The sequence below is a fragment of the Prionailurus bengalensis genome, chromosome C2 (genome assembly GCF_016509475.1).
Source record: "Prionailurus bengalensis isolate Pbe53 chromosome C2, Fcat_Pben_1.1_paternal_pri, whole genome shotgun sequence".
Classification (NCBI taxonomy): domain Eukaryota; kingdom Metazoa; phylum Chordata; class Mammalia; order Carnivora; family Felidae; genus Prionailurus; species Prionailurus bengalensis.
This window is the reverse complement of record NC_057350.1, coordinates 108,938,651-109,010,739: the sequence shown is the minus strand read 5'-3', so window position 1 is coordinate 109,010,739 and position 72,089 is coordinate 108,938,651. Positions and strand designations below refer to the sequence as shown.

At 40.2% G+C, this 72,089-nt stretch overlaps 1 protein-coding gene and 1 long non-coding RNA gene across 5 annotated transcripts; one reads left to right on the top strand and one right to left on the bottom strand.

Moving 5' to 3' along the window:
- Positions 1-12,578: 12,578 nt before the first annotated feature.
- LOC122491814 lies at positions 12,579-18,058 on the bottom strand. 4 transcript variants are annotated; one of them, XR_006299453.1, is made up of 4 exons: positions 17,929-18,058; positions 15,621-15,714; positions 14,652-14,711; positions 13,946-13,984 (listed from the first exon to the last, which is right to left on the bottom strand). It is a non-coding gene; the product is annotated as an uncharacterized LOC122491814 (long non-coding RNA). The 4 variants fall into 4 exon arrangements; XR_006299451.1 differs by having other exon boundaries at positions 13,954-13,984; positions 14,652-14,714; XR_006299450.1 differs by lacking the exon at positions 14,652-14,711 and having other exon boundaries at positions 12,579-13,984; positions 17,929-18,056.
- Positions 18,059-18,064: 6 nt separating this feature from the next.
- On the top strand, positions 18,065-47,108 carry LOC122491813 (TCDD inducible poly(ADP-ribose) polymerase). The gene is made up of 6 exons (XM_043595051.1): positions 18,065-18,436; positions 21,919-22,876; positions 38,635-38,803; positions 40,120-40,280; positions 45,401-45,679; positions 46,362-47,108. Exons 2-6 carry the CDS (start codon positions 21,960-21,962, stop codon positions 46,807-46,809), a joined length of 1,974 nt encoding a protein of 657 aa, XP_043450986.1. The 5' UTR covers positions 18,065-18,436; positions 21,919-21,959; the 3' UTR covers positions 46,810-47,108.
- The last annotated feature ends 24,981 nt before the right edge of the window (positions 47,109-72,089 follow it).

The window sequence follows — 72,089 nt, the reverse complement described above, 5'->3', positions numbered from 1 at the left end:
TGAAGACAGACTGGAGAGCAGGTGACATGGAACAGTTGCATTTGAGAAAGTGCAAGCACATAACTCTTTGGCAGTTTCGGAGAGCATATAAAAGGGGAATTTGGGGTGCCTAGGTGGCTCAGTTGGTTGAACGCCCAACTTTGGCTCATGTCGTGATCTCAAGGTTCGTGAGCATGAGCCCCACATCAGGCTCGTTGCTATCAGTGCAGAGCCCACTCCGGATCTTCTGTCCCCCCACCCTTTCTGCCCCTCCCCTGCTTGTGCTCTCTCTCTCAAAAATAAATAAACATTTAAAGAAAAGGAAATTCAAGAGGAGACAGATATGGGGGTGGCAAACGGGGCTGAGATGCACTAAGGTTTTAGGTATGGTGAGTTTCACGTAGCTGCAGAGCATACAAGTGAAAATGTCTAGTAGAAGGCAAGATTATGACTGGAGAGAGTTTGAAACCATGTATGTGCAAAGCTGGGCAAGAATCTCTGGCCCAGATGCCTTTTTAATGAACCCTGCTCATGTTTAAGGTTTGATGTAAAAGATTTAGTACATAATCCCTCTTTTGAACGTTCATCTTGGACTACTCGGCTCACCTAGTAACTATTCTGTCCTCTCTCTAGAATCTGCAAGCCACCTTAGTCCTTTACTTGGCCCTTTGGGGTTTTTCTGTAAACTAAATTTCTAGAGGGAGCATTTCTAGGCTGCAAGGTATATCTTGAACCAACCTCTTGGTTGAACCACCCTCTTAGGGACTGTGGCAGGTTTTAGATAGCTTAATGAGATATGCTGTGAATGGAACTTTGTCTTTCCTGGAGTCAGTTAGTGTGAGCTCTTGGGCCATGGAATGGCCCAAGATTTTCTTTCAATATTGGGAAAAAGAGAAGAACTATGAGAATCAAAGGATGGGAGGGCTTTTGGAAATGGAAGCCATTACATACAACTGCCAAGAAGTTTTTCAGCCCTTTAATGAAGACTGTTTAAGATTCCTCATGGGAATGCTTTCATGTGAGAGCAGCGCATGAATATATTTTATAGGCTTCTTTTCCTTTTTTTCAAAATAACTTTCACATACACCTACTCTAATAAGTTACCGTCTTGTATGAACTGATTCATTTGTCAATAATAATTGTAGAAACCAGTGTGGGGGCTCAAAACTCCAACAAGAACACAAAGTATATTGTATTTCAGCTTAAGTAGGTGGAGAAGCAGTGAACTTTTTCTTGTTCTAGTGACATCCATTGACTTATATATGGTTCCTCTGTGTCCTGAAACTGTAAGTTCAGTAGAAAGGGGCAGGGACACATCATGGGCAGAATGTAAGAGATGATTTATAGCACATCAAAAAAGGAATATCTCATTGCATTAGTTTCCTACGGCTGCCACGATAGTGTGATAAATGGGTGGCTTAAAACAACAGAAATGTATGGTCTCCCAGTTCTGGAGGTCAGGACCCCAAAATCAAGGTGTCACCATGGCCTTGCTTCTTCTGAAACTTGTAAGAGGATCCTTCTTTTCCTCTTTCTAGCTCCTGGTAGTTGGCCAGAAACCTTTGATATTCTGTAGTTTATAGCTGTGTAACACCAATATCTGCTTTCATCATCACATGGCATTCTGTGTCTTCACAAGGCCATCTTTTTTTTTTTTTTAAGGACACCACTTATGTTGGATTAGGGGCGTACCCTACTCTAGTATTACTTTATCTTAACTACATCTATTTCTAAATTTTTGTGGTGCTATTTCCAAATAAGTTTGCATCCTAAGGTACTAGAGACTAGGACTGCAACATATCTTTTTTTTTGAGGAGACACAAGTGAACACCCAACACTCACAAATTTTCACAAGAGAGCTGAAGGGGCTGAAAGAGGGAGGGAGGAAAGTGGTAATTATGGATAATGAGTTAGGAGGCTATTGTCTCCATTACTGTTTCCAGACCACCACTTTCTTAGCCTTTTATAACAAAAAATTGCATCCTAGGGGCCCCTGCTATTTGGCTAAACTACCCTCTCTTCCTTTCTTCTGGTAGATACTGTTATATACTAACCAGTTACTTCTCTCCACTAAATATTGGGCGGTGGTTCTCAAACTTTGTTGTATATTCCACATCACCTGGGAACTTAGTAAAAATAGATAGGAACCCTGGCCATATCTTACTTCAACAAGACTGTCTCTTTCAATGGCCCTCAAGGTGATTCTAATACACTCCTAAGTTTAAGAACCACTTGCACAAAGCTTATAGTCTTTCTACCCCAACATTTGGCATTCATAAAGATGACTCATCCAACACCAGACCTCTCATTTCTTGGCCTCTTCACCCTCAATGACCTTCTATTCCACTCCTTCACAGCCTGCCCCACCCACAGCCACACTCTGGACCTTGCCAGCATTATCTCACTAATCTGGGGTAATCAGTATTACAGTGAATGAGCTGCAACTCTAGAGGGCAGAATTATAAGGTGAGTTCTTTTTTGCTCCCAATTGCCCTTTCAACTCCCTCTCTAAGCTAGTTTTTGTTTTGTTTTCCTTGTTACTAGAGCAGACCACTAACTTTTCTGGCTTTCAGGTTATAAAAATTCTTCTTGGAACTCTCAGTCACAAGAAAAGTCTCAGTGCAATCATTAAAATGTTCAATAGAATTTGAACCATATTCAAAGCTAAAGCTCCTCTCCTCCCTCATCTTGTTCCTGCTGCTCGATGAAAAGCCTGTGGAGGGAGAGAGCTTCTCTTTCCTCTCCATCCTATTCCAGTTCAACTGCCTCTGTATCCTCCCGGATTGGATCAAGAGGAGAGAGGAGAGGTTGTGGTTTCACTTGACTGGCACAGACACAATCCATCATTGCAGCCTTTGGGATGGCAGAATCCCATTGTTGACTCTTTCCTTTGGCTATTTTTTGTGAGTTTTGAAGAGATATTTCCCACTTGGATTACTCCAGTAAGCTGCCATGATGTAGGCAATGTCTCTCACCTCCCACTGACCTACAATTTCTTCCTCAGCCCCTGGCCATCTTGTGGCTGCTCCCTCAAGCTAGTCATGCAACCTGAGATAGCTCCAGACTGGCTCCGCCCATAGCCCTGCATCTGACCCAGGAGAAATACTCACTTTCCCCTTGCCCAGCTGCTGGTGGATGTGTGTAGCCTGTTCCCAATACAGCTTTACATACCGCCCTCCCCTCAATCCCATCCTGCCACCACACATACCTAATTTGGTAAGAGCTTCTCTTACCAGCCCTTACACTCTTCAAACTCAAGGAGGCACATTTGAAGCTCTTCAATGGTTTCCTTAAAATATCTCTCACCTAGTATAAGAGGAGCACCACTCCCTTCACCTAGGATAGAAGGGAAGAAAAAGAAAAAACCAGGGTACTCCAACAGTTCTCCAAAGAAAACTTGTCTCTCAACTTTTCAACTCCAGTGCTTACACAGACTCCAGGTGGTTGATGGATTAACCTAATTTAGAAAATGGTTAGTTTGCTTGTTAAACAATTCTCATTAGGACCATTACGTGACCTCAAGGGGAGCCTTCTCTGATTCATGGTCTCCTTTACTTTCTCTCATCACTAGCCTTCTCCTGCTTCTCTTAGTCCCAGATTAAATTTCATGGTCCATACTTTCAGTATTCCTCTTGCCAATACCATAAGTTCCTTTGTCTCTTTATTGTTTCATAACATCAATCTGGAAAAACTTCAAGCTTCGATGAACTCAACGGCCCATATCCTCCATGCCTGCACCCAGGCAACTGTGCACCACAACTGAGAAACACAAAAGGGCAAGCTGATATGACTATAATTTTCAGGTGACTAGCTCTTGGTCCTCAACACTGCTAACAATTCTGTTATACTTCTTTGGTCAACTGCTCTCTTGCTCTCTAGAAGGGCCATTTCAAGTGTCCTCCTACTCTTTTTAACTTCTAATCCCCTATCTTAGTGTTCACTCTCCAAAAATAACTCCCCTTTTATTTCCTGGAGAAATCAGAAGTCATTGCCTTGTAATACCTTCTCCCTAGCAAATATTACCCAACCTATACCTTTAGCCATCCTATTCTCTTCCCCTCCTGTTAAAATAGAGATATTCTTTAGTCCAAAACCAACTCCTTTGTTTCTTTGGACCCCATCTCCTCCCACTTTTTTTGAACTATATCCATTAATTGTCCCTTCTTGCAACTTCAACCTCCCTCTTCTGGATTCTTATTAATGTCTAAACATACTAGCCTCCCCTATCTTAACAAGCCTGTAACAGCTTACACTATAGTTATCATATACCACTATTGTTCTAAGTATTTCACATATGCAGATTATTCAATCATTATATTGTCCCATATAATAGGTAATATTTTTATCTCCATTATTTTTAAGAGGAAACAGATTCAAAGAGATTATATAACTTGCCCAAGATCACAGAGCTGATGGATAAAGTGGGTTTCAAACCCAGGCAATTTGATTCCACAGCCTTTTCTATTCTCTGGATATCCTGTTGGTCTGTTTTTATTGTCTATTGTTTCTCTAGGTTTTCTATTGCATTGTCTTGTCTCCTCATGACCTACTTCCTTCCTTCCTCCAACTTTTATTATGGTAAGTTTAAAATTTACAGAAAAGCTACAAGAATAGAACAATGGGCACCTCTATATCCTTTATTGAGATCCACACACATATCTAGGTATACAAACACACATACAGGCAGTTACACATGGCATGATTCAAATTTCTGTTACCATAGTATACTAACTATACTTGCATAAAGGACAACTTCACTGCCAGAGCTTCAATCTTCAAATCACTCTATAATTATCAGAATCCGATTACAATCAGTCATAGTACCCAATCAAGACACTTCTTTCAAAATTTGTCAATGATTGGTCCCTCCCTGCACATCTGTTATTCAGTTCAAACACAGACAGCAAAGCATGCAATTGTGTTGCTTCCTTTTCTCCCCATGATAAACTCACATGACCCTTTACAAAAATGATATTTGAAAGAGGAAATTGGCCAAAAAGATGAAAGTGCAGGAAAGAAATTAAAAGTGATAACACTGAAAGTGAAATCTGAATCAAGCACAAATGGAGGTACAAAAGAGACAACTGGGAATATTGACACTGTCACCATTAGTAACACTCTAGATATACAGCCAGAGGAACTCAGTGGATGCAAAGTTACTGAGATTAAGGAGGAAAGTGGTTACGATGAAAAGCTTGAAAATGTCTTGGAGGAAGTGACATTGGCAAAAACTTCACATCAAAAGAACTTCTGAAGATATTTCACAGCATTATAAGCGCAAATGATAAACTTATGCAAGCTGATCCAAACTCTGAAGTATGACCATTTGCAAAGGCACAGAGAAGATGCTTGATCCAAATAGCTATATGATCAGAAGAACTGTTCAAATTATACTTAAGTTTTTCACAAAGAAATGCAATACTTCAATCCTCAATGTTTCTATTGTTTTAAATGCTAGTGTGCCAATTAAAAATTAGTTTTACTATTTTCTTACTTTCTTACATTTATAACTGGCCATCATAATGTTTTGACAAAAATGTTTAAAGTTCATGGAACACTGGTAATTTTTTCCACTGATAATTAAAATTACTTAGCATAATTTCACTTCACATGGTCACTTGAGTGCTGCACTACTATGCAAAGTGAGTACTGCATATATGTATATTTTTTTCCTGAACCATTTGAAAGGACTCTACAGATATCATGGTGCTTCACCCTCTGAATAGTTCAATGTGTATCTTTATCTTAAGAACAGAGATACTCTTCTACATAATCACAGTACCTCTCATCACTCTCAAAAAATTAAATATTGATACCATAATATATATAATATTCAGCACATATTCAGATTTCCCTAATTGAATGATATCCTTTATAGCATTTTCTGAATATCCAGTATCTACATAAAGATCAAGCATAACCTTTGGTTTCCTTTAATCTAGAATAGTTGTGCTGCTTTTTTTTTTTCTTTTCCTCTTATGACATTATTATTTTTAAGGAGTTCTTTAAAATGTTCCATTATTTGGATTTGTATGATTGTTTTCTCTTGCTTAGAGTAAATATTGATGTTCTAGAACTGGTTTCTTCCACCTGCCCTACTCCTACTCCCCAGACAGGTTCTAGGTAGCTATGGCAAGGTATGGTTAAATTTCTGTAATGTTCTTCTCTCCCTTTTACTCTTTAACCTCTCTCCTTAACCAACCAACATGTAACCAACCAATCTTCTTCTCTGCAAAAAAAAAAAAAAAAAAAAAAAAAAAAAAAGAAATAACTCCACAACTAAATCCCTCAACTCTCCCATACTTTCTTAACAATAACAGAAAATCATCATCCATTTTCTTCACTAGATTGTTCCAAAGAAAACCTCTCTTTTTATGCCTTGGGTGCTCAAATGCCCTCATGTTCTCTATCCCAATCAAACTACTCTCAAGATGGAAAGTCCTTAAACTAAAATTGAAATGACTACCAGCAGTTTAAAAAGATACATCTCCCAGGGGACGATTTGTCTTTTAGCAAAGTACTATGAAGATGTATGCCCAGTGCCCATAAAGTTCCCAAGGCATAACAGACTCTGACATTTTGTTGAAGTAAATTGACCTATATATAGCTCAGTGGGCAAAATTAAAGATTTCCAAATCAAATTGTCCTAATGAAAGCACTACTTTCAGAGTTACAACTGTTTCCATTGACAATTGACAATAGTTTATACAGGAGAGTGCTAGAGTCTTGGATGACCAGGTAGGCATTTGAAAAAAATCTTTGAAATCTTGGCAAATAAAATAATTCTTGTAATATAATTACATTGGATGGCTTATCTTACCAACTAGCTTATCAACTTCAATTTAAAGAAGACATTACTATACTATCTTAGGTCTTATTCTCCACAGCTCCTAAAACAAGTCTAATTTTCTGCAATTAGACTTCAGTATACGCTTGCCAAATTAAAAAACATATTTATGTATATATACTTTGTAAGAATAATACATTGATGATGGTTTGTCCTCCTCTGTTCACCATATCAGAAGGCATATAATGTCAGTTAATGGTCATTTTAAGTGTGATCATTTCGTTAAGGTGGTGTGTATCAGACTTCTCTACTATCAAAATACCTCTTTCCTTTTGTTATTAATAATACATAAGAAGATACTTGGAGACTATGTGGATATCCTATTTTCCAATTGTTTACCCAGTGGTGTTAACATCCATTAATAAGCATTTCCTTATCACTTACTATTCTGGTGGTTACAAAATTATTTTTTAATGCTATCAATCCATCTACATTATTAACCGGCATTCCACTGTAAAGAAGAGTTTTCCCTCCTCTCTTTGCCCTTTGTTTGAGTATTTTTATCAACTCATGGATTCTTCTGTGTCCTTTGACATATCCCATCAGTTTGTGAATGCTTATCTGATTATTTTTAAATGAATGTCAGATATTGCATTTAGATAACTGTAAAAATAGTTTGAGGTCTAAAATAATATCTTTGGCCAAGGAGGGTTTATATTTGCTTCTGGCAAAAGATTAAGGTCACTAGCAATCCTAGATCACCTTAATCCAATTGAGGGACCTGAGAGGATTTGAAGCTAGAAGGGATAGTCTATTTCTAGTTTACCATTACTGCCAATGTAGTCCTTTGGTTCCCAACTTATTGCGTGTAGTCACGCCCCTTGACCTTCCTCAGACTTCAACTTTTATACCCCTTCCCCTGTTAATCTGTCAAAAGTTTGGTTCAGCTTCTCCGCCACCTCTTTGGGAAAAGTGGCTCTAAACATTCTCACCTCTCTGGGTTTCTTTCTCTCAGATCTTGTTACGTTCATTCTTCATGTTAGCTCCTAGAATGATTTTTAAAATATTTTGTCCAACTTACGTGGATTTCCTCAGTAAGAATATTAGCCTGAATTACCAAATCTATTACTGGAAGTGAAAGTTCACTTTACCCCAGAGTTGACTTTTAAACTTTTTTCTTAAAATGTTTATTTATTTTTGAGACTGAGTGAGAAAGAGAGAGAGCAAGAATGGGGGGGGGGGGGGCAGAAAGAGAGAATCACAGAGACAGACACAGAATCTGAAGCAGGCTCCAGGCTCTGAGCTGTCAGCACAGAGCCTGATGAGGGCCTTGAACTCACAGACTGCAAGATCATGACCTGAGCTGAAGTCAGATGCTTAACTGGCTGAGCCACCCAGGCGCACCCCCAGAGTTGACTTTTAAAAATAAAGATATGGTCATGTCATTTTCCTACTTAAAACATTTCAATGAGTGCCTATTTTTGTCTTCTTTTTATAAATACTTTAAAAAATTTTTTTAATCTTTATTTTTTTTTTTGAGAGAGAGAGAGAGAGAGACAGAGCGTAAGTGGGGGATGGGCAGAGAAAAGGCAGACAAAGAATCCAAAGCAGGCTCCAGGCTCTGAGCTGTCAGGACAGAGTCCAACATGGGGCTCAAACTCATGAACTGTGAGATCATGACCTGAGCCAAAGTTGGATGGTTAACTGACTAAGCCACCCAGATGCCCCTGAAGATTTTAAGTAATCTCTATACCCAGTGTGGGTCTTGAACTCACAACCCCGAGATCAAGAGTTGTATGCTGTACCAATTGAGCCAGTCAGGCGCCCCTATTTTTCTTTAGAATCCTTAATTAGGCCTGAAAGTCTACATCTCTAGATTATCTCCAACCACTCTCCTGATCACTTTCTACTTTCCAGACCCAGGAGCTCTCTTCTGCATGCCACACCTTCACAATTCTGGCTTTGCACTTGCTGTTCCCATCCCCTGATCATTGTTAACTGCCCCTGCCCATCTCCCTCTGATCTAGTTAATGCTGAATCATCAGAACTCAGCCAAATGTGGGGCACCTGGGTGGCTCAGTTGGTTAAGCACCCAACTTTGGCTCAGGTCATGATCTTGCATTTCATGAGTTCCAGCCCGGCATCAAGCTCTGTGCTGACAGCTCAGACAGAGCCTGGAGCCTGCTTCGGATTCTGTCTCCCCCTCTCTCTGCCCCTCCCCTGCTTGTGCTCTCTCTCTGTCCCTCAAAAAATGAATAAATGTTAAAAAAAAAAATTAAGAAAGAACTCAGCCAAATCTTTCTTCATCAAAGATGCCCTTCCTGGCTCCCCTAGTTGGTCTCTGTCATGGCATCCTGTTCTTCTTCAAAGCATTTACTGAAGTTTGTAATTATATGTTGATCTGAGTAACTATTTGAGTAAAATTTATCTTCTTCCATATGCTAAATGAAGGCAGGGATTTTGTCTGTTTTGCTAACCATTGCATGCCCAGTAACTACTTACAGCAGGTATTCCATAAATGAATAAAAATGATCATCAATCAACAAATCCTTTTCTGGGCCATTTATCTATGCAAATAGCCCAACAACAGGACTGCACCTAGAGTTTTGGTGATGCAGCTAAACTTTCCTGGTTTTTAACTTTGAAGCCTGATTTAAAAAAAAAAAAAGAAAAAAAAGTCAGTTTTCTTTTTTCTTATGGTCTCATTGATTTCACATCAAAAGAGCTTTATTTTTAACCAAAGAAACATTGTTTTTTGGTGACTTGGCAAAACTTTAAAACCAAGAGGTTACTTTGGCTTCAGTGTAAACATGCTTATTATTGAGAAAAGTCATTCAGATTCTTGACTTCTAATTTAGCTAACTCCTCAGAAAGTGAAAAATAAGAGTTTCAGGCAGGAGATGAAATCAAAATAATATAGGAAATAATATTGGAAATATTTTCTTTTGCTTAATATAGATTTTCCTGATACAGCAAATTTCCATCTGTTTTACATTTGAAAAAGAAAGACAATTGCTTCTTTAGAGTCTGTAGGCAAGTAGTCAATAAATAATGGGAACTCTAATTGATAATATAAGATTTTGCTTCAGAATGAGATGTATGCTTACATTACTAGAAACTTGTATGAGCCTTCACTGACTTTTTAATTTTCATATTTTAATATGCTTGACTTGGAGTTGGCTATTCTTTCCCTCTAAACCCATAGAACATATAAATAAATGTCAACTGTTTCACTTCTTTAGCCTCAAAGTAATTTCTTATTCAGTCAGCTTCCCTGCGTGGGATCTTCACTGACAAAGTTGGGTAATAGGAACTATAAGTTAGCTTAGGTTTATAGGAATTAGAGTTTACCTTTGTTGGAGAAACGAGTGGACACATCACCACTGGACAACACCTCACTTCCAGGCTTTGTGAAAATAAATCTCCTTCCTCTGCAAATGCAGAAAACAGCCCAGTACTTATTTAAAAAGATATATTTTTAAGCCCTCCTAATTAACCTTGTCAAATGAAGCAATCAGTGTGTTTGTTCTGTAGGTTTAGAAATGCGGATGTTCTTAGACATGGTAGCAAGCAATGTAGCTTCTCCCCTAAGCGCTAGTCTTCATTATCCAACTGCCTCGTAACCATCTCTACTTCGATATCTATTGTATCTCAATCTTTGTTTTAATGTTTGTTTGTTTATTTATTTATTCATTTAAAGAGAGAGGAGGGGAGGGGCAGAGAGAGAGGGAGAGAGAGAATCCCAAGCAGGGTCTGCTCTGTCAGCATGGAGCCCAATGGAGGGCTCAACCTCACAAACTGTGAGATCATGACCTGAGCTGAAACCAAGAGTCGGACACTTAACCAACTGAGTCACCCAAGCATCCCTATTATGTCTCAATATTAACATGTCCAAAACTACACTGTTTCCCCTTGCTCTCAAAAGTCTGCTTCCCACAGTCTGCACCATCTCAATGAATGACAACTACATTCTTCTAACTGCTCAAGCTACAAAGTGAGGGGTCATTCCTGTGTCTTCAGTTTCCCCCATAACCCATACCTAATTCAATAGCAAATCCTCTCAGCTCTACCCTCAACACATATCCAGAATCTAATCACATCTTATCACTATCATGGTTACCACACTTGTTGAACCACAATAATCTCTTCTCTAGACTATTAACTGATCTTCCTGCTTTCACTCCTGCCATCTTACAAGGTTCTTCTACAGAAAGCAACCAGAGTTATCCTTTTAAAATGTAAATTATGTAGTAAATTATATAGCTTTCTGTGTCAATGTAGAATCCAAAGTCCTTACCATGGGCCTAAAAGGTATGAAATCTGGCCACTCCTTTGACTTCTTCAACAGAACTCTATTTTGTTCATTCCAATCAAACTGGCTTCTGTAATTTTCCTCTGGCATGCCAAGCTTACCTCTACCTCAGAGCCTCTGCATATGCTGTTCTGTTTACCTGGAATGCTCTTACTCTAATATTTTCATGGCCAGCTCCTGTATCTCCCTCAGGCTTCTGCTTAAATGTTTTCATTTACGAAATGCCTTCCCTGCACAGCACATCATTTTTAAAAAGCACCTCATTCCCTTATAGCTTTTTAATACCTTAGCCAGAATGACTATGTATCTCAGTTTATCCAGGGCAGTCCTGGTTTCATCTGCATTATCTTGGCATAATTATAAATAATTATTCTCAAAGTGTTTTTATTTGATAAATTATGTGGTTGTATACCCTTACCGTGTCTTATTTTTAGAGCTTTCATCATCACCTGATACTACTTGTCTATTTCTTCCCATTAGAATGTTGATAAGAGTTGACCATTTTATTCTCTGCTCTGTCCCTAGCACTTAAAAGTGCCTAGAACACATGCTCAAGTGTTTGGCAATGAATAAACAAACGAATGAATGAGTTGGGGTCATAACTATCTGATTATGTCAAGTGTTTTCCTGGGAATTAGGAAAAAAATAAATAAATATAGTTCCTGTTCACAAGCACAAGCCCCACCTGAGAGATTCTGATTTGACTGGTCTTGTGTAGAGACTAGTGATGTTCATTTTTAAAGTGGCTCAAGTAATTCTCATGTATAGGCCAAACTGAAAACCTATGTCCAGGAGACATCTGCCTAGTGGGAGAGTCCAAACAAAAGGCAGGTAGGCATGAAAACCATCTTTCCTCAATGAATGGCTAGTGTGCCAGTGTGCCAAATCACCATTTTTGAAGTTTAGACATCAACGTGAAAACTGATATTGTGTACACGATACTGCCCAATGTGGCTAGCCAGGGCTCCTGATGAATTAAATTCCTAAATTCCATTTTTGTTACTAAACAAAATCTTGTGTATTGGCTTTGTAGAGTCTGAAGAGCAGAAAAGGAAACTATCATGGCCTCACAATAGTATGAGTGGGGACAGGAAAGTTGTCCCACAGAGAACTGATTCTGGGACTTGATGAAAATGAGCACTTGGGCACGATTTATTTGCAGGGAACAGCTTTGTAACCAAGCCTGTGCTTATACCCTAATTATAGCCTTTTCCTTCCCCCTAAAGTTTATTTATTTTCTGAGAGTGCGCACGTGGGGGAGGAGCAGAGAGAGAGTGCACATGGGGGGGGGGGGAGGAGGGAGAGAGAGAGAGAGAATCCCAAGCAGGCTTTGCACTGTCAGCATGGAGCCTGACATAGGGCTCAATCTCATGAACTGTGAGATCATGACCTAAGCAGAAATCAAGAGTTGGACACTTAACCAACTGAGCCTCCCAGATGCCCCACCCTAATTATATCCTTAAGATAAACTCCTACAAGTAGAAATGCTGTTAACTCAGATGGATCTCTGAACATGATTTTCAAGATCATCTTTAATTGGGAATTCATTTTCAAAAAGTAATTGCGTTTTTTTTACTTGTACTCCAAGTAGACAAATGAGTTTCTTAGCATGCTAAAGAATAATAATTCTAGCTACTTTAAGAAATCTCCTGTTGGCAATTCTCTCCTCTGACATTATGCAGTTAGGCTTAACTCCTCCTCATATATTCTCAGCGCTTTGCCTGTATACCTCTATTTTAGCACTTACCACACCGTAGTGTATTTGTTTGTTTTCCTATTTGGCCATACCTTCCCCCTCCCCCCAAGTCTCTGTCCCCTCCCTATCTCCCACTATCTCAAGTATTTTAAAAGATTATGAACTCCTAAAGCAACAGTACCTAGGGAACATCTTCAAAGTGCAGAATCCCTTGCCTCTGAGATTTGGGTTCAGGAGGTCTGGAATAGGGCAGGAGAATCTGCAGCAGACTTCTGCAGGTCATCTGTGTGGTCAGTTCACAGACTTTACTATAAGAGGCTGACAGAGAATAGGGACTATCTTAGTCATCATTGCATAACTAGTACCTGGCACACACATACCCAATAAATTGTACTGAATCAACGGAATGAATGATCTGGAAAACATCTGGGGACTCCTCCAAGGGGATCATTGTATATAGACCCCAAAACAGTTAGATCAAATAGCACTTTGATTATGTGCTGTAGGAATTACACAACAGGTCCAAAACTTGAAGGGGATTGAAGAGCACACTTGATTGTCATGCATCCTGTAAGAAGAACAGTTGAGCAGATGATTAGGCAGTTGACAAATGCAAATCTTAGATAAACAGAATAGTTTGTGATCTGGCATAAACATTTTAGAACTCAGGCTATTCCTATTTTATGCTTAATTTTCTCTAGGCCTTGTATCTTCACCTTTCCCAGACAGAGGTACCTTACTGCCTCAGCAGAGGTGGAGAAAAGTGAGTCTCAAGAAAGAGATTACAAAGGAGAAATATTTTTAAAATTTGGAAATAGTCCTTAAGGTTAATATTTTATCACTTTATGAAAATATGAATCTTAAGTTCACATTTATCAAAGCATGTTCGTGTCTGGCTCTAAACCAACCTACCTCTGAACTTTGAATTAATTCACCCTTATTTCATGCTGATTAAATTCCCTACACCTTTAGTTTCTCTGACATATCCTCTAGCAGCATTTTCCAATCTTTGTGCATCAACACCATATTTAAAACCCACCTGAGGGGCGCCTGGGTGGCTCAGTCGGTTAAGTGTCCGACTTCGGCTCAGGTCATGATCTCGCGGCCCGTGAGTTCGAGCCCCGCGTCGGGCTCTGTGCTGACAGCTCAGAGCCTGGAGCCTGTTTCGGATTCTGTGTCTCCCTCACTCTGACTCTCCCTCATTCATTCTCTGTCTCAAAAATAAATAAACGTTAAAAAAATTTTTTTTTAAACCCACTTGACGTAAATCAATTTCAGCCCAAAACTTTTCTTGTTCTAGAATGCCAAGCGTGCAGCACCCCCTCAAAGGGAAGTTAGGTAAGTTCCAGGGGCTGACCCATTAATAAGAACATCAAAACACAATTTTCAATAATAGATTGTATGTTTAAAAACAATAGTAATTCTTTTGTCTAGATAAGAAGTTCGACTTTTCTTTCACTTTGGCTATATTAGATACATTCACATATGAATTTCATTTAAGTTAAATAATAAGTTGTCTTTATATACATAGTCAGAAAACATTATAGCCTGGACTTAGCACTCACAGATAAGGAATTGTCAGTCTGCCATTTATGCAAGTTGGTTGTGTTCTCCATGTAATCTCAGTATAGCATTGCTAAGAGCTAAGGCCTCTGTTTTCAAATCTCGAGTCTTTCACTGTGCTGAGTCACATTAGTCACTGTTTCCTTCTCGGTGTGGTAACCAGAAATGATTATCTTTCTACCATAAGGATGTTGGGGAATTAACTATTACTAATAATTGTGAAAACAGAAAGCAACAGATACTGTTACTTATACTTTATAGCATGTCTTATGTTAATAAAAATGGGAGGGAAAAAATGGGAGGCCTTGGGTCACCTGAAATTTCCAGTAAGTAGTCTTGGCTTTTGGATGGATAAGTTATTCATTGGAAGTGCTCTACTGAATTGATCAGCCATGCCAAGGCAAATCCAGTGGACACGGGTAACAGAAATTAGCGACAAAAGGAATACACAGAAAGGAATTAGAACGTTTCAATCCTATAAATATATTTAAAAAGAATTAAATGTCTTAGGGCCATATATAGGGCCATATGTAAATAAAAAGTGTACACCTACCTATACCCTATATGTTGCATGTATAGGTTTCTTTTGTAGTTTTGAAGAATATTTGAGAGGAGCCACTTATTCATGTATGTTTACTTACAATATTTAATCCAGTGACTCGAATGTGGTAGATACTCAGTGAATAAATGATTTTTTTTTTAAAAAGTGAATTGACAAGTTCTATGACAAGGACCCAGTAAAGTAAAACTTGTTATAGTTACAGACTATTAAATGGCTATTTGTTCAAAAGATTGTGTTAACATGGACAGCTATTTATAGTGTTAAACAAAATACGAAAATACAATAACAATGATAGAAAAAAAAAAAACCTTTGAATAAAACAGACCACAGCAAAATGTTAAAATAGGACTTAAGAAGGTTCAACTATGGGTATCCTTGTCTCCTCTCTACTTTCTATTTTTTCTTTAATAAACCTATTTCTTAATTATACAATTTGGTATACCTGTGAAACTGGCAGGGAATGTTATAGGAGTTGATGTATTACTTTGTGACAGCTTATATTTCTGACATAAGGTCATGTTGCTATCTAATTGATAGAGCTTCCAAGCAAGAAGACTAGTTAGAAGGTAACTTATCATAGTTTATGTATTAGCTAAGAACATGTTTAGCTGCACATAACAGAAAACAGTCTAACCAAATTGGGGTTACAATGAGTTCAGGGGTAGCCAGTCTAGGACTGCTGCTGCAGCTTCAAGATATCATGAATGACTCAGATTCCTACCTTTCTGCTCCAGAATCCTTATCTTGGGGATCTCTTCTTTATATTTCCCACATCACGTTCATTTTCATTTTTGTCATGAGGCTCCATCTCCATCCTTACATTGTGTTATAGGAGAAAGAAGAAAAGAAGAAATGGAAGGCGTGTCTATATATGTTAAGGAAGAAGTGGTTTTCTAGAAATCTTCACCATGTGTCTAGAATTATATGCCATGGCCACTCATAAGAGCATGAAATCTAGGAAAATGAGTTTTTTGGCTGGCCACATTGCTAGCCCTCCCCCTTCCCCCTTCCTCTAAAAAGTATCAGGCTCTTTCTGATAAGGAAGGGGCAATCATTAGTATCTGCTAACCCTCTTCTCATATAAGGAATATACTTATCCCCTCCCTAAGGGAAACAATCTCAAAGTTTCATCCAGTTATTGTAATGAGCTCACAGTCCAGGATCCAGAAGTTCCAATGATATGGAATACTCCCAATGTGTGGCTCTTCATGCTCTGGGAACCAACTTTTAAAGAAAAGTTATTTGCCTTGTACTCCTAATAAATAACGGTGGATAGACAAGGTACAGGATGGTGGTAAAAGTCTCATCAGAAAAGGGGAAAATGGGAAACACACAGTGAGCACTGGTGCACAGAACATCACATATCTTGTTAGGTAACTAGCAAGAAATCTATGCCCTTGGTCATTTAATCTGTCAGTTCCTGATTTTGTTCTGTAGGAGGACCTTCTTTATCCCATTATCTTCCAGGGATCACATTTGGGGTGGACCTTGTGGAAAATACCTCTTCTGGAGTAGTAAACCTTTAACAGTCTGAGGAACCTAGATCCAAGAGTGGTGAGTCAAGAACCTGGTGCCATTTTTCTCTCTGGGGCAATTGATGTTCTGAAAGTAGTAGAGGCTGAGAACTAGCTAGAATTTTCAACTGCCTCGGGGGAAGTGGGTAGGGAATGGAAGGTGAAAGATTTGAGTTCAGGGCCTGAGGAAGAAAGACTTCAAATTGGAATTCCAAAGGGCTACACTCTGGAAGTAATGTTTATTAATCCCTGGATTAAGGTGGTCTGTCCTTAATCTAAGTGCCCCCCCCCCCCAAATGAACCACACCTTCTCATATTCCTGGCCTCTTATTCTCTTATTCCTGGCCCTCCTACACAGAGTCTGAGTTTGGTCATATGACTTGCTTTGGCCAATGACACATTAGTAAGCATGATGCAAAGACTTGCATTCTATTTCACCTATTAGCCTCTGAATTCTGTCCATATCAATCCTACCTTAGTTGAATGGCCATGACTTGATGCAATGTGAAATACGCCTGCTGGGGAGGTACTACCCTTAATCCATTCTTTGCTGGTGTGTCACCCAGTCTGGTATAGAATAGTTTAAGAAAGCTTGAAACAGTTACTTCTATTACTACTGCTGCTTAGCTCCTGTTTTGATAGGCTTTCGTGTTTTGTAAGGTCATAGTTGACTTCTTTTTCAACCCAGAAAGTCTCCGAATTATGGAATTCAGTCAGTTTAGATCTCAGGCAGAGAGCACAGCTTTGCAAGCTGTGGTCCCTTCTCTCTGCCAGCTGTTGGGGATATAGCCATAATTAACTTTTAGGAAAAGAAAAGGGCCTTTCTCCTCCAATATGTAGAGATGACATGAATTGAACGTAGTTTTCTTCCTCTACCACTGAAAGGCTGTTCGATATAGGAAGAGGCTTACCATCCAAGCCATTTTATGGTCCAGAAACTATAGCGAAGTCACAATGCAATGTATATACTAAAGATGAGTGTATGGTACTCTGCAAGTTCCACGAAGACAGGCATGGCGTCTGAGCTGATCAAGGCTGTATGTAGCCTAATCCTAGTTACACACACAATAGACACTGAGCAAACATTTCCTGAATGAATAAATTATTCACTACGGTGTTTAAGGGCTTTCAAGCACATACACTCGCTCTTACTGTCAAAACCCCAAAGGTAGGTTTCCCTTCTGTTACGCTGCCTACGTTTCCCGTGAAACGGAGGAGTGCCCACGACCGACCGCGTCGGGTAGGCTACTGGCCGGTGCGCTGTTGGGCCGGGCCGTCAGGTATGCGGAGGGCGACCCCGTCTGGCCACAGTGGCAGTAGCAGCCGTTTGTCTCCTCTTGGGGTCCAGCGGCGTCAAGGGCAGGAGGCGTCTTACGAGGAGGCAGATAAAGCCTACTGTACAGAAACCGCTCGTTCCGTTTCACATCCTCTCGGGTGCTCGGGTTTCCTCGGAACACCGTGACCCTTCACGTGTCTGCAGTCAGGTAGAGCCTCCCTCACGGGGCGCACACTTACCCTCTTCACAGCCGTGCGCGCTCTCCAGCCCGCGCGTGGATCTGGACCCTCGGGGACCCAGCTGGCCGCGGAAGGACACGCCCCCTCGCGGGAGCACGCGGCCGCCGCAGGCACCCCTCGCGCGCCTCCCTGCCAGAGAGCGCGCACGCGCACGCGGGGCGGGCCTCCTTCCCGGCACCCACTGAGCGCCCGGCCCTCTCACCCCACCCCTCTCCCCCGCGGCCCAGGCTCCGCCTCCGCGACGGGGCAGCAGAGAGGAGGCGACCGGAAGCCACTTTAAAGCAGAGCTCGGGGTGACAGGCGAGCGAGCTGGATCGGGAGTGCGGTTGCGGCTTTCTGCACTCCCGGTGGCGGAATGGCCAGTGCGCTGCTTGTCGCGTCTCCGGCCTGCGACCCTTAGACGCCTAAGCCTGCCCTGCGCGCCGATCCTCCCGCGCGGACGCTGCCGGCGAGCCGGCGGTGAGGCGACTCGGCTCCTGCGGTCCGTTCTCTCAGGCAGCGCGATCAGGTAAAGGGCTCCGGGTGGGCTCTGAGGAGCCGACGAGAAACCTTAGCTGGGATGGTGGGCGAGGACGGGGGTCTCCGGCTTCGCAGCCTCTCACGGATCTAGGGGTGATTGATGTTTAGACTGTGCCTTTTTCTACCAAATTCACTCGGATCCCGTCAGTACCGGGACGGGATTGGTGTACACTTCTTAATCACTTACGGCCTCGGGCAGGTGTATAAATCTGAGGAAGACACTGAAGGGTTTAGTCAGGGTCGCCGGCGTCTCCCCAGTCCCACTTGGTCTGGGTGGGCGCGGGGGCACGTCTATGCGGCCTCCCCCGCCGGGCGGACCCCGAGCGCTCTGAGGCGAAGTGAGGAGAAGCACTTCGCAGATTGAGGGGCAGGGCACGGCAGCTGCGGGGAGCCTTTCGGCAGACCCGCGTTCCGGCGGCAGCCCAGAAGTTTGCAGGCTGTTTTCAGATCAACTTTGAAGGCACAGGAGTCCTCGCCTTCCTCCCCGCCACCTCGAGTAGCGCCGACCGCCTTCCCCCCGCGCTTCTCGGCTCATTTCTGCGAGCCTCCGAGACTCGCAGGACGATCCTCGCAGGAAGGTCGCTTGAGGAGGCGAGCAAGCAATTAAGTGTGGACGGCGCCCTGGGGGGCTTCTGGGATGGGGAGAAGCCTGGGCGGGGGTCGCTGGTTGGGACGAGGCTGCGGGGAGGTTTTGGGGGCGCTCCGGAGCCTGCCGCGGGGAAGGCGAGGGTGCGATGCTCCGGAACGCCGGGAATTGGCCGAGCCGGGCGGCGCCTCGGTCGCGCTGCGCGGAGTTGGCGCGGCCCCGGGGGCGGAGCTGCGGAAACCGCCGCGGCCGGCAGGAGGCGTCTCTCGGACCCGGGCTCGGCGTCCGGGTGTCGCGCAGGGGCTGCGCGGGGGAAAAGTCCTGAGTTTGCAGCGGGCTGTTTCGGTGCACTGCGCCGGGGGCCGGGAGTGAGATCACGAGGTGAGGGGTGGAGCGGTAGGTCGCCTGCAGCCGGGGGACCGGAGGAAGTGTCCTTCCAATCTTTATTTTTCTGTTATGCAAACTAATTGAGGAACTGGGTTCTAGTGACTTCCCCACTCCAGCCACTTCAGTTCTCCGCCTCTTCCTCAGTTTTATTTCCCAGTTTGACGGAGGGCAATAACAGGAAAAGTTACCGTGTGTGTGTGTACACCTCTATAAATAAAATTGGTTCAGTGTCTGTTTTGCCTTGGGTGGATGTGGTAGGAGTGGCGTGTGTGTGTGTGTGTGTGTGTGTGTGTGTGTGTGTGCACGCGCGCGTGTCTGTGTGCGCGCGCGCACGCACGCGAGGGGAAGGCACAGGCGGGTTTAGTGGGGTGGAGAGGGAATACCACAATCTGTGCCAATTGTGCCTTGAGGCAAGAGCGCCGAGTGATGAATAATAACGCCTGGCTTGGCGGCTTTCCAGTTGATTTATGTCTTATGTCAAGTCCCTCCTTCCCTAACAATGCCAGCTCACACCGAACTCTTTTTCTGCCTTTTCCTTTTGTACTTACCGTGTGCCCTAACACCTGGCTCTATACAGTTGAACGCTAAAAAACAAGTTGGAACTTTCCGGGTCCACCTATATGTGGATTTTGTGTACTACTGTAAATGTGTTTTCTCTTCTTTGTGATTTTCTCAACCTTTCCTGTAGCTTACTTTGTTGTGAGAATACAGTACAATAACACATGTAACACAAAATTTGTGTTAATCGGCTGTTTGTTATTGGTTAACGGTAGGCTGCTAGTAGTTAAGTTCGGGGCTCAAAAAGTTATGGGTGGATTTTTCCAGGGGTGGGTTCCATGAACCGCCTCTTCCACCCACCTTGTTCAAGGGTTAGCTGTACTGTGCTTTCTTTGAGTTTGATCATTATGAACTTTTTATACATAGATTCATGAATGTTTCCAGTTAGATCTTTAATACTCATTTTTCTGGGGACTCAGTTTTATAATTTTGTTATTGTTGACCTATAAAGGCTAACAGAACTAGATTTTTAACAGGTGCTTTTTCTTCAGTTATTCAGTTAAATATTATGGAGCACCTGTGTGCATTGTGCTAGGCATAGTACTGGTCACCTGGGATGAGTATTTGATGAGGCCACGGACCCTTGCATCAATGATCTCTTTTTCTTTTAGTCTGTTGGCCGAGAGAGAGAGACAGAGAGAGACAGAGAGAGAGAGAGAGAGAGAGAGAGAAGATTAATTGCTTATCACCAGCTCTTTTCCACCTCCTACAGTGCTAAGGAGGAGACGATGATATTTGTCATTTTACAGAGTTTGCTTTGCTTTTGACTTTAAGTTCTAGTTTTTTTCAAGGGGTCTGATTCTTTGAAGAGAGCACCTTTTTGGTTTGAGTAGCTCATTAGGAAGCTGACATTTGGTGTGTGTGTTTTATATTCTTGCATTATTTTTCTATAATATGGCTTCATTTGCTTTAATAGATAAAGTCACGTATGTGTCATTTCTGAAGACAAGGACAAGGAGGCCCTTTTGCAATTAAGAAGTTGTGTTTGGTCTCTGAAACAGCCTATAGTGGTTGCTGCTGATGTAGCTTCTGTTGCTAAACAAGCAACTGGCATTCCTTCTCCAATAGTGGTAATGTTTTGGGAATTGTAAAAGTAGACCCTTGGGGCACCTGGGTGGCTCAGTCGGTTGGGCGTCCGACTTTGGCTCAGGTCATGATCTCGTGGTTCGCGAGTTCAAGCCCCACGTCGGGCTCTGTGCTGACAGCTCGGAGCTTGGAGCCTGCTTCACATTCTGTGTCTCCCGCTCTCTCTGCCCCTTCCCTGCTCATGCTCTGTCTCTGTCTCAAAAATAAATAAACATTAAAAGTAGACCCTTAACATCCTTCAGGAATATATTTGAACTTAGAAGTGCTTCAACATGCTCCTGGCTTTCTCCCACATAACATTTCCATTGACAGCCCCTGTTTCCTGGGTAGATTCTCATGCTTTAAATTCACTCACTATTTAACTTTGAAGTTAATCTTTAATTTGGTGAATTTTTTTTTTTTTTTTTACAAAGAAACCGTTTTGTCACCTCATGAGATAGGTGATAAACAACTGTGAAGAGAACCACAAACCAGAGAAGTTGTGGTTTCCCTGCTGTCATCAGTTAGCCACACTTATTTCTACACCTCACCCCCCAACCCCACCCTAGACTTACAGTAAAAACTGATACTCCAGCAGAATTACCAATCATATATTGTCCACAAATAAATGTCAAGAGTCTATTAGAAGATACTATCTCTTTACCTTTACCTGCTATGGGCTTTTGAATAGCCTTGGCTGCTTTGGAACCTTAATTTCTCATTAAAATTTAAAATTGACCCATAAAGATGAAATATGGTATAAGAGGAGTGACTTCAGGGACTTAGTCACAGACTAAAACAAAACATTTTGATGAATGAATGGGATCCAGTTGTTGTCAGCTTGCAAATGATCATCTTCTTTCCTTTCCTGGTAGGATTTTTAGACTCTGAGGAGCAATTGGAGCTCATCCACACCATGGAAATGGAAACCACCGAACCTGAGCCAGACTGTGTAGTGCAGCCTCCCTCTCCTCCTGATGACTTTTCATGCCAAATGAGACTCTCTGAGAAGATCACTCCATTGAAGACTTGTTTTAAGAAAAAGGAACAGAAGAGATTGGGAACCGGAACCCTGAGGTCTTTGAGGCCAATTTTAAATACTTTGCTAGAATCTGGCTCACTTGATGGCGTTTTTAGATCTAGAAACCAGAGTGCAGATGAGAGCAGCTTACATGAACCTATTGTGAAAAAACCCCTGGAAATCAATCCATCATGTCCACCAGCGGAAAACAGTATGTCTGTCCTGATTCCTGATGGGACAAATGTTGGGGGCCAAATACCAGAAGCTCATCCTTCCACTGATACTCCAGAACAAGTGGTTCCAATCCAGGATCACAGCTTTCCACCGGAAGCTATCAGTGGGACGGTGGCAGATTCTACAGCAGGGCACTTCCAGACTGACCTTTTGCACCCCGTTTCAAGTGATGTTCCTACTAGTCCTGACTGCATAGACAAAGTCATGGATTACATTCCAGGGGTTTTCCAAGACAACAATTTTACAATCCAGTACATTTTGGACACCAGTGATAAGTTGAGTACCGAGCTTTTTCAGGACAAAAGTGAAGAGGCTTCCCTTGACCTTGTGTTTGAGCTGGTGAACCAGCTACAGTACCACACTCACCAAGAGAATGGAATTGAAATTTGCATGGACTTTTTGCAAGGCACTTGTATTTATGGCAGGGATTGTTTGAAGCACCACACGGTCTTGCCATATCATTGGCAGATCAAGAGGACAACTACTCAAAAGTGGCAGAGTGTATCCACTGATTCCCAGGAGCACTTGGAAAGATTTTACTGTAACCCAGAGAATGATAGAATGAGAATGAAGTATGGGTATGTATTTATAACTACTTTAAAACTATTGTTAAATCCTATAGAGAAGGTCAAGAGGCTAAATGCTTATTAGTAGGGTAGTTTCTTTCAGTAGTAACCTAACAGGTTTTATTCTTTTCTTTACTGTTACTCTTTCAGCTGTATGCTAACCTGGTTTTTCATGTTGGTTTAATGCGGAGTATTCACCTAACCAGATTATGAAGTTTTATGATTTGAACAATCCATATGTCACTCTGTACAGTATGTGTGTGCCAGAGAAGTTGCATATACATTGAATGTTGTGAATCAGATACTGTTTTAATCACACAAAAGAGCTTGCTTTTGAAAGAAAATCCAAGGTTAATCTTACTGTAGCACAAATAATGAATACCAAATTTATCTAATTTTAAAGTTTTGCATGTTGAGTAGCTGCTAGTTTTTTAAAGGAAAATAGTATCATTTGGAGATATCTGTGTCCCTCTTTCCATTTTGAATGATATGGTTTTTCTGTGAGCTTCTTCCCAAACTTCTGAATCATGCCCAAACATTAATTTTTTTTTCTTTTTTAAGTTTCCTTAAGTCTTTCTACCTTTAAGTTTATTATTCTGTTTACCTTGTAGAGAAAATTGTTCTACAATTCAGGCTGTTTTCTTAGACCTGAGCAGTGAGTTGAAGGGAAATTTTATGTTAATAGGTATGTTGATTTACAGGGAAATTTTATGTTAATAGATATGTTGATTTACCATTTACATAAAAAACAGTTATCCTCAAGTTTTTGTATGCAAGACATGTATGTAAATAATTCAGTTCTTTTAGTGCAAATTCAGATAGGGAACTGAAATTTCCACATCTGAATTCTTACTTAATTGAATATAAATTGAAAGAAATGGTAGTTGCCATGTGTGAAGTTGCTAGTGTAAAAATGGCTGTGTAGTAAGCATTAATCTTTACATTTCAAATTTGTTTCTCCTGTAGTATAGGAGTTAAAGTATATGATGTTACTAGCTATTTGTCTATGACCAAGAGAAAGGATTAAAATTCTATGAGGGGAGAAGAACACATCTGTCCATGCTACCTGACTTGGGAGACAATGAGGGCAACCTGACAGCTTCACAGATAATGAATGGCCTGATACAGTACTGAGAGGCATGACCCATAGAAAGGAAAAATATGCTGAGAATCCTAACCCACAAGTCTGAGAGAAAACTTTCTTAAGAGTCATCTTTTTTCACAGATAAGTTGGGTTACACTAACCCAAGTGTCTGGAGAGCCAGCAATCAAATGGTGTCAGTAAACGTTTCCAAGTTGTCTAATTTTGTTAGTCTTGATGTTAACCTTCTGTGTTCTAACATAGTGCCAGGGCATTGTTCGTATTGTAGAAACCAGGTTTTTGGTTTTGTTTTTTAATTTGTTCCCTTTTAGTATTAGGTAAGTGGTTTTCTTTTGATATTGCATTGTGTAAGTTGTATAGTACACAGATCTGTGTGTCTTTTTAGCAACTTAATTATCATGAGACTAGAACTTTGCATCATTTGTTTCAAAAGGGATGCATGGGATAAAATGAGAAACAATATAAGGCCCAAGTTTAAGGCATTGTTATATAGAAGCCCCTTGGGATAAAAGTAAGATAATACTAAGAATGTAGCTTTCCTGATCAGGAAAATCAAGATGTTATCAAGACAATACATTTATTAATACTAGGTTTTCAAGATTCTATCTTGCTTGGGTAGCAAAATTCTTAGATCCTACAATAAAGCTAAGTACATTTAACTTTCTTCTTTTTTTTTTTTTAAGCCAGCATTGGAAGAGAGAAAAATGTTTTCTATTTTATCTTAAAAATCTTTTTTTAATAAGGTATTGTCCAAAATCTCTGTTGCCCATCAGCTAGCAATTCTAATTGGTATGTCAAGGGTAATTAATTTTACATATTCTCAAAGCCACTGTAATCCTTCCATCTCCAGATTGCAAAAGTGCAGAACAGTGGCCTCCCACTTCACTCTTATGAAGCAAATTTCCAGTCTGCTGAGTACTTCAGCATCTTGGTACATTAAGTTTCTATCTGTTTGAATTGGTCAGGAAGAAACTAGCAGGACTATTGTCCAACGCATTACATTCTGTTACCATGCGCAAAGCAAGACAGGTATTTTGATCTCAGAAAATCCAAGAACTCTCTTAGATCAGGTATTTTATTCTCTGGTAAAATTACTTGGCCGAAAAATTAGATAAAGCTATAGGCCTATAGGCATACAGTGTTGGGTAATTTACAAAGTAGTTGCAGTGAGTGCTTGATTTCCAAATCTGTTTTAATGAAGTAAACTAATATTTATTTGACAGTTAAGAGCAAAAGTGTCAGTGAATTATTGTAATTACTAATTCTGCTGCTACATTGTTAATGGTAGTAAGTGGTCCTGCTCTGATAAAAATAGCAAAAAAGTATTAACAGTTAATTACTAGTAAAGTGAAGTTCTCCATAGACAACAGTAAGAAATATAAGATTGTAGATAGCTAAGTGTCAAAAATCAGGCTTTTGGGAAGTTGACCTGTGGTCATTGCAACCTGGTTTTCCTTGTATTCCGAAGCGATGTTGTGTTTCCTGGCAACAAGATGCAGATAACGGCATGTTGAGCCTTGCTGAGAGATTCACAAACAAGCTGGAGCAGCCCAGGTTCACATGGTTACCACATTATTTGGCTAAAGCTATTAATCTCTGTGGTCAGGCCTGTAAAGCTGGTCTATCTGTACAGATTGCACATAACCAGGAAGTGTGTGTTCAGCTGTGTATATGTCCAAGTCTGGCCTAGCAGTCTTCGGATGCAGAAACAATGAATGGCAGTTGTTTTTCCCACTTATTTTCAGCAGTTTATACGACTTGGTAGATCATTATTATATGCTATATCCGTGAGATACTTCATTGTACGTATGGAACTTGGGAAGAGTTCATAGTTCTGGGTCTCTAGCAGAGACAAAAGTTTGTAGCCTCAAAACTGCAGATGAAATTCTTTGTTTTGCAAATGGATTGGATTTAACATCTAATTTAATCCAAATTAGATGTACAGTATTTATTTTATTCTCAAGAATGAAATTGGAAAGGAAGTTGAGCCAGATAAGTTCACAGGTCTCTTCCAGCTCTTTAGTCAAGATGTCTAGATGCTAAAAATGTTTTAAAAAGAGGATTTCAATAGTAAATGCTTACTTGGTTTATTATAGTGAAATTATTTTAATTATTCTTTTCGAGTTTTGTCTTTATCCCAAATTATGATACAATCCCACTTCGCTTTTTCACTCTGCTTTTATATATCTCTAGATGTTTATTGCTGACATCAACTGAAAGTAGTTGTATGTATGAACTCCCCATATTTAGATGCCAAGGCTTCTTTTGTACACGGGATGGGCTTTGGAGAATTTCCAGATTCCAAATACACAGTTAAGAAAACAACATTGAATGTTGTGTTTTAGATTAAGAAAACATAGTCTCTGACAGCTTAGGCACTCATCCTTAGTAGAAAATGATACTAAATGGCAGGACTAAGCAATTTTGAAAGAGCTTTACAAACTGTGTGGAATACTGTTGTGGATAATTGAAATTGTGGAGGATGTGCAAATCTCCCTTTAGCAACTGAGATCACCATTGTTTTTCATTTTACATTCATTTTAAAGTGTGCCAGAATACAGAATAGTCTTCCAGTTATTATCACCCATAAAGAAAAGGCACTCTGCAGAATATATTTTGGAGGTAATCTGTACATGAAAATATGACCAGTGATTATTTCGAATTCTGAATTTCCTGAAAGGGGGAGGGTGAAGAAGAAAATTGCAAACCCTGACTCCATGGTTAATTTTTCTCAGAGGCCAATGTTGTTTTCTCCTCTTTTGGAATTAAGGCTTATTGATACGAGAGGGAGTTTTACTAGTTATGGTTTAAGCATAGAGTGTTGTTATAGCCTTAGTTTTGAGTGATTGTGATTGCTCTTAGGAGTTTTTTGTGTTTTTCTTTAATCTGGCCAAGGGACAATACCATTAGATGATTTCCCAGGAACTCTGTGAAAGAAGACAGAGAGGACTGCATATTAATGATAGTAGAGAGCATATGCTCCTATTTTTTATTTGACTTGAAGAGTGCATTATCTAAAGTAGAGCAAGCTCCTGACTGAACTATACTAGAATAGTTAATTTAGCCAAGTTAGCTCTGGCCTGCACAGCTGTGATGATATAGGAACTAACTCATTATGTGTTATTGATAACACTGGAGAGAGGAGAACAGCTGAAACTTACTGTGCCTTGTGACTTTTTGGTATTTCTTGAATATACACAGCTGGATGAGTTTGAATTTATTTTAAAAATTCCTGCCTAAGAGAAAGAGAGAGCTCCATAAGCAAGAACTGTGTTTGAAGTGACTTTCAAAATGTGTGCCTTCTGCTTTAGGATAAAGCAATCCAGTGAATTATTTTTTGTACCTCTTTATGCTCTATTTACATATGAAATAAAACTAATTGGCTTCTGTCTATACTAATCCAGAGGAGTTACTGGGTCTGTGTAGAGCTATCATGGGAATCAATAGCAATCATCCATTTATTTCCTTTCTGTTTTTTTTGTCAATAAGCAGATTAGACTTTTTGAAGCAGCTGTCACCTGGCTGCAGGTTGGGGTCAGTCTGTTCCTGAAGTATTTATGGTAATGAAAATGAACCTTGCTAAAGCCAAAGATGTATAACTTTTAAATCAGACAGTTGAAGAAAATAGCTTATAAGGTTATCTGGCATGATATAGTATGCATTTTCTTGCATTGACTCTAAAGCTTTTATTTTTTATTATAAATAAGTGGGAAAAAATAATGGTCCATTCAACATTTAAGGCTTCATTCTGCATATGTGGACATGAAAAAGCTGCAATTTGATGAAGTCTGCTATGTTCCTGTATCTCTTTCTTACTTTTACACTAGAATTTCTGGATTCTGGATTTGCATTCTACTATGAAGCAAGTAAATTCATAAATTTTGTCTGTGCATCTCTGATCTAAGTGATCCTTAGTTTTATATTAGGCTTGGGGGCTCTTTCTAAAGGGTGAAACAGTATGGAGCCCGTACAAAACTTGGCTACTCAAGAGATGCTACTAAAATCCAGCCATTTGAGATTATGACTGTTTTCCTATGACATCTTTTATTTCTTATCCTTTGATTTGAGACCACCAGATTCCGCATCCTTTATCTGATTGTAATAATTTTGATCACACTTAAGTTTGTACCTGATGTCCTCTTAATCTAGATCGGCAACCCTTAATAATTACTGGTGTCCTGTTTGAGAGTTGCACTTGCCTTTTTTGTGGAAGGAAAACTTAAGTACATGTGTATATTTTTACAAAGGAAAAAACATACTTGGAGCTATAAGATGATTTTTGATTATTCTGGCACAACTTTATAAGGCTGGTTCTGGTAATTGGATACTGTTAAGTTTTGCAAGAAATTCCCTTCATAAAAGCAGCTGGATTTCTCTTTTAAAATATATCTGGGAGTTTTAAACTAAAGTGAAGTGAACATGAGTGATTTTGTATCTTTGGAAGACACAAGAGTGCTGAGGGTTGAGCCATGTTCTGTTTCATTCTGGGTTTGAAATTTTTAGGTAATAGCTTAAGATCTTGGGTTGAACTGAACTTTGTGACACCATAAACACAAACTGTATAAAGGAATAAAATACTTATGTTCTAAAGTTCACCATTTCTAGGAGCAAACAAGTACCTTTTAGGTATGAGGAACTTTTTTAACAAAATCAGATGTATTATATTTATAGGTTATCTATGGTATTGCTTTCTAGAGTCTAGGAATTATTATGCACAGACTTGCCTCTATTTAAAATCCCTGTAAGTTAAAAAAAAAAATTAAAAAAAAAAAGGGGTCACCTGGGTGGCTCAGTCTGTTAAGCCACTGACTGCTGTTGACTTAGGCTCAGGTCATGATCTCACAGTTCATGAGTTCGAGCCTCGCATTGGGCTCTGTGATGACAGCTCAGAGCCTGGAGCCTGCTTTGGGTTCTGTGTGTCCCTCTCTCTCTCTCTGCTACTCCCCTGCCTGTGCTCTGTCTCTCTCTTTCTCTGTCTCTCTCCCAAAATTAAACATTAAAAAAATATCCCTGTAAGTGTTAAACCTAATCCAGCCCAGTCCCTGATACATGAACTAAAAGCCTTGAAATTCTAATATAAATTCCTTGTTAATAGGGGAATTTAAAATGGCAATGGGTAAGTTCTGAAATACATCCTGAAGTCTGGCAGGGGGAAAAAAAAGGATTTTATGTAAAATAAATTCCATTCAACTTGGTAGTTTATAAATAAGGTTTATATTTGATTTGTGCATAATTACAATATAGCAGTCTTGTGCTAACTATAACCAATTCTGTGATCACTAAGTTAAATTTTAGAAGTTGATGATATTAACACTTTTAATTGTGAAACTTAAAATTTTCCTTGCTGACCTAACCTATTGCTGACCTAACCTGTTGCTAAGACAAGCGTAGAAGGGAGTTAACTAAGCATTCCTATTTGCTGTGTCCACACAACGAAATGTGTCTGTCTCCTTGATCTTTCTCTCTCCTATGTGCTGTTTACTTACTGGCAACACCCACTTGGCCAGTAAAGAACCTTTGCATGGTCATCACGATGAAAGGGTAAGCTCTTATGACAGTGAGAATGCTAATGACTGTTCCCTTTCACATTCTACAGAAACCAGTGATTTGCCAGTATGTGTGCCACAAAATGTGTCAGGAGTGTATTAGAATCTCCCATGACTAAGTTATTTGAGAAAGAGTTCAGGAAATTTGTATTCTTTATGCAAATGGATGTCCTTTATTTGGGCACTATTGCTTCTGGGCAAAAGGAAGGGTTTGTGAATAGTCTTACTTGAACATAGCACTTCTCTTATGACTGGAAAATATGTTTGGGCCATACTTACAGGAATTTCTCTTTGTTACGTTACCTTCTTTCCTTTTTGGATTCAGAGATTTTTAAACTGCCTCTTCTCATTTGACATATAGCCATAGAGTTTAGGTGACCTTCTTTGCTTGAAATTTTTACCAGCACTGAATAGTCAGGGCAAGAACGGCAGCGGTAGGGGCCCAAGGGTGATTTTGCTTGTAGTAGTGTGTGTGCTTTCAGAATCTTGCCTGCACCCTGTGATCTTCACAGCTCCTGCAGCTGATCAGGGCGTGGAGAGGGCAAATGGTACAAAATACTCTAAATATTTCCTGTTGCGGTTGGTTTTTGGTTTCTGACTGTCACCTGGCTTCGCTCTTTCACTTCCAGGCATTGAGAGAATAAAAATAAATGCAGCAGAAATACTAGATTTGCTTTCTGAGGTAATAAAAGAAAGACCTCCTTGAATGGGGGTAGAATATGTGAAACAGAAGGAACTTTGTTTGCTTACTTTCTGATGTTTCGATTGTCCAAATGCTGCCACACATCAGAAAATAATTTAGGCTGTCTATTGATAAAATTGAATCTATCAGAGAAGCTTGGTTTTGTAGAATCCCTCTCCCCTCGAAAAAGTTACTGATTAAAGATCCTTTTGAAAGGTTTTGTGATCATAGTTTATGAAACTTAGATAATTAAAAAAGTATCTCTTAATATGTTTTCTGTAGGGAGTCTTTTGTTTTCCCCCCTTTGAGAAATTTGCTTTAAAAAACTCAGGAAGTGATGAATTCTCTATATGGTTAGATTGCATACATTCAAATCTCTAGTCTTGAGACCTCTCATAATAAGCCATCAAAGTGTATATTTTTAATTTGCTCATTTATCAGTTAATCTGCACTAACCAGGCAAAAAGACAAGGCTAAATTGAGAAAATTCTGAATAAAAACCTTTTTTAAAGGAATTTGTAATTTTAAAAGTCAATCTATAAATTAAGCTAATAGATTGTATCTTACTGGTGGTTATTAGAGGATATATTTTATAATTTTTATAATTATTTCATTTACGTGTAAATGAGTTCTGAATTGTTTGAGGTTATTTGAAAGTAATTTTTAAAGCAATTTTAGCACTTACATACAGTTGATTTTGTAATTAAGTAGAAAAGTTATATAAACAAATATATTTCAGCCCCCTTTCAATGCTGTCAAATTCTATATCCATAAAATTAATCAGTATTGTGCCTTGAGTACATGGCAAACAATTTTTATTGTCTACTTTGAGATAAGATAGAAACTTCACAGTTTTAAAAATATTTCACTTAACAAATGGGATATTTACTCCTCTTCATTAAAAGCCATAACTTCATAATTTAAGGCAGTGTACGATATGATACACATTAAAAAAAAAAAAGTCTGTTATATGCTGTCTATCCCAGCTGTTCTTATAGAAATTAAGTTTCATTTCCTCTTCAGGCCATGGTTGACAAGTATGTCTCCCTTAAGTTACCTTCTAGGAGCCTCAGGACATGTGACTGAACTTGGATAAAAGTTAAGGCTGTATGACATTTCTGATGTCTTCAGAGTGTAAAATTTAATCCCATGTCTCTGTAAATAGATAGCAGTGAGATCTTCTGATCTCATAAGTGTAATTTTATTTATGAAAGATTTTAGGCTTATCCACGTCTTATTAGAAAGTTCTTTTGTGTTCTTTCCTTTGATCTAGTAGTTTTGTAATAAAAACAAGCAAAAAACTTACTTTAGTAAGTTCTTTTCCTCAAGTGAATATTGTAATTTGCTTTTAGTGGTTGCATAGGGCACAGGGGTCTATGGTATTTTTTAAAGGTTTAGGAAACAGTTAGGTGTACTCATGTGTCTTAGTACGAAGGTTTTTGAGAATAAACTGTGTTATGTGTTTGTTTAGTTACCCACCTACTTTTGGAGAATACAGAATTCCGAAAGCTTAAAAATAGTATTCTTTCATGTAGGAAATCTACCTCCCTGCCTTTTTTCTCCTCTTATTTATCCTCTCATTTTTATTTCAGTGTGTTCATTCTAGAATGACTTTAAGACTATAGGTAGATGTCTAACAATTTGTAAATCAGATTTAAGCACACAGATCAGAGTGATTCTAGACAGCATCCATTCACTAATTTTGTGCCATCTCATTCACCTGCTTCCAAGATATCTCAGGAGGTAACAAGGGAGCAGCACATACAGTCAGGATTTTGCTTTACAATGATCACCTTTTTAAAAATTGATTCCCACAAACTCATTGTGAATCATCTTAAAGTGAGGATATTTTTACCCAAAAATCATTTGAAGTACTTACAACCATAAGATAAATCCATGACCCAAGTTTGATGTTAATTGTTTTACGGAGTGAGCTAAGCCTCAGCAATCCTGTCTTGATGAGGTGAGGGTCTCCTTAGAAGTGGATAGATTGAATTGTCAACATTTGATTCTTAGCCTGCCCATAACTACTGAGGGTCGTATGCATCATAATATAAACTTCCAATTTTGATTTGTAGATATGTCTGTGCCTGTAGCTACTCCTGGATATAAGGGGGGAAAATCCAGTTTGTTACCAAGACCCATGTTATAGTGTAGAAGTTAAGTATAGAATTCTAACCTCTGGTAAATATTGAAAGATGTTGGTATGTATGTAAGAATTTATGGATAATTTTTATTTCCTCAGTAACTCTGTGTTATTTATTTGAGTCAGTGTTAGCAAAAATCTTAATTAGTAACAGAATAAATGATGGTTTACTATGTTTCCGAAGCATAAAGTTAGAATGCATAGTCCTCTGAAGTTTAATAACTACACCACTATCACATAATATGTTGGTATTATATATGCCATGGCTTTGATTCTCATCACCTTGTAACATATTTGAAGGGATATGCAAGCTTCTAAATATTCCAGCATTGCTAAATGAGTCCTGGAAACAGCAAAGCCAGGTATCAAAAGTCAACTATATTTTGTGTGTCTGTGAAATTTCTTCAGCAGCAACAAACACGTCGCATCTATCATGCCTGTCTCAAGTCTGTAGCAGAAGACTACCTCATAGTAATAAAATTATTAGAGGACCTATTAAGTGTGTCTAGTTAACTGATTAGGGCAAGTGTTAGTTTGGGATCATAGGTTTATCCTTGTAGAAACCAGTTAATGCTTAGAGGATAGAAGCCAAATTTTGGAAATCTAACCCATCTGATTAAAACTGTACTGAGTAGGCCCAGAAAACTCATTTTTAATTGACCTTTACTAAAATCTGAGTTCTATATTTTATTTGCATCATCTTCCCACTTAAATGTGTTCTACCTCCTGCAATTCCTGTCTCATGTAATGGCACCTTATCCAGTCGTCTAGATCAGAAACTTGAGACACATCCTAGACTCTACGTTCCCTTCAGCCTCACATGTAATCTTATTTTATGTAGTTAGAGTCTAACTCTTAAATACCTCTCAAATCACCCCTATTGTTGCCTCCTTCGTTCTCAGTCATCGTTTGTCTCACGTGCAGTTCTAGTAGTTACAGGTGGTTAAGCATAGAATAATAAATATTAATAATAAACATGCTAATAAGTATTTAGCAAGTAAGTGCCTGTCTCCACCCTTCCCCCTCACCCTTCCCCACCCTCCCCTACCAAAGATAAACAAATCAGTCCTTCATACCACCACTGTTGCAGTGGCTTTTTAAAAAAGGCAAGTCTGAACTTTGTTAAAAATCCACCAGTGAGTCCTATTGCCCACAGAATCAAGTCCTGACCTCTTAACCCAGTATACAAAGCTCTTCATTATCTAGCCCAGCCAAACTATCCAGTCCAGTCTTATCTCTTATCATCCCTCTCACACGCACATAAACCCTGACCTCCCACATGAACTGTATGTACTGCACGCCCTTGGGTCTCTCGTGCCTTGTTTGGTTGGCTTCTACACATGTCAGTCACTCTGCATGTGATGTCTTGCCTCCCATTGTCTTGCTTGATGACCAGCCAGACTTGGCTCCCATTTCATCTATTCTAGAATACCCCCATGATCCCCTTTCCTGACCCTTTTTCCAGCAGAGGTAGGCCCTCTGCCTCTGGTACTCAGAGCACCATTGTGCCACACTTCACACTGTACCACTGGGTTTGCTTCTCTCTTCTTACTGACACTAACCTTTCTTCATCTTATCCCCAGCACAGAGCCCAGTGGTTAATATGTCTACTGAAGATGTTTTTGTTTTTGTCGCATTTCTTTTCTTGGTTTCAAACAATTTGTAAATACAGAGAAATTATCTGAAACAGTTATATTCTTTACTGAGCTTCCAAATGCATAATCCCAAGAACTATTTATCTAACAAACGTCATGTTCTTACTAATTTCTATTTTGTTCAGGAACGTTTTACAAAATAGTTTTGGTTTTCATTACAGCTCTGTTTATTATCATTTACATCATAGGCCCTGTTTACTTTTTTTTTTTTTTTTTGTATTTGCAGTATACATAGAAGACTATACACTGTGGGGCATTCTTTCTGACTTAGTGTGGGTGTTGGTGCTCTATACATAAGACAACATTCTCCAATATTTGTTATCTAATTGGTATGTTGAGATATTTGTTGAGTAGGAGGAAAACGATTTTATAAAGCATCTAAATTATGAGAATGGGTGTTCTTGTCAAAATTTTAAATTAGTTTTGTATCTGGATTCTTACAATGGTATGTGTGGTGTTGTGTTTATTGGTGAAGCACGTGGAAACAGAATTGTTAATACTTCAGTAGTTCAAATTCATTCTTCCCTTTGTAGAAAAATCATCAATCTTTTTACAAGATTTTTGTTCCCGATTTCATCAGATAGGGTTATATCTTGGGTAAGTCAGTACTGATTGAGTTACCCACATGATGTATTTAGCCAAATTTAAATCCTGCACGGTGGCTATCTCCCATACTCAATCTTTTCTGGCTGTCCCTCAGTGGGGATGCCCTTAGGCCAGACAGGGTTTTCAGCTGCCAGGATTTTTCACTCTGCTTTTACAAAGCCTCTCTCTACCTCTGAATCTCTAGCATTGTCTCTCTTGCTCAGTCTTCTCACATCCTGTATTTACTGCTTTGACCCTTTATCACCATCTGCTCAATACTCTAAATTTGCACTCTTATTTGAGGCTCTGAGACTCTGGGCTTCCTCAGTTCATGGCCTGACATCTCTCACATTGCCTATTATATCCTGGTTCACATTCCCTCATCTGTTATGTACCCCTGTTTGAAAGATTTCCATTTCCACCTATTTGCACTGCTCCTGTCCTTCCCTGTCTGCAGTCTTGCAGAAAGCACAGTGCTTGAAGAACTCTTTTCTTGTTCTTCCACACAACCTTTTTCTTACTGGCATTATTTCCTATTATTTAACTGTTCCTAAAATTCTTTCTCTTCAAGAAAGCTATCTTGGATTGGTGCAGTAGAGCCTCTTAATTTTTCCTGACCTTTTTCCATTCCTGAGCACCAGTAACTGCCTTATGTCCCATAATGAATGCTGCCATTCCTGGACACCAGTTACCTCCTCTCCCATCATGCTGCATGCCTACTCTTTGTCCTCTCATTCCCAGGATGTATTTGCCACTGATAAGTTTGGATAGGCAGATGTACCGACTCTTTGGTTTTATGTTTTGTTAGTTATTTCTCTCTTGAAGCCCCTAGAAGCCAGGAACTACATCTGTTTAATTCTTTGTGTATTGCCTAATACAGCCCACCATCACTATTATCACACATACATGACTCATAACTGCTTTCTCATAATAGGAAACAATGGTTTGATAAGGAAAAGTGGTGTATGTTGAAAATTTGGCATCTGTACTGCATGCATTTTCTACTGATGCAGATGGAGGAGAAAAGAAACTCTTGGCTTTGGATTTTTGAAGCATTCCCTGTTTAAGGGAGAGCAGGTGGTAAAATTAATCTTATAAAAAGATAATTTAATGTTTTTCAAATTTGTTGTTTTGTCTCTGCAAAGTCTAGAAAAGCATATTGAAAATCAAATAGAGCTAAAACAGTACTTTGATACATCAATCCAAAGAACAGTTGATTGTAGTAAATTAGGATTTGTCATAGAAATTTCATAATGCCCAATGGACTGAAATGCACAGAGGATGTGGCAAAAGCTGCAGTTTTAGATGTCTTTCTCATGCAAATCATTATCTATGAAGTCTTAATAATACAAGCTTAAACAGAAATTGCTAGAGTGATGTCCAGAATAAAATCTGGTACTTGAACAGCAAAAAGCATTGGCTGTTTATAATGCATATTAACATAATAACTGCTGTTCTAAGAATTCCTTTTTTTTTTTTTTTTAATTTACTTATTTTGAGAGAGTGTAAGCCTGGAAGGGACAGACAAAGAGGAAGAGAGAATCCTAAGTAGGCTCTGCGCTCAGTGCAGAGCCAGACGTGGAGCTCTGTCTCACAGCCGTGAGATCATGACCTGAGCGGAAATCAAGAGTCAGATGCTTAACCAGCTGAGCTATCCAGGTGGCCTGTTCTAAGAATTCCTTAAAATACTGAGGATTTAACTCATAATTGGAAACAGTTACTGGGAGATAAACTTAAAGTGGAGAAAATCTGTTTATGTACTGGAAACTATGTTAAGAGGGAGAAACAGGTTATTATTTCTCTGCTCAATGAAATCAGACTCTCCTAAAATTAAGTGAAAATTGTTTAAAGCAATTTGATGTGAAGTTTAATTAGGTATAGGAGTTGCAGTTTTCAATGTTTCTTTTTTTTTTTAAGAATTTTCCAGAAACAACTTTTCCTTTTGACTTAAATATCCTTATTTAACATAAATAATTTTAAACAAAGAAATGTCCAAATGTAATTTTAAACTACATTTTATTGTTTTATTCCCATTTTACACTTAATTAAAAGAATATGTTCCTCTCCTCTCTCTCAAAATAAATAAAACTTTTAAATATAAATGTTCCTTTTAAGATCATATCCTACTATTTAGGTCTTTCTTTCTTTCTTTCACCTGTTTCTTTCTTTCTGTCTTTTCCTCTTTCTAAAGAAACATACTGCTTTTTACAAGTTATGTGCTTCGTGGCACCATTAGTTGGATAGATGACTTAGTTTTTGTTTTGTTTTGTTTTCAAATAGAACCTGTTTCAAAAATTATGAACACTAAGATGAAGGGTGGGAAATAGATTTTCTTGCCCTGACGTTTGCCAGGGGTGTTATCGAGATATGTTATTAGGTATTAATGAAAAAAAAGCTAGAGCACTGTCATAGGTTTGGAAGGATACTTTATAGCCCTCATCATGGTACTTGAGTATTTACCTTAGCATACAAAAGGGACTGAGGAATGGCTGTAGTAAGTAAATTGTTTGGCCTTGTGTAACTGAGTTTTTTTCCCAGCATTTGACCACAGAATGCTTTTTACGGGGAATACCCATTCACAGTCCTTGAAGCAAGTGTTCCAAGAGCAGAATTTGGAAAGTGTTGTACTAATCAACAAAACCCATAGGTCAAAATTAATAGTTTTCAAAATCCTAATTTATGGCAAGGAAATTAGTTAATTAATGGGAATATTTGTTCAGACACCTGGATTTCACATGAACTAGTAGTCATTGTGAGTGCTACTGGATCTGGAGTATCCTGTGAGTTAGAGGCATCCATTTAGAAATCTGTTGTGGAAAGGGTAGAAAAATGAAGGAATGTGTTTAGAAACTTGGTCACTCTGCTGATACCTATGATGTTACTTTAGGATATATTTTATTTTTCATGTTTTCTTAGGAACAATTTGAAACATACAAAAAGAGAGAACAATACAATGAATATTTTTCTGGTTCCTTAAAATAATTGTTCAAATGCTTCAAACACTAGAGGAAGTTTCATTAAAAAAGGACAAATGTTTTAATGAGACCATCCATTATAATTCTTAAATGATCTTGATTCATACAGTGAGATTTCCTCCTGACAGTACTGAGATATTTATCAAGTGCTGATTCAGCAGCAGCAGACCAGATAACAAAATGACAAAAATATTCTTATAACTAAACTTAATAGTAATCCAAACTGTTTTTCTCTTCATGTTATACCAACTTTTCTTTTTCCCTTCAGGATAAAAGATAGTATTGATATTGGGTAGAATAGCAATGCTGGTCTCATCTGGGGTCTTTTTATTTTTTCCTTTTTTTTCCTGTCTTTTTTTTTTAAGTTTTATTTGTTTATTTTGAGAAAGAGAGAGCAAGTGGGGTAGGGGGCAGAGAGGGAGAGGGAGAGGGAGAGGGAGAGGGAGAGGGAGAGAGAGAGAGAGAGAGAGAGAGAGAGAGAGAGAGAGAGAGAGAGAGAATGAGAGAGAGAATGAGAGAGAGAGAATCTAAAGCGAGCTCTGTGCTGTCAGCCCAAACTGTGAGATCATGACTTGAGCCAAAATCAAGAGCTGGATGCTTAATCAATTGAGCCACCCAGGTACCCCTTTCCTGTCTTTCATCAGGCAATATTATATATTCCTGTATTGGCTTAGGTAAACTGATGCCTCTGAAAAAAGGGCAGCCTTCAACAGAAGTTTCTTTTGTTTCACTTCCGGCTTTTTATGTCAGCTTCATCTTAAAACTGACCCCCTGATTGTCTGAGACCAGGGTTTAGTTCTTCCCACTGTAGGGAGGGTGGGATTATGTTGATTGGTTTAGGTCAGTGACTGTGGGATAGCAGCAGTCCTACCATAACTCCATGGCCTGGAACTTTTGGTCTTGTTAAGAGAAAGCATGTAGAAAATGAGGAAACCAATAATATCCTTTTACTCCAAATAAGACAAGTTTTGAAAATTCTACAACATGCTCTACTACATATTTTTAATGTTTGATGAGATGTTTAGACATTTCTATTTTGCCAATGTATTAACAGTTCTTTTTGGGGGGGTTCTTTTTAGAGGACAAGAATTTTGGGCAGATTTGAATGCCATGAATGTGTATGAAACAACTGAATTTGACCAACTACGAAGGCTGTCCACACCACCCTCTAGCAATGTAAACTCCATTTATCACACAGTCTGGAAGTTCTTCTGTAGGGACCACTTTGGATGGAGAGAGTATCCTGAGGTATTTATAGGTTCTTTTTCCAAAAAGTACATTAAAAATTTTTTTGCCTTTCAGTGTCCTTTCTTTCTTCCTTTACAACAGTATCAAAGAGCTTATTGATGTAAAATTGAGTGTTATTGATACAAGTAACATTATTCTGTCTTGCTTTTCTGAAGATGTATTTCTTTCCATTAATCTTCTGGAATACGTAAATACAAACCACTATTATCAAAGAGGTAAAATGTTTTCCCCAATATCTTATACTATAGAGACCAAGTAGTTATATTGGTAAGTACTCAAACTCAGTGCCTTTTTGGAATAATTTTAATGAGATGAGCACTGGTGTAAGTCTGGCTATTTCTAGCTCCTGGGCTCGTGGTCATTGGATCATGTGTTACACTTAGCATTTCGGAAGTCTGACGGGAAACCAGCACTCTTAAGCCCCTGTAAGAAATACTTGACAATGTTTATTTAGCTGTGGTCAGGCAAATCAGTCATTTAAAATTCTGGCATATGCGTCCTTAGTCTGAGATGGTAAGAATAGCTCATCAATCACAAAGTAAGGTTTTCAAAATGATGGTGGCTTTACTTTGCCTCTGAATGAGACTTCTGAGTCAGTTTTAAAAATGATGAAATGGGCTTTAGAGATTAACTTCACATTCCAAAGATCTGACTTATTTAATTTGATTAAATTCATTTCCAGCATTACAAAAAGGGAGAACTGATTTCTTTACCCTTAGGTTTTATTTTTTAAGGCAATAACAAAAGAAAACTACCTAATATGTTAATTGCTTAATAATACACAATGGAATTAAAATTTCTGAGACTCTCTTAAGTAGTCACTAGTATCTGATACCTTCCATGGAGAATAAGAAGCTCTTTAAAATGTGTTCTCAGAATACTTGGGCTGTCCCTGTGTTTTTCCTCTGAAAGATTTCTTGGGTTTAGAACTTAACTAGTTTATTTGAACTGTATACACTATCATCTTTAATCCTCTTCTGAAAATTCCCGTAAGAAATATAAACAAAAAAATCTCTAGGACATTGTTAAGGCCTCAAACTAGAATAGAGTAGTTCCCTGGGCCTCAATGTTTCCTATGTTGGACTGTGATCTTCTGAGGAGAGAGCGTCTTTCTATTCTGCATCTTTGCCCCCTATTCCCTCCCCAAAAATCCTGTGTGTAAAGGGAATTAATTTGACCGCCGGTACTTTATTGAAACTTTACTGATGTTAACAGCAAGGTTAGCTATTTTTGCCTTTCTAGTAACATTTTTCATATTTCATAGTGATTGCTTTTTTCTAACTTTTTTTTTCTTTACCTTCTGTTTTCTGCTCCAGTCTGTTATTCGATTGATTGAAGAAGCCAACTCTAGGGGTCTGAAAGAGGTCAGATTTATGATGTGGAACAACCACTACATCCTCCACAACTCATTCTTCAGGAGAGAAATAAAAAGGAGACCCCTCTTCCGCTCCTGTTTTATACTGCTTCCATATTTACAGTAAGTGTCCAGTGGAATGCCTAATCTTTACTCTTATTTTATGTAAATGTACAACTGAATGCCAAAGAGTAAAAGATTTTAAGAGACTAACGTGGTTATTACTTCGAGAATGTGAAATTTTGAGTTATTCAGTGGGTTTAAGTCTTTAAAGAGTAGCATTCAGATAAGCTACAATTAACCTCACTAAAAGAGTGATTATCCAATTGGTTTTTTGAACTGAAAAGCAAATAGAAGTAACATTTTTACACAATTAAAAGTAATTATATCTGGAATGAGGCAGTTTGCATTTGTGAAGACTGAGTTTCCTGATGATGTCTTTCCATGTAATGGGACTACTTCCTAGTCCAGGTAAACTGCCAGGACAAGTAGGGAGAATCCTCCAAGGTTGCTTTCTCCCATTCTTCCTTGAGTGAATTTTCTTGGGAAGAATCCTTTTCAAATAATTTGCATTCTCATGTGCTAGGTAAGGCCCACCTTCCTGTAACACTCACTAAAATTACCTGTCCTATTTCTAGGTTGAGACTGAACTCATCCTTCTGAATTATAGGTGAGCTCTTCTTCCATTTTCCCAAGTGCCATTTCTTTTTCCCCACCTCTAAATAGCCCACTGGCACATCTCCATAGATGCCAAAAAGGTGGAGCATGTTACCAATAGCATAGCCATCTTTGAAAGTTAGTAACTCTAGGGAAATCGTTATGTACTCTCGTCAGATATACCATATTTAGAACCCGACTTTTAAAATGATACTAGGTTTACTTGGTTTTATGGACTGGGGAAGCCTAGCGTAATACTGGTTTTTCTCTTCTACCAATCTTAGAGATGCTGTTTTTATATTCTTACTAGTTTTTTTTTTTTAATTTCAGTCTCAAACTGTTTTTCCCAGATTATGACAGAATCTTAATGATTCTAATTATGAGATTGCAAAGGGAACATTAAAAACAAAATGCAAAAAAAAAAAAATACAAATGAATAAAAATCCCTGAAATGCTCAGTATCCAAAAGCAATTTTTAGTAATGCTGATTTTAGAAATGCATATTGGCTTGGGGTAAATGTGTGCTTTCTTTCTAGTCCAAGTGTGAATTATTTTACCTTGTAGGTTTCTTTTCTTTTTTTTTTTTTTTTTTTTAGAATCTAATAAAAATGCCATTTCTGTGATTTCACTAGCACAGCTGGAGATAGTGTCAGCGTCCGGTAGTTAGGAACATATTGTCCTCCTAGTGAGACGGTAGAACTCATTAGTGGGACCAGCAGCTTGGCATGCTGAGCCAATCAAGCAAGATGTAGCTTCTGAGTGAGAGTAAGAATGCTCACCCGAGTACTGCATTGTTGGGGGGGGGGTTTACAGAACATGATTTGAACATGATTTGTTTCAATCCTAAAACAAGTAATTGTAGAATAACCCTTCCCCCTTTCTTTTTAAACTTAGGCTTACTTTGTAAAAGTACGAACTATAAACGTCACAAATTTGGCACCTTACTATTTATAACATAGGCTTAATAAGAGAACAAAGAAATTCACTCTATTTTTTCTTCTTTTTCCTTTTTAAAATTTCCTATTTTAGTCTTCTTGTCTGGAACAGTGATAATCAGGTATAAAGTAAGAGCTTAGCAAATCAAAGAGATTATGTAGACACTTGAGTGAGAAAAGAGCAAAGCAGCAGCAAGTTCATCAGAGTGGAATCGGTAAATGCAGCCCTTCAGTTCCTGTCTGCCCTAGAGTCTGGAGCTGTGGGGCACTTAGACTGGCCTAGTGGGAAGAAAATAGAGGCCGATTAGTTTCAAAAAGCAGACTGCAGGGATGCATAGGTGCTTCAGTAAGTTGAGCTTCCGACTCTTGATTTTTGGCTCAGGTCACGACCCCAGGATCCTTGGAATCAGCCCCATGCCAGGCTCTGTGCTGTGTGTGAAAACTGCTTGTGATTCTCTCTCTCTCCCTCTGCCATGCTCCCCCACTCCCTTTCTCTCTCTCTCAAATAAAAAAAATTTTTTAAAAGGCAGACTGCAAAAATAGATGTGAGAGAGACCACAATTTTAATCTTATTAGCCAGGAAGAAAGTTTTGTTTTTAAGTAAAATACAGACAGTTAAATTAAAACATAGGTGTCAAAAAGGCTACAGTTCTCAGTGAATCAGAGATGCCTAAGAATTGGGAATGCCAGAATAAGAGAGGTGGGGAGAGAAGACTTAATCTATGAATTTCCTGCAAATTTGGCTCTTTATAAATGAGAATTTCCCTGGGGGTGCTTTTTATTCCCTTCAGTTTTATTGAGCTGTAACTGGCATACACCTCTGTCCTTTTAAGTTTAAGGTATATAGCATAATGACTTAACATACATATATATTGCAAAAATGATTACCACAATCAGGGTTAGTTAACATCCATCACCTCATAGTTACAAAGAACATATTTTTTTTTCTTGTGCTTGCTGCTTTTTAATGAGGCTGATAAGAAGGAGCTTATTCTTTTAATATTATTGGAATACTTGAGCGAGGCAGCATAAGCAAACAAATCTCAGATTTAGAGGTTTAGGAGTTCATTTCAGCTGAAAAGACATCTATCCGGTGCAGTCACCGCATGGTCATGGGAAAGCCTGATAGAGTTTCTTTGACTACTCCTCAAAAAGGATAAAATAAATTAATATTTACGTCATCATTAAAAGCGGGTTAGGAAACATCTTTTGAAGTGGCAAGGGGAGTGAAAGAGAGTGTGAAAGATGACCTTGGATTCTGAAAATCCATTCTTCAGAGGTCCTGAAGGATAAATTCTATACCCTTCAACTTTGCCTGGTACAGCACTGTGAAGCACGCAGTATGTCATTGGAATACTCGTGAGCTAAATATGAACTCGACATCCCTAGAAAATAAAGCCACGTTTGTAACTGTGCTTGGAATATGTATTTCTAACCTATAGCAACTGGAGTATAGAAGTCCATCAGACAACTGTCTATCTGCATTTTTATGTTTCAACCTAATTGGGATGTTGGCTTGTTAAAAGTAAGCATCTGTAGGTAGGAATGGATGATAAAATCTAATTTAATGTTTTAGGATGGCTAGGATTTATTTACACAGGCTCATCTTTAAGTATGTGAGTCTTCTATGGTCAGTGCCAGGTTTTCAGTACAGCTGTGACAGCAGCCTAAAACCTATTTTGGGCAGAGTGGTTTGGGAGAATCTTCCCTTCCTTCCTCAACTCAGAAACCTCTTTTGGTAACTTCAATCCCTAATAATACTGGAAAACCTGGTAGGCTGGAACTTACTCTCTTTGTAGAGCAGGAATAGAGGGAACAGCTAAAAATAAGGAGCTTATACTCTATGTTTCCTTTCTCCAGAGTAGTGATGGCTTTTTAAGGAGTTACAGACCTTTCAGAATCTGATTAAAGCAGTGGGGCCTCTCTTCAGAAGAATGTGCCAGTGAATGAAGGCTCTGGAGGAATCTGTCAGGGATTTATGAAAATGCTCCAGAGGACAAGAACTATTGTGCCTCTGCCATGAAGATTGGAACAACCAGTGCCCCTTTAAGTTGACCCCCGAACTTAAAAGCACCTAGGGATTCTGTAAGCCCTGGCTCTATCCAGACCTTCTCTGTGTCTCACAGGGACTTTCAGGCATAATAAGTTGTAGGTACAGTGACTTGAAGGGGACGGGTGTTAGAGGAGGCAGTTGTGCTTCTGTAGCTTTTAGCTTTTTAACAAGCCATCTCTTAAAAGTCAAAAAACTGTGTGGTGTGGTGGTGGTGGTGGGAGTCAGGCAAACCTGAGTTGCAACCATGGTATACATCCATCACTTTCAAGCCTTAGGGGAGAAATTATATCTATATCTATGTATCTATATATCTATATCTGTATCTATATATCTATATATGTATGTATATGAATTGTGAAGTTTATAGAAGTAGAGAATGCTGCATCTATAAACTATGATAGATAGGCCTGGGTTCAAATCCTGTCTCTGTTCTTTGCTATTATGCTAGCAGGATCTTTATTTGAAAAGTATGGATAACCAAGCCATCTTGTAGGGTAGTGATACTGTGTGTAAAAAGCCTGTCCATAGGATGTGCTTATTACTGTAAGGTGGCTGTGATTATGAGGAGGGTGATGGTAATATATGCTCTTGGAGACTATTTGCATGTTCATTCAGAGTTGTAACCTCTGTGTCACAAAGCTCTTTTGAAAATTTTAGTTTCTTAATCCGTTTGGCACACTCACTGCTTCCTTGTGACCACACTGTGCTGATGAGTGTTATAATACCCTGACCCTGAATCTGGGTCTCAGGGCCAGGATTTCCTATCCCTCTGATTCTTCCCTTTTCCTCTGTTTTGAAAATGGCCAAAAAAATATAACTTAAATTTAAGCATTTAATTGGGCAGGAATAAGTAACCATCAAGCTGCTACTTATCTAAGCATATCTTTCGAAATGTAAAGACCTGAATTGTTAAAGGTTCAAGAATATGCATTCTGGTGTCTAGAGCTTAAAGATAATTAGCTCAATCTTAAGCACACCTAAAGCTATAAAATTTGAATAGAGTTGATGGTTTTCTTGTTATGGGATATTGAAAAATGAAGCAAAAGCCAAATGTCAGCTTTCAGTGCCTACTCCATTGATTTTTGTTTGTTTCTACACAAAGAGTATAAGCTTTTTTATTTTTAATATCTTATGTCATCTTCCCCTGCCTGCCTTACTTTGTCTCCCCGTTATTCTGCTCCCCCCACCTACATAGCCTTTAGTAATGGCACATTTTTGCTTAGTACAGCAAAGTTTGAACAATGCATATAAATTGTCGTTCCCTTGAAACAGTTTCTTTAAGTGTATAGGCAAAAGAGGAGTCCAAGATTCAGAAAGTAAAGATATTTATAAATTGGCTCTTGCTTGCTTGCCTTGTAGCAGTACATTCCAGAGTTTTCTCCACCAGGAGGAGACCAGGAAGAAGCTAATAATAGGTTATCTGTATACAGGCAGTGTTACTCTAAGTTTTTTTTCTTTAATACATAGCATTTTCTATATTGTTTTTTGAATAAGCATTTAAGCTATACAAATTATTAGATATTGCTATAGAGCACTGTAATGTGAGATGTGCTTATCTCTGAATGTTTTACATTGACATTCCTTCCTCTCCCTTCTAGGACACTTGGTGGTGTTCCCACACAGGCTCCTCCACCTCTTGAAGCAACCTCCTCATCACAGATTATCTGCCCAGATGGGGTCACCTCAGCAAACTTTTACCCTGAAACTTGGGTTTATATGCATCCATCTCAGGACTTCATCCAAGTGCCTGTTTCTGCAGAGGACAAAAGTTATCGAATCATTTATAATCTTTTTCATAAGACTGTGCCTGAGTTTAAATATAGAATTTTGCAAATATTGAGAGTCCAAAACCAGTTTCTTTGGGAGAAATATAAAAGGTGAGTCAGCAGTATGAAAAGTTCAAGAGAACTTTTCTTAATGTAGCTAATGACAAATGCAGAACATAATAGTAAAGACTTTCACAAAACCTAATATGTTCGTATTTTTTCATATATTAACTCGCATATACTCCTCAAACCGACCTATAAGTAGGATTGTTGCAGTGTACATTTTACAGAGAGGAAACTGAGTCATATAAAAGTTCAGTAACTTCCCACATGTTATACAGCTAATAAGATATGTGCTAGAGTTTGAACCCCGGCAGTCTAACACCAGAGGCTTTGCTCTTAATCACCTGACTGTGCTGCCTCTCAAATAACAAATGTGGTACAAAAAGAATACATGCAGATTTGAGGAATCTCGGAATTAAGAGACCCTCAGGTTAGTGGAATTAGACAAAGAAGCCATCCTGAGAAGGTAAGTCTGTGAGCTAGATTTGAAATGGAAGAGAAAGCAAGTGAACAGGTGTTGGGGAAAAAAAATGAAAGGGCTTTTCTTGTCTGCAGTGGAAAAGATAAGTGTACACTTTTAATACGATCGTTGATGACATTGTGCCCTTGAAAACTACTTTAACACTTCCTCCCCATTGAAACCATAAAGAGAAGTTTATGACTATGTCTTGCCTATTAAATTGATATGTACCTTCCTTTTTCTGAATCCCCTGCCCACTGTTTGCATTAGGAAAAAGGAATATATGAACAGGAAAATGTTTGGCCGTGACAGAATAATAAATGAGAGACATTTATTTCATGGAACATCCCAGGATGTGGTAGATGGAATCTGCAAGCACAACTTTGACCCTCGAGTCTGTGGAAAGCATGCTACAATGTTTGGACAAGGCAGTTACTTTGCAAAGAAGGCAAGCTACTCTCATAACTTTTCTAAGAAGTCGTCCAAAGGAGTCCATTTCATGTTTCTGGCCAAAGTGCTAACTGGCAGATACACGATGGGCAGTCATGGCATGAGACGGCCCCCTCCTGTCAATCCTGGCAGTGTCACCAGCGACCTGTATGACTCTTGTGTGGATAATTTCTTTGAGCCTCAGATTTTTGTCATTTTTAATGATGATCAGAGTTACCCTTATTTTGTTATCCAATATGAAGAAGTCAGTAACACTGTTTCCATTTGAAAAATCTTGGTACGGTTAAGTTATTTGATCTGAACTCAATCCAGCGTTTGTAGCAGGTTTTGGATGGGTAGGACAGAGTGGGAACAGCATTGGACATTAATAGGGCACTTTTAAGACCCCTTTTTTTAAGTGCTAGAAAGTGAAAATTTTTTAAAGAAAAACACAAGTTTTAAAATGACCACTTATTCTTTAATTATTTACTAATTGTTGTTAGTGTACTCAGTGTGGAAAAGACTAAAGATTGCATTCTCTTTTTATTCACACTTGTACATATAGGCAGCAATGGTATTAGGAGCATTTAAAAAAAAACAAAAAAGAAAGAAACTGAACAGCCTAACTAATTAAATGTGACTTAAGCCTGGTAGAAGTTTGGCCAAATGAAATGGAGGCTGTGAGCAAGGTGAGGATTCTATTTATTTATAATGATAAAACTGACTGGAGCTGGTACTACCACACTTCTTCCCTGTCCAAAGCATCACCTGTGGTGTGGGATAAGTTCACGAAATTCTGGTGGGTGGAAAGAAATTTTTATTTTCTATCAGCAGAACTGAAATGTATCGCCCGGCCAGAGAGCGACGACTTTAATTGTTCTCCAGAGTTTGCCATCAAGTGAAAAAAAGAAACCATTTGAAAAATTTTTGTCACCAGCAAAATTTTTCACTAACTGGTTATATAAAACATGATTATTGTGTTGTTAAACTTCAGCCTTAGAAAACTCAGTCTCTTCCATTATCATCTACCCCAATCTGAAGGAGTTGGGCAGCTAGTTTGGTTAAAGCCAGTCCTGAGGATTAATAGTATTACTTTATTTTAGAGTTCCAGACCTAGGCCCTGACTGAAGGTTTTAGAGAAGGGAAGTTACATCTATAACTGAATTGATAAGGTTTATGACTGTGCTTTGCACAAAGTAGACTCTCAAAAGTATTTATTGGCTTGGAAATGATGTTAAAGGTGGTTATCCCACCCCTGTGCCTGCTCTGCCAGATGCAGCCGGGTTCCCTGGCTGACTCTGTACTTTACACTACTTAATAGAAACACAAACTGGGAAATTGTGCCACTGGCCCAGCTGGAGCGACGTTAGGCGCGTATGCTAATGCCTCACTTCAGAGAGTTAGCAGCCAGGTATACTTTGCCTTTAGCAAAGCAAATACCTGGATTGGTGGAAGTGGTTGTTCACAAAAGAATTCACCATGGAATTCTTTCAGATACCAAGCTCTCCTAGTCTGTTTGTGGTTATTTCATTTACACAAAACTTTTCAGGAACTCCTGTGTTGTTTAAAACAAGATATATCTATACTGATGTCTCAGTGAATCGGTCTGTTTAAGCACTTATCAGGGCTTCCACACAATTATTTATTTTGCCCTAGTTGATCTTGTTGTTTGCTGCCATTGGCATGAAACAGCCAACTGGCTGTTACAGTTGTTCTTTCATTCAATTATAACTTGTAAACCAGTGATTCCCAATCTTTTTCAAGTTAAGACACCTTACCATTGCTTCTTTGATTTTATGAAACTTGTTCCTTTTTTTCTCCTTAAAGGAAAATAAAGCTTTATGACATATTTATTTTTTTAATAAAACTAAGCAAAAATAAAAGTTCTGGTAATTCTTTAAAACTTTTTGTTGTTGTTTTGGTTCCATTTAAGGTGACCGAATTCAGCACATAGTGGATGATCTGTAAATGCTGGTTGATTGGTTGAATGAATGTGTGATTCACTAAATGAACAGACCCAACCAGAACCTGCTACTTAAACTTTGGTGCTCTAGGAATCAGCAGAAACTCTGTTAGCTAGGAGTCAACTGTAAGTGACAAGAGAAGAGTGAATATTTTATTTTGCAGGTAAATATTTGAGGAAAAGGGAAACAGCTATATATCAGCAAACAGCTGTAGTGAAAAATATGGGCAGGTTGTTCCCCATCAACAGGTGCTGAAGGAAATAATATGAAGAGGAATATAGAAATCTTGTCAGCTGTCAAGCACCTTAGCTTTTAGCCAACTTGATTAAAAAAGTTTTTTTAAGTTTATTTATTTTGAGAAAGCATGCACACATGTCTCATGCACAGGGGAGAGTCAGGGAGACTCCCAAGCAGGCTTTGCACTATCAGAGGCTGTCCACCCAGAGCCTGAAGCAGGGCTCAAACTCACAAACCATGAGATCATGACCTGAGACAAAACCAAGAGTCAGATGGTCAACCGAGTGAGCCACTCAGGGTCCCCTCAGCCAACTTAATTTATCCTGTGGTTAAGATTTCCAAGGAGAAGCTGCAAGCTCCTTGAAATATTCCAATGTCACACAATCCTATAGACAGGAAGGGTTTTTTTATTATATGCAAAGTTTATAAAGATTGGATCCTTTGTTTTTTTGTTTTTTAAATTTTTTTAATGTTTGTTTTTGAGAGAGACAGAACGTGAGCAGGGGAGGGGCAGAGAGAGAGAAGGAGACACAGAGTCTGAAGCAGGCTCCAGACTCTGAGCTGTCAGCACAGAGCCCGACATGGGGCTCGATCTCGCGAACCGCAAGATCATGACCTGAGCCGAAGTTGGACACTTAACGACTGAACCACCCAGGCACCCCAATATTGGATCCTTTGTAATTATAAATTCTAAAACCCAACTCCGCCTTTTGCTACCAACCTATTTTAGTAAGTGATTGTTTGGATATAAAGAAAATCATTAGAGCCTGGAATACTAATCTTTAAAGAGGAATTTTTATTATACGAGGTCTGAAAATGACTGAAAAAGGATATATTCAGTACTTGAGACACCTGGGTGGCTCAATTGGTTAAGCCTCCGACTTTGGCTCAGGTCATGCTTTCACGGTTCACGAGTTTGAGTCCCATGTAGGGTTCTGTGCTAACAGCTCAGAGCCTGGAGCCTGCTTCCGATTCTGTGTCTCATTCTCTCTCTGTGCCCCGCCCCCACTCATGCTCTGTCTCTAGCTCTCTCTCTCAAAAATACACATTTAAAAAGTTTTGTTTAATGAATATATTCAACACTCAAACAGTGCTATACAGTCCGTTTAAATCAGTGGGGTTGTTCCTCCATTTAAGGAAGGTAAGATGACCACAAAATGTCTCTGGTTTTCCTTAATTGGGATCAAATAATCAAAATGTGTTTAGAAAATTCTGTATGACCCTTCTAAAATCTAATCTACATTACTTCTGTTGCTGCTGTTGTGTGTATTCTTTTTAATAACCTAAGCTCTTCCATTATAACTATACTATAATCTTGGAAAAAAATCACTTGACCTTTCATACGGTTAGTTTTCTCACCTTTGAAAAAGAAGTTTGTGATTTTGAAAGACTACAAATAAGAAATCCTACAACGCACACATTTTTTGTAAAGTTCTATACAAACTGATAGTGTTTATTTACAAATTAAAAGCCAGATACATAATCTTTAAAGAGGATAGTGTTGGTTTTCAAAATCTGCCCTATCCAGTTTATTGATTTAGATACTCTTGCAAGCAAGTTAAAGACATGAAACAGTGCTTTTTACCTTCTTTTCCTAACCTTTCTCATAAGATATGGTAGAAAGAAAAATTTGCTGTTGAAAGTTTTCATCAGCATTATTAGTTGGTCTTACTTGATATGTTATTGTTCAACTCATTCCTCAGCATACCTTCTAGGAGCCTGTGAGATGAGCTCTTTTAAAGCTTTAATCTTACATGAATGGAAGTGTTTGTGTGTTAGAAGTGTTTTGTGGACACTTTGCTAAATTCTCTAAGCCGAAGCAAAGGTGCCCTACTACTCTGAGCATGTCAGAATTTCGTGGACTTAATTGCCCTTAAGCACCTAATGATTAATAAGAGGAAAAGGATTATAGACTTCTATGAGTTCAGTGATCTTTTCAAGGAAATTCGTATTACTCATCACAACCATATCTGTGTTTGATAAGTAGAATATACTTAGTCTACAGACATTTGGTGCTCAAATGGATTAATGGGCTCCTTACAATAACTCCCAGATGCTGCCAGAGCTTATAGCCAACAGGCTGGAAGCCACTGGGCTAAACTATTTCTGTATTCAAGTTTTATAATTGTGTGTCTCCTTAATTATATCCAATCTTAAAAAAAGCCTTAAGTCAGACAGCTAAGGGGCTCAAACTAGTGTGCAAGAGCCTCTAACCCTTGTAATACCTAGCAAGTTTTAGGTGCCAGATTGTCATTTGGTGAGCCTTCCGTTTAGATACATCAGCTGCACTGCGTAGTGTTTCACGGTACATTAAGGACTGCATCTAACATATTTGAGTGGCAAGCGGACCCTAAACAGATGCTACTCAACTACGTGGTAATGAGGGACTCTGCAATGCTCATCGGTTTACAAACTGGTTTTTGAGCAGCAGGGATGGATTTTGGGGACTCACCCACACTTTTCTGATAAAGGCCGTGGTTAAAGGTCTGCATTTCCTAGGATCTTGGTCAAAAGTTTGAGTTGTAATTTCTAAGCTGAGTGCAATGAAATGCCCTACTTAGGTAGAGCAACCATAAATCTAACTAGCATTGGTCTCAGTGATCTAAGCTAACTGAACCCAGAAACTACGGCTTTAGTTCCAGCAACTCATAAATATAGCTTATTTCTAAACGCAAATTTCTACCTACATGACTTACATTTTTCTAAAAATACGAGTTTGTAGTTTTACTTATAGTTAACTTGTAGGCATATACAAGTCAGTGCTAGATAGGAGTAGAAATGCAGATTTTGTAAGTCATTGTTACTCAATTTTCTGATTAATTACTCTCATTTATCAGAAAGCAATGGCTTAGTCACAAGCCTGAGAAAGTTATACAATCTTAATGTGTGGCTTGTGGATTGAGATTTAAAAACTGTAAAGCAGTTAGCCCTGTGCCTAGCTCATGAGATACAATCAGATTTGAGCCAGTGGAGTACTAATAGAAGTGGTAGTATGGTAGGCTAAATAATGACCCCTAAGAACCTGTGAATATATTCTGTCATATAACAAAAGAGGCTTTGTGGATATGATTTAGTCAAGGGTTTTGAGAAAGGGGGCCCAAGATAATCACAAAGGTTCTCATAAGAGGGAAGCAGAAGATGAGATTGGAAGATGCTATGCTGTTCATCTTAGAAGATGGAGGATGAGACCATAAGCCAAGAAATGCTGGTGGTCTCTAGAAGCAAGGTAAGGTAAGAAAACAGTCTCCCCTGGAGCCTCCAGAAGTATTGCAGCTGTGCTGACATCTTGATTTTAGGACTTCTGACCCCAGAACTTGTAATAAATTTGTGTTGTTTTAAGCCACGAAGCTGGCAGTAATTTGTAACAGCAATAAGAAGCTAATACAAGTAATAAATGTAATATAAATTGATTATCAAGAAGTTCTTCTAGTATAAATTAGCAATTGAAAAGAGGACTAAAATAAGAAGTATTTTAATGCTTGTTGGAAATTTTAAAATGTTATGTGAAATTCCAAGACAAACTACCAGTGGCTTTCCGAGAGTGGAATATATACATGCTAAAGACAAACCTCACTTAAAATAAGGTTTCGTCTAAGGGGTATTTATCTTTTTTTTAATGTTTATTTTTGAAAGACAGAGCACTAGCCAGGGAGGAGCAGAGAGGAGGGAGACACAGAATCCAAAGGAGGCTCCAGGTTCTGAGCTGTCAGCACGGAGCCCGACGTGGGGCTCGAATTCACAAACTGTGAGATCATGACCTGAACCAAAGTCAGACACTTAACCGACTGAGCCACTCAGGCGCCCTTGGAGAGTATTTAAATACTGAATAAAGACAAACACTATAGTTTGATAACCCAGTCTTCGTGAAAGACAGGGAGAAAGCAAACTACTTTAGTGAATTGGTGGAAAAGATGTTGGGATGGAAAGTTTTTGTACCAAGATTGTCTAAGAGTGGGTATACTTTGCAGATCCAGACCTCCTTTGGGTGATCTTTTGTTCTTACATAGGAAAGAGTACACAGCTATTTAGAAAACGGTTGTTGACTGGCTTCTAGAACCCTGGGAATTCCTCCTTGAAAGGGCACTGTGCTCCACAATATAAAGTAGCTTCCTTTACCTTAGCAAAGTACAGAGGTTTTTTTCAGCCCCTTTCTGTTAAGGAATATCAGAAACCCCTGTCTACAATTTGTAGAGACCTCATTAAAGCCTCAAATCTTATTAAGCGTGACTCCACTCCTGATTGTCTTATTTCCCTATATTCAGGAGCTTCTTACCAGAAGACAGCATTGAGCTTTGCTTTGAAGGAAGGGACATCTACTTAGTCAGCTTTGCTTTTCTCTGTAGCAGCTTCTTCCAAAGAGTCTTGCAGAAGGGTCAGAGTAATCAGACTGTTTTGGTAAAAATGCATAAGGGTGCCTTAAATCATAATGAATGTAATGAATTCTTTATCCTAACAAATCCAGGACAGGTTATTCCAACACTAATTAATTCAAAAAGTGCAGCATTTCCGAGGATTCTGTATAATTCCCTTGGTTCTCCCCTCATGGTTACGAGATGACTCCTGACTACTCTAGCCTCAGATAAGACTACATCTTATTTGCAACATTCAAAAGTAGGAAGGGATGAGCTTCAAGTAGTTCCTTTTTTTTTTCTTTTTAATTTCAAAAGTTAGAAAAACCTTACATAAGCACCCCACTGGATTGCCATTTTTGTCTTACTGTCCCAGGTTGTATCATGCGTCCATGCCTAGCCCAATGCCTGGCAAAGAAGACAGAATCACTATAAATGATTTGGACTAATCAACATTCACTCCTTAGGGCAGGAGAGGGATCCATTAAGCAAGTTATCACCCATACCTGAGCAAGATTGAGATGTTATTAGGAAAAAGGAAAATGGCTGTTGGGGAGAAAAATCAACAAGTATCTGTCACACATAGTGTTTTTCAGGTTAAGTTGAGGGACTGCATTATAGGGCACTCTTTAGGAAAGTTGTGCAATCTATTTCACAAAGACCCTAGGTATCCATTTCCTTAAAGACGCAACGGTTATGGCAGGAAAAGACATTGTTTCAGAAAGCCTGTAAACTGACTTAAAGCTGGATTTACCACTGGTTGGTCTTTGAAACTTCCAGATTCTAAGTGGAGCTATTTTTCATGTGAAACTTTGGCCTTTTTAATGGACTGACATTAAGAAGACCTGTGCAGTATGAGGGGCAAGAACAAAAACTGATTACTTAGATTGGAATCCTCGAATCATTATCTCTATGTGAGGTGACTTGAGCAGGTTAGCATCTCTAAGACTCCGTTTCTTCATAATAAATAACCTCATGGTCTATACAAAGATTAAAGCAGATTTCATGTAGAACACTTAGTACAATAATAATGCTCACTTCTTTTTAAGTTCAAGGACTCAAATGAGGCCAAATTGAAGATCTGTATTTGGGAGTAGGGATAAACCCCTGCAAAGATAAAGCATCCATTTTCCTCAGTTTTAGACTCAAAAACTCCTACTTTCTAGTAAAAAAAAATTTTTTTTAATGTAAACCATTTTTACATATTTTTAAATGTAAAGACAAAATACAGGTAAGCAGAATATAATGAAAATAATAAATTAACTGTCCACCTTCTCTCAGCATCAAAGCCACCCCCCACCCCCAGGTTTTTGGAACTGCTGTGAAAGTCTGGCGTTCTCAGAATTTGGGAGGGGAATTGACAACAGGCAGCATCAGAAATGGACTCATCCTTCAGATTTGCTGGGACACTGCAGGTCTTGAGCTTGTGACGGTGAGAGTAGCCTACTTGGAGCTGATAAATGTAAACCATTGCCAGCAAGCATACTCAACTAGCTTCCCTCCACTAGTGCAAAAAAACATCTGATGGAATTAAGGCATCACCAGGCGGTATTCTGATAGAAACCTGGGAAGACCCAATTCTGGGTATGCCCAGTTCTGCCTTGGAGCAGTCACTTCACCTTCCCACAACATCTCTGAGGAGGTATTTGCCCAAAGGAAGCAAAGCAAATAAACTTTCTCATTATTTGGGGTCTTGGCTCCAATCTCTAATATCGTACACTAGACTGAAGGTTGGAAGGCTACTTTGTCTGTTACTAATCAGAACTAAATGCTCTCAGATCCAGCAGGGTATGTAGGAGCCCTGCCTCAACTATTCCCTACTTTTAATCAGGTTTTGCTTCTATGACACAGAGAAAGACCAGTCCAACTCACTTTCCTGCCAGCTCCTGGAAAAGAAAAGTATTCATTATTTAGAGCAAGCATTGATGAACTTTTTGTATAAAGAGTCTGACAGTAAATATCGTAGACTTGGTGGGTCATACAGAATCTCATAGCTACTCAACTCTGCCAACGAGTCAGCTCTGCCATAGGCCGACCACGTACAAGTGAACAAGCATGGCTGTATTCCAGTGCTACATGGCACTTTCATTCAATCTAAATAATTGAACCAAAGTTCGCTCATTTGATTTGTTACTTGGGATGTCCAGGTACCGTATCAAATACTAGCTTCTAGTTCCTACTGTAATTGTGCTCCTAACTACAGGGAAAGCGTTATTATTACCTTTTAAAATCTGATGCCCTTTCCTTCCCTGTGCTATACTAGATTATACTGAACTCAAAAAGAAAACTGAAAGCCTTTAGGAAGCCTATACCTTTGTGTTGATATTATCTGTGAAGGCATGCTGCAAGGCTTATATTTTCTCTAAGGGCATTGGTAAATCATGAGGCCACTATGAAAAGGCTTCCACCATTGCACTGTGATACACCCACCAATTGAAAGGCCATCCCATCCTTGCTATTCTGGTTTAACAGAAACTTCCCATCAGAGGGCAGAGTAGACAAGAAACCAACTGGCTCCAAGAGTAGCAGCTAGTCAGTCTCTGACTGGGGCACCAAGCGGATGGAGAACTTTTCTGACTTAGGGGTTTTCTGTCCTAGAATGACCAAGGGCCTAAAGAAGCCCCTAAAGGCAAGGGGTCACTTATAATTCCTCTTTTTTAAGTTAGAGGTGTCAGGACTGTGGTAGCACCCCCACCCTAGGGCCAGGAAATAGAGCAGAGAGTTTTTCCGGAGACACAGGAAGACAACAGGATGGAAAGGGTAGGAATAACATTACAGAACTACAACCATATGTTTGATAAGACTCAGGATCAGCCCCAAGTCTGAAGAGGCCAATGTCAGAGCCTGCAGTTGGGCTGTATGGAAGCAAGAGATGTTGGTGATGGTAGCAATGGTGATACAGTGGTGATGGAGAAGGAACATGGTGATGGTGATGGTACTAATGGGGATAGTGATGTTCATGGTCAAGGTGGTCATGTAGATCACGATGGTGGTGATGGTGATGATAATATTGTTGCTCTTCTAGGACCTGATCTGAAAAGAAAGTGGGGGTAACACATTTTCTATTGCACAGCTCCACTATAGAGACTCATAGGAGAAGGGAAATACACAAATTTTGACCTTGATCCCTGCCTTAGAACTCAGTCTGATCATTTGGAGTTAGGAAAGAAAAACAGTAAACTCACAAGCTTCTATGAATTGTTTAGCATAAGATAGAGACCTATGGTGAATGACTTTTTATTTAGAAAGATATGTTAATGCTTCTTTATTTGGAAAATAAAGGGTTTGTTTGTTTGTTTGTTTGTTTTTTATCTACTTCCACTCTTGATGGAAAGGATCAGGGCTGCCTTATTGTACAACTCCAGGGAGCATTCACTCATCAGTGTGACTGGTACTCCTGGAGGAGTTTAATGCTCAGAGTGCAGCTATGCCTAGGCCTTGTCATAACAGATAGCCTGAGAAACTGGGGTTGGACCCCAAATTCAAGGAAGAGCTAAGAAAGCAAAAAGTTCTTTTTTTTTTTTAATTTTTTTATGTTTATTTATCCTTAAGAGATAGAGACAGAGTGTGAACAGGGGAGGGGCAGAGAGACAGGGAGACACAGAATCCAAAGCAGGCTCCAGGCTCTGAGCTGTCAGCACAGAGCCTGACGCGGGACTCAAACTCGTGAACCATGAGATCATGACCTGAGCCAAAGTTGGACGCTCAACTGACTGAGCCACCCAGGTGCCCCAGAAAGTTCTTGAAAAGGAAAGAATAGTGCCAACAACAGAGACATAGGCCAGGCCTAAACCTGGACAGAATCAGTAAGACATTCCCAGCAGTGGGCAGCAGTCCATGAACTTAGGCAGGGTGTAGTGTGATACTTACATTTTAAGTTGTTTCCTGTTCTGAACTATATTTACCTTGTGTTCTCCACAAGTCTTAAGTAAAGTCTTACAACAGCCTTGAGTCTTAAGGAATACTCAAAAGAAACTCACATCTGCTCTCTGAGTCCTATAGAAAAGGAATAGGGCAGAAGCCTGCAAGTAATAGACAACTGAGCCAGGAGAGAGACACTGGGCAACCACCACTGGTTGTCACTACCAAAAAATTGAAGCCCCCTCTGTGGAAAGTCGGGGGCACGTACTGGCCTTCCCATAAGTAAGTGAGATGGGAGGAATTGAGTTATTTTACTGGGATATTAAAGAAGGCTGGAGAACGTGGAGATACTAAGGTACAGTAATAGTATTTATTCATGTTTATTGAGCACTTACTAATAATTGTTGAACATTTACTATGTGTGAGGCTCTTTGTTAAGTGCCCGATGGGCCTTATCTCAATTTACAGTTGAGAAAATAAGGCCTGTAACAAATTATTTTGATGAAGAGAATGTAGCCAGTAAGTGGTAGAGCCCTATTTAAACCTATCAGCTAAATTCCAAATTGAGAGTCAAAATCAGTGGTCTCCAAACATTGTGATGACACATTCCTATCATTAAAATCTTGGGGTGGGGCATACCCCAATGTATGTATATTTATTTACTCCTGAAGTATATATATCTTCTCCTCCACTTTAATAAATTATATATATATATAATTTTTTTTAACACACATGAAGATAGAAAGAAAACAAGAAAAAGATGAGGGAAATAATGTAAAATAAAAGACAAAACATTGTAAAAACAAGAAATGTGTTTTATATTTATTAAGTGCACACAAATATTTTTTCTCCCTAAAAAAGTACTACTAATCATGGTTGAAAAAAGTATATCACAAAGATACTTACATCCAAATCGAAGTCCATTACTGACAAAGCTTACTAACTCATACTCATTTGTGCATCCTTAACTCCCTTAGACAAAGATTCCTGTTGGAACTCAGCTAGTAAATATTCCTATTTCCAGATGTCCATGAGTTATTCTTGTAAACTAATATAAAAATGTTGTATTTTTATATTTTTTTAACATACAGCTTCAAATTCCACTGAAACTTCATTTTGATGGCATCTAAATAAGAAAATTCTGCTTCTTGTGTTTCTGAAAAAGCGTATGTGAACATTTTTATGATATATTTACAGCTTTTTAAAGAAGCAGAAGCATGTAAAATGGAAACACATCAAAATATTCTTTTTCAAAATACTCTGTCTACTGCAGGTTTCTTGTAAGATATGTGAGCATTTCTCTCTCCTTTAAAACTGAAAGGCGATTTCACTTGAAAAGACAGTTGAAATGTGGGGAGGGGTTGGTTTTGTGTTTGTTTTTCAAAAATATCTTCTAGGTCACTAGAATCAGCTACTTGTCACCAGAAAACAGGGTCAGCAACTTTGAAACATTAGTGTTTTTGTAAAATAAAAGCGCATAACTGATCTTTAATTTCACCTTGTAAGAACGTGGTCATGAGATAGCTAGTGAATCTAGGTGTGATATAAAGATTTTTGTGACCACAGCCCTACCTCTCCCGTCGTATACAGTTTAACAAAGTTGGACTATTTCAGACAGGTTTTGGCAAATATTTTCTGTAAAGCACTTGCTAGCAGATATTTTAGGTTTTGCAGGCCATGCAGTGTCTATTGCAACTACTCATCTCTTCCCTTGTTATCTGAAAGCAGCAAGAGACAATTGTAAGCCAATGAACGTGACTGTATAAATAAAATTGTATTTACAAAATGAGGCATCAGACTGGATTTGGCTGCGGCCATAGTTTGCCAACCCTAGATTTAGGGTGATATCATCTTTTTTTTTTTTAATTTTTTTTTTTTTTTAGCGTTTATTTATTTTTGAGACAGAGAGAGACAGAGCATGAACGGGGGAGGTCAGAGAGAGGGAGACACAGAATGTGAAACAGGCTGCAGGCTCTGAGCTGTCAGCACAGAGCCAGACATGGGACTCGAACTCACGGACCGCGAGATCATGACCTGAGCCCAAGTCGGCCGCTTAACCGACTGAGCCATAGGGTGATATCATCTTTAAACCCACTCAGCCAAGCCCAGATAACCTGCGATGGTTGCAATACTCTGAAAGGGAAGAGGGAGCAGATGCCTCCCTCTGCTCAGGGAACCCCTCGCTCTCTCCTGAGGGTACCTTGCCTACTGTACATGATACGTGCCCAGCCAACAGACTGGCCTACGTGGGGTGCCAGTGTTATAAAAGTGAAAAGTTAGAGAAACTTAAGATTTTTCTTAAAAATTTTAAGAAAATTTTAAAGCCTGAGTGGCTCAGTCAGTTGGGTGTCCCACCTCGGCTCAGGTCATGATCTCACAGTTCGTGAGTTTGAGCCCCACGTCGGGCTCTGTGCTGACAGCTCAGAGCCTGGAGCCTGCTTTGGATCCTGTGCCTCCCTCTCTCTGTGTCCCTCCCCTGCTCTCTCTGTGTCAAGATAAATAAACATTAAAAAATTAAAAAAAAAAATTTAGACAAAATGAATGTAAATAGGTGTTCCAATATTTTTGTCCTTCGTTTCAATTGACCATCGTGTTATCCCACCCTTGAGATGACTTAAAGCTTCTGCACATCGACTTGTGAAAGCGGGTCATTGGGATAAGAACAGGAGATGAGATGAAGAAGAAGGTGTGTGGGAACTTTCCTGGCTCTGACAGTAGCCAATTTTCAGATGGGGGAAGGCATCAATGTGAAGGCTGCCTTCAAGGATGCAGGTCAAGAAGTCCAGAGACTGGACTAAGGGAAGAAGAAACAGAACAGGGCCTGTGGCCTTTGGAGAGACTTTCTGATCGCCATCCAGGCAAAGTCTGTCGTGCCTTTACCACACCACATTGTTATGATTTATTTACAGGTAGACGAGACTCGAGTGCTTTGAGTGTATCTTTGTATTTTCAGTACCTTTTTTAGAAATCAGGTGTCATAGACAATCCATAATAATGTTTGGCGAGTGAGCGGATGCAGACGTGTCGAAGCACCACAAGATTTGGGTCCCATTCTTAAGGAATAAGATTAATTTCAGATTAGCTAAGACAGACCTCTAAAAATATAAGGCACAATATGTTCCCAAAGTGTCACTGTGCATCACAGACCCAGCCCAAGAACAGGAAGGAGGACATTGCTGTGACTCAGCAGAATGGGATATTTCACCATCTCCAGGAGACGTGTCGCATGAGGACATGTAAGGTGACGCAGCAGGTTTTTAAATGGTCTTTTCACAGAGTGGCTATAATTTCGTTGATTTGATCAATATAGACTGCAGGACGGAAAAATTCTGGTAAAACACAAACGACTTCATGCCAAATTATGTGGTTTTTCTAGACTCACCCAACTGGAAAAATGCCAAATTCCTTCTCACTTGGCGCCGCATGAGTGCCACAATGATTAAGTGCAGAATCCCAGACCGGGTCAAGACATCAGCCAGCTGATGGTCTTAAGCAGGCAGGGCTTCCCCTGAAGACAAAGGTTAATCTTATCTTCTGTATTTCGTATATGTGAGCTGGTGTCAGTTTATGTCTGAAGTGTCATTAAGTCTGGACATTATTTGTCAATTGAGATTCCTTTGGTCACCATTAAGCTTTGCAGGCCCTTGTATAGGTTTGCTTGCTCTCTCTCTCTCTCTCTCTTTCTCTCTCCCTTTCCCTTCTTCTCCCTCTTCCTCTCTCAGCTCAGCTCTCTGAAATTTTATGCTGAATCAACATAGTCACTTCTCTTTGGGACAGGGAAATGGACCACACAGTTTGAAAGAGAGTGACTAGAGGTGTGAGTAGAATATGTAAGTAGAACATTACTTTTTTGGTAGCAAAGAACTCTGCTTAGAGAAAGAAAACAAATTCTAGCCCTGCCTTTTCTGATAGCCTTATCCGAGCTACTTAACCCTTCTAGGCCTCAGTTTCCTCGTCTGTAAAATGAGTGGATTGGATCTCTACTGCCCCTTCCAACTCTATGATTCTAAGACAAATTAAGAAATAAGAAAAGTATAGCTTCAATCACCAATACTAATCCCTTGACCTTACAGACGTAATATGTTTCACGAGGAAAATCATCAGATTCCAAGCTGAGTGACTCCATAGAAGCATCTCAAAAATGGAAGGTGAGAAATCCAAGTTGAAATCCAAGATTATTGACACTCGTCACTCTGACCGCCACAGACATATTGACTGCCTATAATAGCAGCCCCTCCCTGGGACAGAACCCCTTTCAGCGTTCATGTCTAGAGTCCTGTCTGAATTATTCTCTCTCCCTCTTTCTCTCTCTCTCTCTCTCTCTCTTTGGCGTTTCTCTCTCCATCTCCACTTGCCAGTGCCCACACCACAACCCTTTCCCTCCCTCCTCCAAGAATACCAGAGAATGTGTGTCCTCAAGAGCCTCAAAAGCCTTCCCTGAAACCTGATCCCGAGGACGAGGGACCCTGATCCGGAGTTAGCCAGCCCTCTGCAGTGACCCACTTTTTAATAACTTCCTCCCCTGCAATCAGGTTCTGCCAGCACAGATAACAGGGCTGCTGCCTGGAAAGGCCTCCTGCAATACTGAGTCTGTCTTTCTCTCCCAGGGCTCCTGCTGCCGTGCAGACCGGCGGCCTGGGAGCCGGTGCTCAGAAACACCTTTCATCTGGACCTGACTTCACCGAGTGTGGGTAGACTCTGCCAAGAACTGATGACATTCACTGCTTCAGTGGAACTTTCAAAGCTGCCGTCCACGTGTCGATGGCGAGCAGGTTCTGTCCTCTTTGCCCCTCCTCGGTCAGGTCGTGCTCTCTGACTCAGCCTCACGTGCAGCCGTTCTCCGGGGTGTTCCCAGGGTTTTTTCTAATGAGCCCTTTCTCCTTCCTGCAGCCCCACTGAGATTCAAACCGCAGGCTACTCTACCAATTCCCCGGGCTCTGGCCCTGCATGGGTTCTCACAGCCACCTTGCAGCTGGTGGAAATTTTGCCTACAAGCAAGTTAATTCCTCATGATTCTACTAGATACATATTTAATGCATTTTTAAAATAGATCCTGCATGTCATTTCCATGGCTATTGCAGATTATTGATGGCACATTTTTTTTAAAGAAAACTTTTATATGCATCGATGATTTATTTAACATGGGGCGGATTTTATCCCCAGCAGAGAAGAGGTTATACGTCTTACTTGCTGTTATTTCCCTGGCACAGCATTGTAGGAAACCACAGAGACTGTGCTCAGAGTGCAGACATCTGAGAAACATTTGATTTCCACTGTATTTCTTAACATTTTACTAGTAGCTGAAGACTCTTATCAGTCCATAATCATAAATGGACCAGAACATGAAATAGCTGTGAGAGCTAAGAAAAACATTCTTGCCGGAACAAGTTCATTCTTAGAAAACAAGACCTGTTCTAACTTAGAAGGAGGAAAATTAAAATCTCATATATGCATTGGGAAATGTTTTCTAAAACAAATCATCTTTTTCTTTGGCTCTCTCTCTCAACACCGGTCAGGTTAGTTGTTCAGATATTTGAATGGATTCGAAATGAGTGGACTGTCTCCCAAAAAGCATGTTCATCGTAAAGGAAAATGTCTTTCCTGAAACAATTCTATAACTCACTCTCACAGAGACTGTACCCGAGCCCTGGCTGTGAAATGCCCTGTCGTTGAGCCAGCCAACGAGGCAAGGACGCAACTGAATTTAGGAGCTTTTGTACTTTTAGCATTTAAAATTTGTTCTGGGACACCTGGGTGGCTCAGTCGGTTAAGTGTCCAACTCTTGACTTTGGCTCAGGTCATGATCTTATGGTTTGGGAGATTGAGCCCCACCTGGGGGCTCTGCGCTGACGGCGTGGAGCCTGCTTGGGATTCTCTCTCTCTTTGTCTCTCCCTCCCTTCCTCTCTATCTTCACCTCTCTCTCTCTCTCTCTCTCTCTCTCTCTCTCTCTCTCTCTCTCTCTCTGTCTCTCTCAAACTAAATAAATAAACATTTTTAAAAATAAACAAAACTCATTCTGGCTGAAACTGTGATGCAGAAGTACACATGAAAATAATGTATGAATATTAACTACGTGCTTGTTTATACTGTGAAGCTTTGATTGTCAAAACATGTTTATTAATTTGCTAGGACGTGCAATACGTAAAAGATGCAAATGTTGCAAAAGAACATAGAGGGTCTCCCTAATTCTCCTCCAACCCCTGCTGAGGCAAAAACCACTCTCCGTTTCTCATATCCCCTTCCAAAGATAATATGTAGGTGTGAGTATATATTTTAAAAGATGACAGCATATTGAACACGTGGTTCATGCACATTGCTTTTCTTCCCTTAGTTCATCTCGGAGCTCAACCTCAATCTTTTTAATGACTACAAAGCATTCGTTCCTATGGCTGTATCAGAATTTACTTTGCCAATCCTTTAGTGATGAACTTTTGGGTTGTTTGCAGTCTTTTGCTAATACAAGCTGTGCCGTGGCGCACATCCATATATTTTTCTCTTGCATATGTGCCATTATTTCTATAGATGAAATTCCTAGTGTGGTCGTTGGGTCAAAGGACAGTGCATTTGGTTAGATACTGCAATGTTGACGTCCTTAGAGACAGGCAATTCACCAGCATTCCCCACATATTTTCTCCCACTCAGAAAACAAAAAGTATGAGACGACAGGGCTCTCCTAATTACTCTCTTTGCTCTCTTTGAGTATATGTCTTTGTGGAATTGCTTTAAAAATAGAGAAGTAGATCTGACAGAACATGACACCATTAGCATAATATTAGCATTCAGGTCTCAACCAAACTGTTATTTGCTCAGCAAATCTTCCCTGGCCACCCCGCACACACATCGCCCATCACTCTCCATAAGCCTCTGTGTTGTCTTCCTAGCACTTATCGCTATCCGAAATTACTCCACTGTTTATGTGTTGATTTTTCCCCCCTACTCTGCCACCCTCCACCAGATGAACCTTGGGAGAGCCGGAGACGTGATCGTCTCTGTTGTTCACCCAGTACTTTAAACATTACCTGGCATGGACTCAGCACTCCATACGTGTGTGTTGAAAGAAACTGGGTCCAAAGGTACCCTTATTGCCGATGGACGTGAGTTTGCTCTGGAACGGCTTTCCAGAGCCCTCTGAGAAAGGCAGGGGGTGGAGGGTGCTCAGAGGAGTTTCTACCCATTCTGGAGTATTTCACAGGCTTTGGAGAAAAAAAAAAAAAATAAGGCTCACACCAATTTTAAGGAAAACAGTGGGCCTGGTTGAAACTACCTAGCCCTTTGATATGGGCCTGAAGGCAATTAATCACATTGTCCTTGGTTCTGGGCAAACTGTGGGTTGAAGTGGGATAAAAATTAACATTTGTAAAGTATTTGAAGAGTGTCAAGGACTGTTGCTATGACTATTAGAGAATAGAAAGACGTTCCCTAATGAATAACAAAGCAGAGGGCTTTGACTGCTGGTTCATCAAGCCCTCTGTCTGGAGGAAGTTCTCCCAGGTGATATCTGCTGTAGGGTGATTCACTGAACACAGGGAGTAATAAATGAATGTTTGTCAAAGGGGTGTTTCTAAATCCTCTAAGGTTATTCTGCTGGGTCCTGGGTGTGGCTGGCAGGTTTGGCTAGGCCTAATTAATTAGATTCAGCCGTGAGGAAAACTTTAGTAATGACTGCTGGTGTAAACATTTCTTGCAGCCCACTCACTGGAGGGGCGCCAGGAAGGCATGAGAATGTCATTTGAGCTTTCCAGACGTTATATATTCTGGGAGATACAGGGGACACATGTGAATTTTCCCACTGGAAAATATTTCTCAGTCTTGATTAATTAAATGCATGAAGTAGGTTCATGTTAATTGCCAAAGAATGTGCATTTCTCAGGATTCTTAGAGAAGTCTGCTACTCAGTTTCTTATATAAAATTGAATCTCGTCTTGGGTGCATCAACGCCATGCTGGTCAGGTGGCTCTGGAAGTTTAGAGCCCCTTACTCCCCATACCAGTCACCATCTCCGACTCCTTAAGAGAACAATTAATGTTTTTTCAAGCTTAAAGTGCTATGGAAGTGCAATTTCAAAGACAAGTCTTCTAGCTGGCCCCCACGTCCAGCAAGATGGCTGTCTGTCAGCACCCCCATCGAGGAATTCTCCACTCACCCCTGGGCATGGCCTTCAGATCTGTAGATATTCCAGAAGTGGCCATCCCAGGGCTGTCTGTCCGAAGACAGCCTCATGTGTCCACACTCTGCTCCCTCCTCGTCAGACACACCACCTCCGGGGAATTCATTCTTGGTAGCCTTTCATAGAATTCCCTGCTCTGATCTCAGCAGGCGCGGGGACCTCCTGAACTTCTGACTCTGTGGAAGAATGTGGTGGGACTGGGTCATCCCATGTGAGGCAGAACCAGCAGCACCAGAGGAGAATTTTTCTTTCTTTTTTTTTTTTTTTTAATTTTTTTTTCAATGTTTTTTATTTATTTTTGGGACAGAGAGAGACAGAGCATGAACGGGGGAGGGGCAGAGAGAGAGGGAGACACAGAATCGGAAACAGGCTCCAGGCTCTGAGCCATCAGCCCAGAGCCCAACGCGGGGCTCGAACCCACGGACCGTGAGATCGTGACCTGGCTGAAGTCGGACGCTTAACCGACTGCGCCACCCAGGCGCCCCCAGAGGAGAATTTTTCTAAGTCAGCCAAGTGGTTTCTTTACAGGCCCAGGCTCTACAAGTGCAAATCTCCAAGTACTGTAACACCTAGCAGAAAGGCCTGCTAGTCACGCGGGACCCTCTATGGGCTCTGCAAAGCCCTGACCTCCCCTAGACTCGGCATTAAAGCCAGGAAGAAAGTATAATGCCAAATTGGAGGGAACTAGAGCCGTTCAAAGTTTGAGCCATATAATTTCTAAGACGTAATGACCAAGACTGATCTGAAGGCCTCAAGGTGCTCCTCCTTTCCATAGCATATATTTTCCAGACCTCTGTAAAATATCCTTCAAAGAAAAATGAACCACGTGTTTGTGTTTAAAAAATGTACAAGGTTTTTTAAAAAGGTAATGCTAGAATTCCACCCCATTTAAGACTCTCCAATGTATTTCCTGATAGGTTATCAAACATCCGTCTTCCTACTTTAGATTTTCTGCCCAGGCAATAAGAGTTTCCCCACAAATAACTTCAGTTGCCTAGCAGGGAAAGGTGGAGAGAAACACATACTTCCTTGCAGGTGGAATGAGGAGTGATGTTATGATTCCCATTCACAGGATCCACTGAGATCGTTCCTGAAACAAAATGCCCTCTAATCAAGAGAGCTGACCCTTAGAAAGGCTCATTTTGCCAAGGCTGGCTTAGAGTTTTACACTGTCTGCCCTTCAAAGGAATACCTAACAAGAACCTCTGCATCAATTCAGTTTTACAGAGCTGAGGGCAAAATGGTGAGCACATGGCTTTCTCTGTAAATCCTCTGTAACTGTCCTGTCCAGGACCTGTGGACAGGGTGACCAGCGTGATGTTGACAATAGCCTAACTCTGAGACAAGGCTGTATTAGAAAAGCCAGTGGAGGGGCGCCTGGGTGCCTCAGTTGGTTAAGCGTCTGACTCTTGATTTCGGCTCAGATCATGATCTCATGGTTCGTGTGACGGAGCCCTGTGTCAGGCTCTGTGCTGATAGCATCGAGCCTGCTTAGGACTTTTTCTCCCTCTCTCTCTGCCCCCCCCCTCATTTGTGTGCTCTTTCTTTTTCAAAATAAATAAACTTAAAGAAGGAAGGAAGGGAGGGAGGGATGAAGGAAGGAAGGAAAGAAGGAAGAAAAGAAGGAAGCCAGGATGGGGTATTGTCTTAGCTTCGACTGTCATAACAAACTACTATAGCCTGGGTGGCTTAAACAACAGAAGTGTGTTTTCTCACTGTTCTGGAGGCTGCAAGTCTGAGATTGGGGTGCCAAAATGCCCAGACTCTGGTGAGGACCCTCTTCCTGGTTTGCAGATGGCCATCTGATCACCACATCAGAGAGAGAGAGATTTGAGAGAGAGGAGAGAGAATGTGAGGGCCCTGTCCAGAAGCCCCACTCCAAATACCATCACGTTGGGGGTTAGGGGCTTCAATATATGAATTTGGACGGGACACATTTCAGTTTATGGAAGGTATTAAAACGAAGGAAGCTTGGGGGCACCTGGGTGGCTCAGTCAGTTAAGCAGTTAATCGTCCGACTTCAGCTCAGGTCATGATCTCATGGTTTGTGAGTTCGAGCCCCGCGTTGGGCTCTGTGCTGACAGCTTGAAGCCTGGAGCCTGCTTCGGATTCTGTGTCTCCCCCTCCTCGGCTCACTCACTCTCGCTCTCTTTCTGTCTCAAAAATAAATAAACATTAAAAAAAATTAAATATAGAGGGAACTTGAACAAACCATTTTATTTCTATATACTTGTATAGACTAAGACAATCTATAGCATAGAGGCCATTCTAACTGTGACCTTCCGTGACTTCTTCAGAGAACCTCAACTAAAAGCCTATTTAAATGGTCTTCATCACTGAGCTGGGTAGGTAGGGAGTGCAGGGCTTACCAACCAGGTAAGACCCAGTTGTTAGCACTAAAGGCTAACAGAATGCAGCTGAAATTCATCCAACATTCAGCTAGTATTTATTGAGTCCCTACCATGAGCCAGGCATAGGTCCGGGATACTGCAGCCAAGGAAACGTCAACATTGCCGGCCCTCATGAACTTTCCATTTACACATTGCACCAAAAGGCTGGCCCTCAATAATTCTGGTACAGAGCTAGAGGCTTTAGGAAGCTAAGGTGAGTACTCAACCAGTGTAGCATTTAAAAAAATTTTTTTTAATATTTATTTATTTTTGAGAGACAGAGAGACAGAGCACAAGTGGGGAAGGTGCAGAGAGAGAGGGAGATACAGAATCTGAAGCAGGCTCCCGGCTGTCAGCATAGAGCCCTGTGCAGGGCTCAAACTCACCAGCAGTGAGATCATGACCTGAGCCAAAGTCAGATGCTTAACTGGCTGAGCCACCTAGGCACCCCAATATTTATTTTTGAGAGAGAGAGAGAGCACGAGTGGGAGAGGGGCAGAGAGAGAGAGGGAGACACAGAATCTGAAGCAGGCCCCAGGCTCTGAGCTGTCAGCAAAGAGCCCGACATGGGGCTCGAGTTCATGGTCTGCAAGATCATGTCCTGAGCTGAAGTTGGACGTTTAATCAACTGAGCCACCCAAGTGCCCCCAGTGTAGCATTTTTTAAATGTACACTGTTTGGTGTTTTTCCATGTGTCCAAGTTTTTTTTTTTTTTCTATGTTTATTTTTGCAAGAGAGAGAGAGAGAAAGAGAGAGAACACACAAGCGGGGGAGGGGCAGAGGCGGCGGGCGGCGGGGGAAGTCACAGAATCAAAGCAGGCTCCAAGCACCCAGCTGTCAGCACAGAGCCCAACTAGGGATGGGGGGCTCGAACCCATGAGCTGTGAGACCATGACGTGAGCCAAAGCTGGACACTTAAACAACTGAGCCACCCAGGCACCCCTCCCTCTGCCCACATTCTGAGATACCCAAGAGTACGTGCAGTTCAGAGGAGGTGGAGCCGCCCAGAGTGGGAGCAGAGGAACAGGTGCCTAGCCCCACCGGTCCTATGTGGCTCTGTGGCTCACGTGCTTGCAGTTCAGCCTTGGAGTTACTACCTCTGCCCATTTCTTCATTGACAAAGAGGAGATGATGTCACTTGCCTGTGTTCTAGGGATGTGTGTGAATCCCCCACCAGTCAGTGTTTAGAAAGACTGCTTTTCAGGCATCAGGGCAAGTACGCACAATGAGCTTTGCAACTTGGCTTTGCGCAGCTAACGTCCTACCTGCCTTCCTGGAGACCCACGTGTAAACGCAGGACTGTGTGATTCACCTGACATCACCACCAGCTGCACGAAGGCACAAGGCTGAGGGAGGCCAGGTAGCCCACAAGAGAGACAATCAGGTAGACTTTGGGAGATAAGGAGCCCTTTTCTCTGGTTCCTTATTCAAATCCCTTCAAGGGAGGAATGACCTACCAAATGTGGGCAAGCAGTTTCCAGGACGGGTGAGTTTCGTTCACACAGAAGAGAAAAAAAGGTTACCCCTAAGAGGCGTTTATTTTCCAAGAAGCCCTGGGCAGCCAGTGGCTGTGGGCGCTTGTCCAGATACTTCAGGTGGAACCTGCCATTACCCGATTTACCCCCAACAAATTCTTTGATAAGGTGATGACCACTGTGCTGAGTGGGGCATGGAAGATGCACTGAGTGGGGCTGGTCCAGTAGCCACCGACAGAGTTGCGGGAGGGGTGGAAGTTATGGGTTAAATTTGTATCCCCCGTTCTGTCCAGTGTTTTTCTTCACTTGGGGGTAAGAATATTTATAATGAATGATGAGATGGTTTATAATGACTAAAACAACCTGAGGGGTACCTGGGTGGCTCTGTTAAGTGTCCGACTTTAGGTCAGGTCATGATCTCCAGTTTGTGGGTTCGAGCCCCACATCAGGCTCTGTGCTGTCAGGTCAGAGTCTGGAGCCTGCTTCTGATTGCATCTCCCTCTCTCTGCTCCTCCCCCACTTATGCTCGCTCACACGCGCTCTCGTTCAAAAATAGACATTAAAAAAAAAACAATTTTCAAATGGAACACATGAAAGGAAGTCATATTGTCATTACAGCAACAAAAAAATGCAAAGGTGAACTCAGTATGAAGACGTTGAAGAGCTTCAAAGATTGTCAGAACAAGACGTAGCTTTGCTAAGGGATTCGCTCTCCAAGACTTTCCCACAATTTGAAGGAAAACTTTTTTCAGCCAACTTGTTAATCCTCCTTGCCTCAGAATGAGCAAAAAGCTTATCCCAAGGAAAGTAAACTGTCCTAGCCGATGAGGACATTACTTCTATTTAAACTAATACAAATTATCAAGAAATCCAGCTCCTATTTTGTAACTGGTGGCCAACTGCCCACCCTTCCTTCCTTCCTTCCTTCCTTCCTTCCTTCCTTCCTTCCTTCCTTCCTTCCCTCCTCCTTTCCTTTCCCTTTCCCCCTTGCCTGCTCTTAGCCATAATTAACAGGTTTTAGTCCTTTAAGTAAACCATGACACCTTTTTGACGTCTCCTCTGAGGTGTTCCAAGTGCGTCACATGCCCGGTGTGACTGAAAAGTAACAAGACAGAGTTCCAGATCTGGCTCGGGAGATAAGTCTCATCACTTTGTAGTCACAGGGCATTGTTGGGGGCCAGGAGATTATCAGCGTCCAGGAGGGAGCTGGGCAGGCAAGCAAGTGACCTGGCAGGAATGTGACTATGTGACAGACAGTGCCCTGGGTTAAGTTCACAATAAGCCACAGTCCCGCTGTGGAAATTCTAAGAGGCTAGGTAGGCATGGGTGATGAACGAGGTGGGATCAGGGGTTTACAGCCTTCTTAGGACCAGGTGTCTGAATGCATGCGTGAAATTTCCTTGGAGGCTCCTGGCGAATTCCTGAGGTGAACAGTGTAAGAATGAGGTAACCAGACCAAACATGGCTTCTACACTTTGAGTGCACGTGTAGGGAACTCACGTCCCACCCTTCCTGTGACTTTAGTGGGCACCTCGAAGCTGCTGCAACGCATCCTTCCCTGCAGCCTGACCCCCTGAGGAGTCATCTTTTGCCTTGGGTTCATAGAATAAGAACTAGGCCATGATGAATTCTGATTTCTACTCTGAACAGTTACCAGAGCTGAGTTCTGAGCTATGCTATTTTTTCCCCCTCCCTATTTATATTTTGTTTGTTTGGGCTTAGAGTCGTGTTTATTAGGCCAATCTGCTTCCCATCCAATAGTTAACTTATGAATAAATAAATATTAGGAGCTGTGAGTTCTCACTGGGTGTGTTAGTACATCAGGCTGAGGAGTTCAAGGACCATGAGCCTTAGAAACGAATGACAAGGGCTACACGTCCCCTTGAAAACGTGAGGACTGTCACAGGTTGCCGGGAAGAAAGCAGTCATCAACGTCCTTCACACTCTCGAATAGCAGACCTTTTACCCAGCACACCAGGCCCAGGATTCCAGCCTCCTCAGTGCTTTGGTTCTTCGCCCTGATGAGCAGTGGCTCTGACACAGTTTTCTGCATAAAACATGCAATCTGGCTGGAGGGATGGGCTGGACATGAATCCACTTTATGGTTTTCTCAGTTATTATACTTGGCACTTTTTGGAAACATCTATGTCTTCGTTGGAGTCAATACGATTGACAGCGTTAAATGTGGTCCAGGACATGCATTCCTCTGTGCATATACCTTGTGGACCTAGAGGTCTGAATCGTGATCATGAACTTCATGTGGTTGGACTGGTGTCTGAGGAGAGTCACTAAAATTTATCTGTCATCAGGCTGATGATGTTTTCTAGCGTATGTTATCCCCTTCCCCCACATTGTAGCATCTGTTCTCAGCAAGTTTAAAAAACACCAAGCCTAGGTTACCATAAGGACCATTACATTTCTTACCACTTAAAAAATTGAACAGAACTGCAAGAGGTCAGGGCCAAATGCTGATCCTTATAAAGGCAAGGTAATAGGTACAGGAAAAGTTAGACTATTTTCTATACTTTTATGTATATTTGAAAGCTTTCAAATAAAAATTTTAAAAAGATTCTGAACACCCCTTTGAAGTGATACAAAGACATTTAGACATTTGACGTGCAAATTCTTACTCAACACTAATGAGAACAGTCAGTAACTGAGCACTTAGCCTTGGGTCTGAGAGTCTTGTGCCAGGCCTTTGTGTGCATGATTTCCACGCGCACAACACGGCAAAAGCAGAAGAATTAATCCGATTTGCAGGAGAGACTCAAGGAGGCTAAGTGATTAGCTGAAGCCACTTGTTGAGTAACAGAGTCAAAAATTGAACACAGATCTGTCTTTCCCCAAGAAGCACAATTTTTTCCAACTCCACAAGCCCTTCAGCTTTGTGTGGGTGTAAAATGCAGTGATTCCCAACCTCAGCTAGTCACAAAAAATGGCCCAGAAGACCAGACTTTTTAGATTCTTCTCCTAGAGCCCCCAGGTCAGGAGTAAGCCTGGGGAAGGGTATGTTTTATGCACACACTTCCACCCCGGTGATTTTCATGAGGAAGAGAATTTAGGACATTCTCCCCTGCCCCTAAAAAGGAATTTGTTCCTACAAAGTGCCCCTCTCTTTAGATGTA

Coding starts and splice junctions, on each gene's coding strand:
- LOC122491813 (XM_043595051.1), top strand. CDS start 21,960: ATGGAAATGGAAACCACCGAACCTGAGCCAGACTGTGTAGTGCAGCCT. Junction 22,877..38,634: donor AGAATGAGAATGAAGTATGG/GTATGTATTTAT, acceptor GGTTCTTTTTAG/AGGACAAGAATTTTGGGCAG. Junction 38,804..40,119: donor GATGGAGAGAGTATCCTGAG/GTATTTATAGGT, acceptor TTTCTGCTCCAG/TCTGTTATTCGATTGATTGA.